Here is a 68,594-nt window from a genome sequence, read left to right on the forward strand (position 1 = left end):
GAAAGTCCGTCCGGCTTCTGCCAGCGTGCCCGGAGCCTGGGCCGGCTCTGCAAATATTGGGTTACGGGCCAGCTGGAAAAGAGGCTCCTGCCCTTTGCTCTGTTTGCCATTTCCTCCGGCTGTTTGGTTTCAGTTAATCATCTTGAGAAGGCAAACAGCAGCGGGGAGGGATGGCGTGTCCTCGCTACCCACGCTTGCCCCTCAGGGTGGGTGACACCGGCTCGCCCAGGTGCCTGGGACCTCTGTGAGGGTCTCACCCCGCCACCAAGAGGGAGCTGGCAGGTGGGCTCTGCCCTGTTCAGCCCCTGCCCCAATACATGCTGGGGGCTTCTTGATGCTCTGCTGCCTGCAGATAATGCTGTACCTGCACAGGGCTCTCTGTAGGATCCCGGGGCAGGAGTGTGAATCACAGCATTCATAAGGCAGACTGGCAGGTGCTGGCCCAGATCTGGAGCAGGTGAAGAGAGGAGCTCAGAAGGATGCTCGCCCCTGTGCCCCACAGGCCATGGTGAACCCAGGCCATATGGTGGGCGTGCGGGACCAGGAGCTGTGCCCACGCCTCCCAGCCTGGCCCTCCCCAGGTTGGCCGCTCCAGCAGCCCTGCTCTCCGTGGTCTGAAGGTCACGCTGCTGCGCACTGGGGACAGTGCAGAGTCCCCGATCCTGCTCAGTAGCACTCTGAAATTTCCAGGCATGATGTTTTGGGGTCTTCTTTCCTTCCTCCTCTTTGCTGTGGCCAGCGGGACGCCCATTGGTGACCAGGATGAGGACATCCAAGTGCAGGAGAATTTTGAGCCTGAGCGGGTAAAGTGGCTTGGCGGTCCCTGGAATTTGGGGGCAGAAGGGATGGGGGAAGTTTTGTTTCACTTTCCTCCCAAAAGGAAGATGATTTCCCATAATGGGCTGTGCGGGGCAGGCCTCCCTTGATGCCAGTCATGGGGACCCAGCCCTTGGGATGGCCTCACCCCAGCAAACACACGGACAGGGCAAACGAGTCCCAGCCTGTTCATCAGCCCAGCCTGAGCTGTGGGGAGACGCAGAGTGTTTACGGGATGCATTCTGCCTGGGAGCAGGCCTGTGGGTCTCCAGCAGGTACCCTGCCTGGCTGTGCACACCCAGCAGCAAGGGTCTGGGCTCTCCTGGGGCACACAGCAGGCATGAGACCCTGCCTGGTGGGCGGAGGACACAGGGACACTGTCTTGAGCTTGGAGACCCCTCTCAGTTCCCAAAGGACTGCCTAGCCCCTACACAAGAAACCAAGGCAGAGAGCAGGAGAAAGAGCTCTGCTAGTGTGAGCATCCATGGGAACAAGTGTCCAGCTTGCTCCTCAGACTGTTTAGATCCAAGCTCAAAAGCCTGGGAAGCCATGTGAGATGGGTGACCATGGAGTTGGAAATCCTACTGAGTGCTGATCACTTTCCTTCAGCAGCTCTTGCCACGACACCCTGCACCATAGCTCACCAACTTACTTCCTGGCCACGAGAATGTCGGCTCTGCAGAAAGCTATGGGATGCCCTACCTCACTGGAGGGATCCCGTGGTGGAGTCATCTCTTTTTTTCCCCACAGATGTATGGGAAATGGTATGACGTAGCTGTTGCCACCACCTGCAAGTGGATGAAGAATTACAAGGAGAAGTTCAGCATGGGCACACTGGTGCTGGGCCCTGGCCCCAGCACTGACCAGATCAGTACCATCAGCACCAGGCTGCGGTATGGGCATTGCTGTGGTTGCTCAGGGGTTTCAGGGATCCTACGCCATGGCCAGTTTTGGTGCTCCAGCAAATCGTGTTTTTGTTTATCATAAGATAAACAAAAAAGAGGTCATTCCAATCAGATGGTTGTTTTCCTCCTCCCTCCAGGCAAGGTGACTGCAAACGCGTCTCAGGAGAGTACCAGAAAACCGGCACCCCTGGCAAATACACCTACTATAGCCCCAGTAAGTTGGGCTCGCTGCTGGCCTACTGGGTCCCGAGAGCCACTGTGCAGTCAGGGGGTATGAATCAGGTCTGGACCTCAGAAGATGACACAGCTGGTGGCTAGGAGAGTGGTTCAGGGCAGCAGGGCTCAATGAAGAGGAAGACTCTCCATAGTTCAGGTCATTTCCAACCAAGAAAGCAGGGAGTAAGGTCTCGGGGGGGCTGCTTCAGAGCTGCCTGTGCAGGTACAGGATTATGAGGTATTCCAGCAGATCCCTCCCATCCCCAGGGTTCCAAGATGGGATAAGCACCCCCCAGCCATGTTTCAGGAGCGTTGATGGTATCCCATTATCTGCCACCCTAGGATTCCAGTCTCCTTGTCTAACAAGAGGATGGTGAGGTCAGGGTCAGGGTTGTGCCCAGGTCAGTAGCTGCCTCCCAGTAATCTGACAGTTTCTTGAATTAGCTGCCTGATTTCACTCCCCAGTTCTGGGACTGCCTTCTACACCCCTGTTCCTCCCTAAGGGTAGCAATGATGTCCTTTGTATCTCTTTCTCACCCAGAGTGGGATGTGTCTATCAAGTCCTACGTGCTTCGCACCAACTATGAAGAATACGCAGTCATTCTGATGAAGAAGACAAGTAATTTTGGCCCAACCACCACACTGAAGCTGTATGGTATGTCTGCTGTGGCACTGTGGGCAAGCAAACTCTGGGGTGGACTCAGTAACACTGCTCTATGGCTCTGGAGCTGGTGCCTTCAGTCAACTCTGGCATCAAATGAGGTGGAGTTTTATGGCTCAGCTTAGAGACATATCATACAATGAACATTGAGAGCAGACTGTTGTTTGAGATGAACACGATTTGTGTGGGAAAAACTCAGATCTGGAAGCAGCAGACACCAGCTGACAGTCCTTTCCTTGCCGTCACCCAGGGAGAAGCCCAGAGCTGCGGGAAGAGCTCACCGAGGCTTTCCAGCAGCTGGCTCTGGAGATGGGCATCCCTGCAGATTCCATCTTCATCCTGGCCAACAAAGGTAACCTGTGTGCGGTGTGCACCTCTCCTGCTGCCTGTGTCCTCAGTGTGACAGTGTGCTGAGGCTGTTCCTTCTTGGTACACAAGGATGAGGAGAAAAGACAGCCAGGATGGAGGGAGGACAAACGAGGGCTTTGCTGGGACGGGGCAGGAAGGGGACGAGGCTAAGAATCAGCCAGGCTTCCACTAGCACCCAGTTTTCTGCAATATCCAGGGTAGTTGGTGGGATTCTTTCTAGGCTGTCAGGTTGATGCAACCCAACATGGCTGTTCTGGAGCCATTCATATATCTGGAGCAGGACACTGCAGGAACACCCACAGCTTCTCCCCGTGGCTGTGGACTCCTAGGATGTGATGGGTGCCTTGCTCAACAGGGAGTGACAGCAAATGCTTGATGCATATAGGCATGGGGATTTTAGGGTAGTACTTCTGAGAGCAGGAGGTAGAGAACTGCAAGAGTGGGTGTTAGGGTGAAGCCAGGAGGGAACCCCTTCCTGAAGGACCTGTAAGAGCACAGTGTAGGGCCATGGTGAGAGGACTTTGTTGAAAAGCCACCACTCTCAAGCTTCTGACCTTCTCTCTTGTCATCTGGGCTAGGTGAATGTGTCCCACAGGAGACTGTCACTGCCCCTGAGGTGAGTGATCCAGCTAGAACCTTCTGAGATGGATCAAGACTGGGGATGGGGTTTGCCAGAGAGGATGGAACACAGGCTGCAGGGATGAGAGTCCTGAGTGCTTCAGGTGGCACCAAGGCTCACTTCCAAGTGGAAGGCAATGTCTCTTTCCTGTTCTGATTCTTTCACGGGGTAGATTCCTGTACAGGGAGCCTGGTGTCTCCTTACCCCTTGCCTGCCCATGAGTGCTCCAGCTGGGCTGGGGATTCCCCTCTGTGGTGGGGGAGGCAGCTCATTGCCCTGCTGATGCTCTGACTGCTATCACCCAGCATGTCCCAGTCTCATTGTGTTGCGTTTAGAAGGATTTTCAAGAGGAGACGGAACTTTGTAAGAGAAACAGCACAGTTCAGGGCAGATATAAGACCTGGAGGATGCACACTATGTATCAGTGTGAGGAGAGATGCATGCTGAGCCCAGCACAGGGCATGGCTGTTGCACTTTGAGTGTCATCATCCAAAATGTTTGATTCTAGTCCCCGCCTGGGATCAATACAGGGCTGGGAATGCCATGAGGCGTGGAGTGACCATGGCCTGCTGACTCCAGGCAGATGTCTGGAGACACGTGGGGGTACCAGGGAAGTGGGGTTGGCATGGCTGATGGCAGCTGTCTGTTTCCTCCTGGAGCAGAGAACACGGAGAGCAGTGCTGCCACCCGAGGAGGGCTCAGCTGCAGGCCCTCTGCCCACGTATGTTGGCAACAAAGAAGGTGGGTCCTGGTGGAGGGGCTGTGGTGGGTCCCATGCCCCCATCGCCCACTCCAACCCGCGTTGCGCTCACCTGCAGACGCGTGCCGGCTGAACCGGGACCCGGGGCCCTGCAGCGGGATGCTCTCCCGCTTCTTCTACAACACCTCCTCCATGGCCTGTGAGACTTTCCTCTATGGCGGCTGCCTGGGCAACGGCAACAACTTCTACTCAGAGAAGGAGTGCCTGCAGGCCTGCCGGACCGAGGGTGAGTGGGAATGGGGCCACACCAGGGCGAGGGGACACAGAGAGGGGACACTGCAGAAGGAACTGCGGCTGGCCCCGAGCCCTGTGTGTGCAGCAAAGGATCCCGGTTCTGCCAGCCTTCCACAGTCTCCTCTCCCCACAGCTGCCTGCAGGCTGCCCATTGCCCAGGGGCCCTGCCAGAAACCAGTGATACGCTGGGCCTTTGATGCGGCTCAGGGCAAGTGCATCAGGTTCAGCTATGGAGGCTGCAAAGGCAATGGGAACAAGTTCTACTCAGAGAAGGAGTGCAAGGAGTACTGCGGGGCTCCTCCACAGGCAGGTATGGCTTATTGCTGGGGACCAGGCAGGCGCTGCTTGTGCATCCCATCCTGCTTGAGGCTGTGTCCCTGTGCTGGGCATTCCTGCAGCTGTGGTTGGTCCATCCTGGGCCAGAGACTTTGATGGACTGAGAAAAAAAGATTGTTAATCTACAGCAACATCACATATAGGGACTGTATGAGCTACAAATGCACCAAGGCCAGGACTGTACTTCAAAATGCTCACGATAACAGGGGGGAAGGCTGTAAGCAGGGCAGAGCACAGCAGGGAGCAGTGGAGGTGTCAACAGGAGGAGCAGCTGAAAGATTTGGAGGCATTAGGAATCCTGACACTGGATAGGGACCGAACAGGGGAACCCGCTTGGGATGAACTCTCCATGATTGTATGATCACCCTCCAGCTTTAGTCAGCACAGAAGTTTCCTCTTTGTGAGGTTCAACGGTACTGCTCTGCCCCCAGGATGGATGGACAAGCAATCTCATTTTCAGCAATGTAGCAGGGAAGATTTTACTGCAGAGAGTGATTAGCTACAGCCCTGGGTGACCCTCGTCTTGATGTGGCAAGTGGAGCTGGTAGCCCAAGAGGTGGGAGATGGGGACAAAGTAAGGGGTCATGGAGCAGAATCTGTTTTCTATTATCCTGCTGCCAGTTTGAAGTGCAATAATGCCACTATGGTGGGACATGAAGTGACATCTCAGGACAGCAAGGGGATGTGCAGAGGGTCTGAACCACTTTCCCTATCACTGCCAATCAGGACAAAGCAGGAAGCATCAGCCATCACCTGTTCGTGGGGTATGAGTGGGGGTGAGGGTGGTGTCTGTGGGTCTGTCTGTCACACTGCACACTGTTCTGCTTGCAGAGGATGAGGAGTTTCTGCGTCTGTCAAACTGACAAGGGTGAAGGACGAACACTGAGCACAGGAGCTGGGGCCTCACAGGAGCTCCTGCCTGTACGGGAATTATCTCCAACAATAAATGTCTCTGAAGTGACCAATGAGCCCACTGTCCATCCCAGAGCTGGCAGGGAGCTGGGCAGGGGGCTCCAGGAGAGGCAGGAGATGCTGTTGAGTCATTGCTGGCCTCCCTGGTGGGGGTCCCTCCTGTCCTGAGACCCTGCCCATATCTCAGCCTCAACCATCCCGCTGGATGTGCGTCCTGGGTCAGCTGGGAAGGGGCAGTGAAGGGGGACAGGCACCCGCTTCTCTTTGAGGGTGAATAATCCGTGCTGCACCACTGTCACATTGGGCAGGGGCACAGTGGGACCGTGGAGCTCTGCATCAAGGCTCAGTGCCACACATCCTCAGGCCCATCCCACAGGTGTGAGTGCCTCACTGCCTTCCAGTCCTGCTCCCCCAGACAATACGGGCTCCCCTGGAGCTCTGACGGGGAGCCCAGCAATGCGGGGCTCAGAGCCCCCACAGCACCTCGTGCCTCAGCTGGAGCCCACGGTGCCAGCTGGGAAACGGAGGTGGGGGGCACAGGGGCTGAGGGGTCAATGGGGCGGGAGAGACAACGAGGGGTGTGGGGAGGGAGGAGCATCCCAAAGGGGTGATGGGAGCGGATTTGGGGGTCGGAGCAAGCTGCGGGATGAGGGGGGCACGGGACTGCGGGCTTGGGGCCACAGGCTGCCGGGGGGGGTCACAAAACGGAACTTCGGGGGCATGTGGGTGTGACGGCGAGGCCCTGGGGTCAGAAGAGAGGGCTAAAGGGGCTGCGATGGCTCTGCGGGATGTGGTGCTCGAGACCCGCCCCCCGCCGCCGCTCCGCGTCCCGCCGTCTTTTGGCCCCTGGCGGTTTCCGTAGCGGCGCCGCGCGCGCTCCGTCTCTCGCGGCGAAGCGGAAGAGGCAAGATGGCGGCGGCGGGAGCTCCGCGCCCGGCCCTGAGCGGCGTCCGGCGAGGCTGAGCCGCTCCCCGACCCTCCGCGCCACCGCCGCCCGCAGGAGCCGCCCGCCGCGGGCCATGCCCGGTTAGCGCCCCGTCCCGGTACACGGCGGGGCTCGGCCGAGCCCCTTCCCCGCCGCGCCGCCCCGCGCCCCGTTGGCACCCCATGGCCCTGCCCCGGCTCTGAGCGCCGCCCGGCCCTATGGTCCCCGCGGGGCCGCGCTGCCCCTGAGCCCGCGGCGGCGGCGGCCCTTTTCCTGTAGCGGCGGCGAAGGCGCGGGAGTGGAACGATGTTCTCGGCGCTGAAGAAGCTGGTGGGCTCGGACCAGGCGGCGGTCCGAGACAAGAACATCCCCGCGGGGCTGCAGTCCATGAACCAGGCTCTGCAGAGGAGGTTCGCCAAAGGAGTCCAGTACAACAGTGAGTCCCGGCCCGGGGCGCCGCCTCCGCTCCCGTTATTGCCGTGCGGCTCCGTGCTGGGGCGGGCCGGGGGCTGCGAGCGGTGTGCGGGGGGTTGCGGTGCGGCCGCGTCGCTGTGGCACCGGGCAGAGTTCTTTGTGAATGGATTGATGTCACTTCGGGTGTGGGGGAGTAACTGCCCAGGGCGGGTGAGTGCCCTTCCCGCAGCACGGTGTCCTTGCTCCGGTGGTTGTGTGATAAGGGTCTGTGCCCTGCCACGGCTTAGCAGCAGGTGAATGCTGTGTGCCTTTATGCGTCTTTGGCAGGTAGTGCCATTCTGGTTATCTGTCTCTGTACCTGATACAGCTGGCTCAGAGTTGTGTTTTTCTCCCTGAGGCTCAGTAAAGTATGAAAAAAGTAAAGTAAATTATTCCTAATACATTTCAGGAAGGCGCTGCAAATATCTGAATCCATCTTCAAGTAACAATAGCGAGACAGGGTCAGTAGTTACACCATCCCAGCTGAAGATAGAGCTGTGAGCAGGAACACTGTAGAGGATGGGCTCGCTTGTGTGGGATCAGGCACACAGCAGCAGCTGCAGGCAGCTGAGATTGGCAGCTCAGAACAGGGCCACTCTGAGCACAGTGCTGAGCATTCCTGTGCCCACAGACACGTTGGAGGAACAGATGTGAAGGCAGAGGTTAGCAGGGCAGGGCCTGGCTTGAGTTTTTTTTGGTTTTTTTTTTTCTTCTTTTTTTAGTGTTATCACCCTTGAGTGTTTTTTTGAACTGAGAGATTTTAGGAGCTTGCAGCTTTACTGGGGAGAGCATTTGGCGCATTTAACCAGAGCACGTTTGTTACATATGCCGACAGTATTTTAATTTAGGAAAGTAGCAACTTAGCAAGCAGTCATAAATATGAGCAGAAGCATGTTGTTTCTGCTGACAGATGAGTGGGGAGGCTGCAACTGTTGTACCTTGACACACAGCACTGCACCGTCAGACGCATACCTGGAGATCTCCTGCCTGAGGTCCGTCCATCTCTGCAGAGTTGTAGCAGTGCCCACAGAGCAGAGCGCAGCCATGTGCTTCAGTGTTACATGGGTGAGCTCGGGTAGCTTCTATCCGCTTGTGAATTATGTAAGAGAAGGGAGCTGGTGTTGCAGACAGTGAGTGAGTGTGCCGTGCAGATCAGCTGCATCCTGCTGGCACAGCAGCAGAAGGGGACAGCCCTTTGCTGGGTGGTGACTAACTGTGTCGTCACCTAACCTGTGTGCATGCCTACCTGCTTGTCATTTGTAGAGCAGGACCAAAATTGCAAACAGCTGAGCTTTGTTGTTTTTTGTCTCATTAGCAAAAGCCTTTGGAGAAGCTTTCTGTTTTGAGCACTGCCTTGTCAGGATCTGTGTTCTAATTATTGCTGTTATATCAGGAATAAAGCTGCATCTTTCTGTCCTGCCGTAAGGGAAGCTTTCCAATCTCCATAGTAACTCTTCCCAGTATCACTGTTATATAACGGTTGTAGGAGATACAGGCAGGGTTATGAAAGAGTTTTGAAGCACCCTCCTAGCCATAGCACTGGGAAATAGGGAGGGTTCTGAGCTGAGCTTAGGCTGGCAGATGTTGGCATGACAAGCCATTGCTAAGGGAAGGTTCAGAGCTGCATATCCCAGTGCTATCAGTGTGCCTTCATTAGGAAATACATGAAAATGAACAGAGGGTTGTGGAATGCATTTTGTAGTCTTCAACACAGATCTTTATAACTCTTCCTTTTCCCCATAACTCTAATCCAAAGGATGCTATCATGAGTGGTTCTACAGAAATGTTTCTGTGCTTTTACAGTCCATTATTGTGAACTGAAGCCTGTTTCACAGAACTGTAGGGGTAAGAAGGGACCCTGTGGAGATCATCGAGTCCACCCCCATTGCAAGCAGGCCTCCTACAGCAGGCTGCACAGCTCAGCATCCAGATGGGTATTGAATATCTCCAGAGAAGGAGATTCCACAACCTCCCCGTGCAGCCTGTTCCAGTGCTCTGTCACCTCACTGTGAAGAAATTCCTTCGCGTATTGGTGCAGAGCTTCCTGTGCTCTGGTTTATGGCTGTTTTCCCTAGTGCTGTCCCCACAGACCACTGAAAAGAGGCTGGCCGTGTCCCTTTGTCTCGCTCTTAAGATATTTGTAAACATCTCTATATAGAAATATATGTAATGTGCTGAGAACGCTTCGGGTTGCTTGCTGATGAAAGTGGCAGCGTGTGAGCAGGATGGGGCCTTATCGCGTGGTGCGCAGCGCCTGGCTGGGGGGTCAGAGCAGGCCAGGCTGTGCCAGCTTAGTGGCTGTCAGGTACGTATCATAACTGGACAGCCCATCAACAGGTTTGTGTCGCTGGTGTCCCTCCCACTCGAGTAAGTTTTCGAAAGGAAGAAAGTTGCAGGATAGAAGGTTTTAGATTTCTGGTAAGAGCAAAGGCTGCTAACAGCTTTGGCAGCAGCCACTTCACAAACGTGGTGTTTTGAAACGTAGGTGCTTTCGTTCACAGATCACACACTCCTTATTCCTTCTCATTATCATTCGGATGGAGCTCTTCTCTTTTATTCACCATGGCCCAAATAACACCACAGTTCCCAAAGCACTGTGGAAGGTACAGAGAAACCACGAACGCTGTCTGGGTCTGAACCAATCTCTGTAACTCAGGTGTTTGTGTCTTTGTAAAAACTTGCTGCTTTTGTAAAAACTTGAATCAGCTGCATCACTGTTCAGCAGGTGGGTTTGGTGGGGAGAGGAAGAGGTGGTGGCTTAAGCACCTTACAGGACAAATTATAGACAGAGTTACCAGTAGCAGGTTATTCAAACGTGAAGGTCAGTGATGGCCAAGGTGAAATGAACGGCTTTGGCTGGGTGACACAGATAAGAGGGTTTCCTGGGAGCTACCACTGCTCAGTGATGGGAGCAAAAGATGTGGAAGTGCAGAAGTTTCAGATCCAGTGCTCCCATTCCCCAGAACACAGCGTGCCTTCTGCACTGAGCTTTACTCTGGAAGCTGTGTCCCGTGTGCACGCAGCCAGCAGAACCACCGCTGTGTGTGCCTGGGGCTCAGGCTGCCATGCCTTGGTGTGCATCAGCCCGCTCCAAACCTTCAGCATGGCTGAACTGCTACTACTGCTGAAGTGAGTAGTTCCAGGAATTCTTACTGCTTTTCTTCCTAAAATGTGCTTCAAGAAAAAAAACAAACTTAAGGAATAGTGCATGTTCTTTTTGTGAGCATCGCAGTCCTTCCTTTGTGTTGTTTTAAGTGTTACTTCCTGGCTTCTGATTGTAGCTTTGTTAAATATTTACGTTCTGCACTGCTTCCCAAGGAAGCACCTTCCCCTTCCCGCCACATCCCACCTCCTCTCCCACCTCCACCTGCAGGTGCCCGGTGTTGTGCACTGTGTGGCACACTGCTTTGCTGGTGGTTGGACTGTTCCCCATGGAATTGTGCTTGAGCACTTCTGCACATCACATCTTGCTTCTTGCAGCAGCACCAGCTTTTGGTGTTTGAATGGCCTTGTAGTCCCAGTCTCAAACACTTTAATGAGGATAATGCTGTGATACGGGATTATTAGCAGAGATGTTCAGAAATCTTTGCTGTGGAATCTATGCTTCTCAGCTGGTCAGCATCCTCAGCAGTGCTGGGCATTCTGGGTGTCTGGTTCTGAGTTGGTCGCAGGCCTGTTCTCAGGCCTCTGCTTCCATTTCCCCAGTGGAAATGCCTGCATTTTTCCTGACACAATGACAATATGAAAGAGAAGTGATCTGCTTAGTTCCCTTCCTCACATTTTTATCTATTCCTTATCCCTGCCCTTTCTTCCTACAGATAGTTCTGCTGTCTTTGCTACAAACCTGTGGCTGTTGGCATTAAGTGCCAATTTAACTGGAAACTGAAGCAGGGCAGCAGCAGAGCGTGTCCCGCAGGGAGCAGCGCTGGCCTCGCCCCGACGGCTGCTCTCATTCTCACAGCCCAGCACTGCTACCTGGCTGCCCGTGCGCTGAGCTCACGGCTCTCCCTCTCTTGCAGATGTCTGTCGTTGGGTAGACCTGCCCCATCCGAAGTCCCAAATACGGAAACTGCTACGTTGGGAATTGTTTATGTGATCTGCTGCCTTCCTGCTTGATTTGTTAGGGCTTTTCCTACCTGCTGGAATAAGTCAGTGAAAATGAATGCATTATGTAGGATGAAAGATCCTGACACAGAGACTGCAGCAGCTGACGAGGGCCAGTAAACACATCCAGCAGGAGCACGTGGTGCCATCAGCACCCTCAGCTGATCTCAGTGTGAGCTGCTGGCTGCCCAGGGCTCTCCTTGCCGTGTTAATGCCTCCACGTGCTGCTCCCACTGCTCATGCAGGCAGGCTCTTGAGCTAGAGGAGAAAATGGAGTGTGCTGAGAATGAGTGACATAGGGGAGAGTTCCAGCTGGTTCCGTTCCTTGGTGCAGCTCAGCAGCGACTGCGTGAGTGATGGTGTTGGCAGCAGGAAACCTGGGGGAGGTGAGGTCGTTCCTTCTGGAGAAGAGCTTGCAGCTGAGTCATCCTGGAGTGATCCTGAAGCTGCACCCCAAGAGCAGTCTGACCACTGCAGGGTCTGCTGGTCCCACAGCACTCTCTGCTTTGGTATCTCATGTAGTGTTTTGTGAGGGAATCTGGACTTTAAAATGTCTCTCTAGTCTGACCTGTGAGAGCATTTCAAGAGATTCAAGTTCTAAAAGGGACAATCAGGATCTTGTTCTTCCTCCATCACGGATCTGCCGTGTTCATTAAGAGAAATGAAGACAATCCACCTTTGATTTTTTTTTTTTTTTCCTTGTGTAAGCAGGAAACAGGATCTCATGCAGGGCAATAGGAAATGGTTTGCTGTCTCTGCAGAGATGCTCTGGTACCTGTAAATGAAGGCAGCCTATAAATACTAAATTAATTTGTGCCTTTATGACCCTTTTAATGAGGAACTGTGTAAAAGAGTAAACAGCAATACCTCCTAGTGGGCGAGAGCAGAACAGCCACGATGGTTGCCCAGCAGAACTGCGGCACAGAGCCCTTCACAGGCGTGGTGTCTGCTGGCTGTTCCTGCAGATGTGCTGCTCTTGCACTTTTCTCTGAACTGACTGCAATAACTCCTCATTTCAACAGAAGGCAGCTTTCGGTCTGCCATTTCCTGCCCGGCCGATGGCACACAGCCTAATGCTGATCACCTGAAGCTGCCATTAGATTCTCTGAGCGGCCCATTTCCTAGTGCATTATTGCAGCTCTTGGGGATCAAATGCAAGCGTAAACATTCTGGTCCTGTGCAAGTCAGCTTATGGCTCCCAGTAGCCTTGTGGTTACCACAAGAAACAAAAATGCCATAATGCATTGAAGGTCTTGAAAACAACACGTACCATATTCAGAAAGAACAAAGTAAGACTAATGGGATGCTTGTGTTGTTATTTGCTGCAGAACTCTGCTGAGCTGTGTATGGCTAATGGCAGCAGTACAGCCGATGTGGTGTTTTACCCTCACGAGGATGTTTTGGACACTTCTTTCCTTGGGATGGGTTTGAATGCGCCTTTTCCTGCACGCTGCTGGCTGTGTGTGGCAGAAGGCAGCGGGGTGAGAGAAGCAGAGGCACAGCTGGCTGCTCTCACACATGTTCTGAATTTCCAATCTTCTTGTGGGTTCTTTTTGCTGAGCTGGTGTGAGCTGCTGAATGAGCACTGATTGTAATGACTGAGGCTCGTGTTTTCTAACAGAACCCATAATGCCTGTGTAATATGGGAGAACAAACTGTGTCTGAATAATGCTTGCAAAAAGTTAACATGCTTTTCACAGCGTTCTTTCGTTTGTTTTTAATGAGTTCTGTTGATCTGCTTGCTCTTTTCTGCAGTGAAAATTGTTATCCGAGGGGACAGGAACACTGGGAAAACCACACTCTGGCACCGGCTACAGGGAAAGAAATTTATTGAGGAATACATTCCAACTCAGGAGATCCAAGTCACCAGCATCCACTGGAATTATAAAAGTAAGAGGGAGGAGAGGGTGAAGGGGGTGACATTCATGGGGCAGTGCATCTCTGTGCCTTGAGGTGGAACTGGCACTGCAGCCTTATTTGCTTCTTCCGTGTCTGCTTGGGAGATAAAGTGGGCTATTGTCACTTTAATGTATTATTCACAGTTCCTCAGCTGTGTTTTTTAGTAGCAGTATTTCTCAGAAATGATGAGGGCTGCTCTGAAAGCACTGCATCCTGTTTGATGTTGGCCCGCAACACCAGGAGCAGGCGTTGGTGGGATGGCAGCAGAGGCCAAACCTTCCCACCAGCATCCCGTTGTGTTGTTGCTGTGACCGATGGCAGCAGAGGGCACTCTGGTAGGATGGCACCTGCCATGGAGAAAGGGATGGAAGTGAGTTCCTCCGTGTGGAGAAAAGGGCTCCCGCCGGTGTTCATCCGCACTTGTAACGTTGATGGAGACCAAAGATGGATGTGGACGCGGCGAGGGCTGGTTTCAGCAGCGCCCACAGTGACAGTGGTCACCTCTACTGGTGCAGGTTTTTCCAGGTAACATGCAGGCTCTTGTTCATTGCTGGTGAAAACGCAGGGCTAACAGTGGTGACTGAAAAATAGTGTTTTGTAGCTGAGAATTTGCTCTGTCCAACAGTGTTATTGTGCTCTTTGTATCTGTTGTAGTTTCCTTGGAAATAAAAAGGAGGTGTTACTTTCCAAGTGACCTACATATATGCTGTAAGAGCTAAAAAATAAGCTTTTGTTGATGGCAATTCAAGGAAGGTTTTTAATTCATGATCCAAAAGATTTTGAAAAATATGCGTGATGTGCTTGACTTGCTAATGTGGCGGAAGTCTGTCTCTGATGCTGACCCTGGTTGGTGTCGCAGTACTGTGTGCAGGTGAAGGCCTTGGTGCAAACTATTCTTTCACTGATTAAGATTAAACTAGTGGTGAGGATGTTTTAAAATGGTTGTAGCACTGATAATTCCAGGCTGAGTTACTGAAGCACAGAAGTAGCTTTTTTAAGTGCTTGTTTGAATTTGAGAGATGAGGTGTGATTTTTCCCATCTGCTCTGGCACTGTAAAGTAAGTGGCTCTGAAAGCCTGAATCTAGCCTGGAGAAGACACTGCAGGCACAGTGGTTGTATAAGCAGTGCATTAAGTCCAGCTCTTGGGCTCATGAACAAAAAATGCCACAGCCTTGCAGGCTGCACTGACTCAGCATGAGCTTGCTCTATGAGACTCATTTTGCTTTTAAAAAAGGAAAAAAGGTCAGCACTTAGTTTGTCATTACCAAGTGTTGCTGAAGCATGTACTCTGCTTCCTTATGCCTGAAACAAAGGCTTACAGCTGGGGTAAACACTGAATTGAATGCTCTGTCTAATTTATCGATGAAGCTGTGTTTAAATGATGCCATGATGCCCAAGTCTTGCGTTAATGATGGCAGAACCCCAGCGTGTGTTGGCGGGCAGTGTGCCACCAGGGATACAGCACTTACCATCCCTTGGCTTCGTAGGCTTCATCGCAAGGAGAGGAAGCAGATACTGCCATTGTGTGTTTGCGGTGTGCAGGTAAGCACAGTTTTGGGGCTCTTGTGCCCTTCTGCAGGCAGGCTTCCACCTGAGCCAGCTGTCTCTTGACAGAGGTTGAAGAGATTGGTAAGGATGGAGAGCTGTGAATTGCCTTGGGTAGGGGAGGAGTGCAGGTCAGCTTTGCTCAGTCCAGCTAGTGGTTTTCTCTCGCGTTCTGGATCTGATGATGAGCTGAGTCTGATGTCACAACTTTTTAGATTCTTTCTCCGGGAGTCTCTGTGTGGCAGTGCTGCAAAGGTGTGCTGGTTACCTTCTGCACATCTTCATTAGGTGCCTTGATGTTGGGCACCATCTCATGGGAGTTCTGCCTCAGCTCTCACAAGGTCTGCAGCGTTCACACAGCGGTGGTGTCCAGCTGCAGCGAAGCGGCTGGCGCTGTGTTGGAGCTGTGGCACCTTCCCTCCACGCCCTTGCTCTTCTCTCTCAGAATGTGGTCCCATTCTGGGACGTGGATGTAGTGCTTAGAAGGTGTTTGAAGGGTGGAGACTATCTCCAGAATCAAACTTGAATGCCTCAGCCTAAGCAGACAGATCAGAGTAAGGCACAGGTTAATTCATTTTTCAGTTGTCTTAAGTTGAAAGGATAGACTGCATTAATTGTGAACTGCTAATTGTGGTTTTCTGCAATATCGCAGGTAAAAACCTGTTTTCTTTCTTCTCGAATCTTTGTCAGTAATAAAGGCACTGTTTGTAAATACAGATTTTGATTTCTGAGAGGCTTGTCCATGCCTGTTGCTGTGTACGTGAACAGTTACAAGCAAAAAGGCGTTTGAAGGCTGTTCCTGCTTTAGAAAGATGTGCTCATCTCACAGGTTTCTGCACGTTTTAGGGACAGCGTCTCCCTTCACTGCCAAGCTGCTGGGAGAAGTGTTTGCCTTGGTGTTTCTTTCATTTGATCAAATCCTATTATTTCCTTACTAATAATCTGCAGTAGGAAATTCTACACCGACCAAAAAACTTGCAGAAATAACTCCCTTTTTACAGATCTTGCCAGGTGTGTGTCCTGCTGAGTAAACCTTCCATCTACCACAGGCAATGTGAGAAATGGCCTCCGAGCTGATTACTGCCCTGTTCGCTGAGTTGATCTGTAGAGGAAGAATTAAGTTTGTTTTTCCTCTGATTGTGCTCTCATGCCACCTTGAATAAACATTATGAGGTAGCTGGCAGTGAATATTTACAGATGTTAATTATATTGTTGTCAAATATTCAAGGATTCTTACGTTGCTTGGTATTAGATTTACCTTTTAGGCAGGGAACACATCACCTTGTCACAACTTCAGAAGTTTTTATACTGGAGGAATTAATGAGAGCAGCACTGAAGTTATTTCTTCCTCCTCAGAACGAACCAAATTGCTTTTCAGTGCCAGTTGTCTTTATTATGGAAATTTTTCTACCCAAGTAAGGAATTACCATTTCTGACTTTAATGTACGCTTTTGTAGTTGTCATCAATTTTATTCTTCTTTTAGTGGTCTTAGAACAAAAGAAAAAATAGCAAATGCTTTTGTTCCAACGCTTTGAGTGCTTTATAGATTGCTGTGTGGCATTCTGTGCTCTGCAATCCGAAGGGTAAGAGGCGAGTCACGTAACTGCCTGAGAGCAAGTATGATCCCTCCCATAAAGCAGTGACTCTTATTTTTAAATAAGGTTTCTTGCAGTTGGAGTCTTCTCAAAGTAATTGTAACCAGAGGGAGGAAGGAAAAGGTTCTGGTAAAATGCTTGCTAGAAATTGGTAGTCTTTGGTTGCTGAAGATTGAACATTTGCTGAAAAGAGCTGTCGTTCTCAGCGGAAATCTCTTCCCACAGCATTTTAGGTTTAGAGGGGAAATGTAGACGAGTGGTTGGGCTGGGTGTGCTTGGAGGTCTTTTCCAACCTTGGTGATTGTGATTCTCACCTCATCACCATGTTTTGGGTGAACAGTGTCTTACAGTACCACTGGCTACAGAGTACTGAGCCAAACAGTGGAGGGGTTTGAGTGGTTTGATCTATGAATGCAAGTTATTGAATTAAAATGATGCTGTGGTGCTCTCTTTGCTGCAGTACGTCTTCAGAGCTGGCAGGGTGAGACTCCGCTCGTGCTGCTGTGAGTCATATGGAAGCCAATGCAGCAGAGCTGTGCTTACCTCCCCTGTGCTCAAGGCAATCAGGAATGAAGCTGGTGGTGAAGAGGAAGAACTTACTGGCTACTGACAAACAGGAGCACTGGTGCTGAAAGGGAAGAAGAACAGCACGTGCAAAGTGGTTTTCTAGGATCTCATATATAAGGTTTCTTAGCAAAGTTCTGTGCTGTCCCTCAGAGAAAAGGGCATAGAGAGGGCAAGCAGTTCAGCTCCTCAGCAATCCAGCAGCGCTGCTGCTCAGTAGAAAGTCAGTGGTGGGGAAATTACTCACCAGGAGAGTGCATTTGGTGTTAGGATAAGGAGCTGGCGGCTGCTGGAGCTTGGGAACAACACCCCAGTACCAGCAGCAGCCGGGTGGGTGATGGGCAGCGTGGTGCCGGAGCCCTGCTGGCTGCGGTGCTCTGTGGGGCAGACGTGGTGTGCAGGTCTGAGCAGAGGCCGCGGCAGTGCAGGTGCTGCAGTGCTGTCAGCCCTGGCACAGCTCCTCACCCCGTGCCTCTGCTGCTGGGAGGGACATCAGTGGGAGCTGCTGCAAGGGAAAATGGGCTGATTTTGTTTTGTGCATGAACCTAAGAGAAGGTGTTTCACCAGAAGCAGGGGATCAGAAGCTTTTTGTTTATTTAGAGCCTGTCTTTGCAACATTTTGAAGCATTTGAGCAATAATGAATTCTGGAGAGAAAATATTTTCCTGGCTTGAGAATGACACTTAGCTAAATTCTCTTGTCATGCTAAGAGATTGTTTTCCACTTTCAGACGTTCTCTCTCCGTTCCACTGCTTTATGTTCAGAGCTGCTCCACGTGGAAGCTTTTGCTTCATACCCTGTAGCATCTCTGAGGAGCAGCTGTGTCTCAGCACAGCCTTGTGAAGATCAGACTGCTTATTCCAATGCAGTGAAGGCACCCATGCAGAGCTGCCCATCTTCGTGCCCTCTGAAAGTTCACCTGCTAGCTGCCAGTCCTTGCTGTAGTATTCTTCCAGTGATTGTTTTGTTTGTCCTGGTTCAGATTTTAGCAGCTGAAATCTACCTTGCTGCCTGTTATTTACTGACTTTGTAGCTCATAGAGAGGCAAAATTGCTTGTATTTCATAGAGTTTGTCTTGAAATGTGTGTAGAGCATAATGGATTTCTGTGGCTGCAGGGCTGCCTGCAGTGTTTGTCGTGTTTACATGAACATGTCACTAGTGGGATTGATTTTCCTTAGATGTGTGTTCCCTTGGCTTTCAGCTGAACGCCTGGCTTTTAGACCAGGCACTATTTTCCAAAATTAAATGTGTATCTTTTCTGAAAGAGAACAAGAACCTCTGTGTGTTAAGAAAAGAATCTGCGTGCAGTATTTGTAACACATTTCAAATCGGTGATAAATGCAAAGCAAAATACCACATAGCTGAGAATCCTGAAGAAGTTCTGTAGATAAGGCAGTACTGGAGTACAGCCTGTTCCCTCCGCAGCACCCATTCCTTCAGTGATGTGTAGGTTTTTGCCCAACTTGAGCATCACTGCTTTGCTTTTGGCTTTGACCTGCTGCTGTGGGCTCCAGGCTGGGCTCCATGGGGGGGGCGGGCACTGTTCATTTTGCTGACACCCTTTTGCTGACACTCTTCTTTTTGTGCTTTTAGCCACTGACGATATTGTTAAAGTTGAAGTGTGGGATGTAGTTGACAAAGGTAAGCTTTATAAGTTCCTTCCTATTGGACATTCATTGTTTCTTGTTGTGGTTTTTCTTTTTCCCCTTGTAGTTTTAATTAAGAACTTACCTAGAATCAGATGTACCTGTTTACTTCTGTTTTCTGTAGAAAAAGGCATGTATTTATTTTATTCAGCTACGTGGCTATTACTTCCTCAGAAAATATAGAAGGGAGAGCAGAGTCTCGTGCTGGAGCCCGCTGTTTGCAGTCTGAACTTCAGATCAAACCCAGTATTTGGAAGCAGATGTTTGATGTCCTGTGCAGTAGATGAGAGCCTGCTACTGGGTTACAGTAGAGTTCAGAGAAGCTGAATAAACTTCATCTTCTCTCCTTTATACTTTTAGCCAGATACTGCGCTCTGCATTCTGCTTATAAAATATTTGCCAAGCTGCTTTTCAAAGAAGAGACATTGGTAAATGATAAAATGTTACCTGCTGTGAGTAAGGTATGCAGGAGGGAAGGATGAAAGAGCAGCCAATTACTTCCATCTTTCCTAAGTGCTTACAACAGAATCGTTAAGATGTGTAAATACATGTTTCAGTAATTTTCAGGTTTTGCCAGGATGTAAAGTTCTATTTTGTTAAATAAGTAAGATAGACATACTTGAAGGTACGATCTGAATGCCATGCAGTGGGTTACTAGAACAGGTGGAGGGCTTGTAACAACCTATTCCATAGCCCCACATGCGCGTTCTTTGGCTTTTAAGAGGTGTGCTGTACCAGGCGGGCTTCTAGTTCAAAGTGTGAGTATGGCCAGGAGAGCAGTTCTGCAAGTGCATGTGTTGCGCTCTGCAGGTGTGTGTGCTTCTCTCGCTCAGGTTTGTTGACCACAAATGTGAGTGAAACATAACCTTTTATGGTTTGCCTGTTGGCACGTTGCTTCTGCAGGGCTGCCTCTGCAGCACACTCCTCCAGTGCTCCCCGTGCGCTGCTTACACAGGCGTAAATGCCAAATAAGAAGATGGCAAAGGTAGAGTGGGGCAAAGGGAGGAGAATTTTTCAGATCAGCTATGACATGTCTAAAAGAATGAAATTGGAATGCTAAGTAAAGATAGCACCTGTGGTTCAGACAAGGAAGCCTTGATGTTAAACTTGAACCAGTAACTTCAGGTGACAATCCTGGGCACTTTATCTTCTCACTGTTTTAAACTGTTTTATGCAGTGTAGGCAAAACCTTGCTTAGGTTTTTAGGTTTCAGAGGTACTGCTGAAGTCAGACTGGTCACAGTGTGACTTTCAGACCGTGGGATAATGTGCACAGGGACAGAATCTGAGCAAAACATCTGTTTTCTCTCCTCCTTGCAACTTTGGTATGTATAGATAGACATTTAATTTGGGAATCGTGTGATTCCAGCATTTATTTCTGTGAACAGCTTCTCTGAGCACAGTCATCTTCTAAACTAGAGCCTTGTCATTTTTTTGGCAAAATGGATTGGATTTGATATGAGCAGATGTTGTTAACAGCTCTTCTGATACCGCCTTCATTTCTGGCAGTGGAACATGTATTAGAAATCTGAAGGGACGCTTTACCTCCACTTTATATTCAAGATGGAACTCATTCTGTTAAGATCCCTACTTATGAACCACGAATGTGTATTTTTACATAGTTGAATGTATTCGATCTGTGTAGTGTAAAAATTTACTTTGCCACGATGTAACAAAATCAAATCCTTTCCCATTGCCATAGCATTGCAGGTTCTTGATAAATGCAACTTTAGGAAAATGTGTTGATCAAATAGCTTGATCATCTTTAAAGTTAACATTATTTAATGACATTTTTGTTCTTCCTTCTGTATGTTTAGGACAAAAAATCCTCCTGCGCGATGTTTTTGGTGAGAGTGGCACCAACGTAGGCAGTAGACTTCAAGTAGTGAAGTATTCAGTGCTGCTAGAGCAGAGTGCTGATGAGACCTGATCCTCCTCCATTTTTTCCCCTGCCCTTACAAGATCCTGGCTGGTGTGCCCGTTCTGTGCAGAATGCTGCTTTTATCAGGCTGGGTTTGGACCTGCCAGAAATGCGTGTTCTGAATGTGCACTTTGATGTACACTGTTTTCCAGGCTAAATTTCTTCAGTGAGTGTTTCCCCATCGTGGAACAATTGTTCCTTGTTAGAGAAAATTAAGAGACACCTGTTTAAATTTAGAAAACCCATCTCGGAAATGAACCCACTTGTGGATATGTTGCTGCTAAAGGATGTACAGTTGAACTGCAGTGTTCAACTTCAGTCTTGTAGAGCAGCTTCAGCCATTTCTGTGTCATGCAGCACTGCCATTCTTTGTATCTCAGTGTGAAAATGCGTAGGAGAGTATGGGGAACCTCAGTAATCTGCACCCTGAAAAGCTGTGTGTACATTTTTGCACAGAGTTAAATGTGGTTTGGTTGTGTTTTGCCTAGCTCTTAGCATTGTGCCTCCCTATCCTTGTTGGCTCAGCAGCGTGCTTGGGTTTTGCTCTCCAGACTGTTAGGAAGACAGGAAACAGCACTGTTGGCCCTGCCTGACTGATGAATGGTGAATCGGTGCCATTTGTTTGGCATAAAGACGTTAATTGGGAAGTAAGGGGGAAAGGGCTGTTGGGTGAGCTTGGAGGTGTGAGGCAGGTTAGTGCATGGGAGCAGGAGGGAATGCAGTTGTTACACTGCGCTGCTCCTCTTACCTTTTTTTTTTTACCTATAGACTCACTGGACTGGGCTTATCTGCAGCCTGCTGGGTTTTCCCTGGGCCTACTGGGGGAGCTCCTTTGTGTAATGATGCCATTTGTTAAATGCTTAGCAAGTAAAGCTTGCTCCCAGCTATGGATTGTATTGAATTGTATCCAATACTATATTAAATACAGCCTCCTTTGCTGCCCTTGAACTAAAAGAACATAGAAGAGATGTCTGTCAGCAGAAGTCATAGTCCTGACTCATCTTTCTGGCTTTGCAGCACGTTGTGTAACTGCTGCAGGTTGTGGAGCTGTAACAGATCCTGAATGCAAAGAAGCTGCTTGAAATTCAGATGATCTCCTATCTTTTGCTAGTTAGGTTCCTGCATCTTTTTCATACACAAACTGAAGGGATCAAGTTATAGATTGTTTTTCTGTGGCCTCTGGAATCACATAAGCCCTTTCCACTGTATTGGAAATTGATTTCTTTTCCTGTCACTCTTCTCCCTCTCAGAGATTTGTTGTAAGAGTAGGGAAGGATCAGAATGAATACTTCTGTTATTTTCTAACATCAAAAGTTAGAGGACTCAGGGGAGACAGTTGAGAACTGTGCAGTTTGATAGGATGTGCAGAAGAGTTTCTCTCAAGCTGTGGACAGCATCTGCTGGCAAGCTTTACTGAATCCTTGCTATCCTGCAACGCACACGGTAGTGCAGAGGCCGTCAGGTGCTGGCCATGAATGCTGTCCTTGGGTGTCCGGAGGAACTGTCCTGTAGTCCTTGGGATGCTGCAAGGAGGTTATTTGGTTCTGTGTTTCACCTTTGTTTTTTAATCAAGGCTCCGAAATCACACAGCACTGCAACCTAACCCACAGGACTTTGTGCAGTCACACAGTTATCTTTGCACGCTTGCCTTTACAGCCTGACCTGCACCTTTTCACTACATATGTCTTTCTCTGGCTCATCTTGCAGTTTTTGTTCCAGAAATAGGCGTTGCACATGAGTATGTACACACGTGGGCTCTTCAGCTGTTACTGCAGTGCAGGTGACCTCCTCTGTAGCCATGAGGAGCGTCGCATCGGAGTGCTGGTGTTTGCTCTTGGTCCGCAGTTAAAGCCATCGGCAGGGAGAGGTGTGCACGTTGTATTCTGTCTCATGCAGTAGTTGTAAATATGTCCAGGTTAGAAAGACAGAAGGACAAGAGACGTTTGTGAACTGTGGAGAGTTTTGGATGAGTGTTTGTAGCTACTTGGGTTTCTGTTTTACCATTAGAAATTCAGGCCAGCAAAACTGAGCAGTAACGAGAGAAATGGTGTTGTTTTGACATTGAGAAGAGCCACGTTGTTTCCACTGACCTGAAATTGATTCAAGTGGGGACAGGTGTGCACATCCTAGCCATCCCACCACTTCAGTTGCAGTGGGTAAAATCAGGGCGCGTTGAGGGAGATAGATTGCAAGAATGGAGAAGGATCAGGATTAATATTTCTACTGTTTTCAGATGACAAAATAAATGACACCAGGGCTCTGAATATTTCAGAAATACCTACATTTTGCAGTGATGTACAGAAGCATTGCCAGATGTGCTGTCAAGGTGTTGAGACTGCTTCTGTGTCCTGGAGCACTTGCAGAGCTGATTTGCAAGGCCTGCTGACTGTTATTCCACAGCTCCTTCCATTCAGAAGGTGCCCCAAACTCTTGTTTCCATAGCTGACACTGATTGCTTGGCAGCTAACAGGTGGTACAGTTGACAGAAATTTACTAAATGTAACCTGCAAAGTTGTGCAAGAGAAGCGTTGCAAACTTCTTAATTAGGGCTACCAGCCAAAACAGCCTTCAGCAGCCTACGGCTGAATTCACAGGGGATGTATGTGATATCTGTGCACATTTCCTATAATAGAGCATTGGATGGGTGATTTCTCTAATGCAATTTTTCTTCGCTTAAGTAGGGAAGCACCTCAGAAAGAAATCTTTCAGAAATAACTTTGTATTTCATAACTAACCTTGACCTGCATGCCAGAAGAATAAAACACTTAGTTTTCCCCAGTGTCATGTGCAGAACCACAGATTTCACAAGTACTCACTTGATGTTCATCAGCTGGTTTTGTCCCATGTTGCATACTCTTAGAAGAGTCAGCAGGGGTGGCTTTGTGGGCACCTCAGAGCTGCCAAACATCTTGCATTGTCAGTAACAGGGTGAATTTCTAGAAATTATGAGAAGGAATTCCAAGTCTCTGTGATGCCATTATTGTTCAGTTAACTCACTGCTGTTCAGACTGGAATAAAGTTGATTTAGAAGTACAGCTCTTGATTGCTCTCCATAACATCTGGAGGATATTCGATATCTGCAAAGCATGTCTCCAGACCTTGCAGGTCTGTTTACTGCACGGTGCTGCTCATTTGATAAAGCTCTGGAAACTACTGTACATAGCTAGAGTTTAAACAATCCCTGGGGGCAAGGGCAGATTTGTTCATGGTATGTCCACACCACATTTCTTCAGCGCTGGGTGAAAAAAATGTGTGCTCTTGCATACTGGGATTCGTAGCAACAGGTGGTGATGAGTGCCTACACTGAGAAGTGGTGATAGCTGATGGCCACTGTGCTGGTGCTGGTTACTGGTTCATGGTGCTCACCTTGGTCCTGGGCTCTAAGGTTTGGAATTGTGATTACAGTGTTACTGATGTTACAGGAAGCTTTAAGTTAAACCCTGACTTGTTTTCTGGTGATGCTGAGTCACAAGGGATGCAGTCAGGAGTGAGGAGGGTGCATAGCAAGCTCAGTACCCTGGACTTCAGGAGAGCAGCCTTTGGTCTCTAAAGGGTCTGCTTGGTAGAGCACCATGGGATAAAGTCCTGGAGGGAACAGGGGCCCCAAAGAATTTGATTAGCATTCAAGGATCAATTCCCTTATGGCGATGCATCTCAAGACTGAGGCACTCTACAACTTTTTTGTCTCAGTCTTCACTGAGTCCTGTAGACACGGTGCCCAAGTCACAAAAGGCAAAGACAGGAGCTAGGAGAACAAAGGACTGCATGCTGTAGGAAAAGATAAGGTTCAAGACCAGCTAAGGGATCTGAAAGTGCACAAGTCAGTGGGACCTGCTGAGATGCATGCAAAGGTTCCAAGGAAACTGGTAGATGAAATGTCATATTTGAGAAGTTGTGGCAGTCAGATGAAGTTCCCAGAGACCATAAAATGGGAAATGCAACCTCCATATTAAAAAAAAAAAAAAAAAAAAAGGAAAACAAAACAAAAAAGACCTGGGGAAGTACAGGCCAGTCAGTCTCACCTCTGTGCTGGGTAAGATCATGGAGCATATCCTCCTGGAAACTATGTTAAGGCACATGGAAAAGAGAAGTGGTTGATGACATAAAGCGTGGTTTCGCTAAGGGCAGATCATGCCTAACAAATTTGGTGGGCTTCCACAATGGGATAAGGGTTGGTGGATAAGGGGGGAGCGACTGGCATCATCTTCCTTGACTTGAGCAGAGCATTTGGCACTGCCTTGCACAACGTCCTCATCCCTAAAGAGACAGGCATGTAGTGGATGGACTTCAGTGGGTAAGGAATTGGCTGGATGCTTGTGTCCAAAGAGGAATGGCCGACAGCTTGATGTCCAGGCGGGGACCAAGAAGGAGTGGTGTTCCTCAGGGTCTGTATTGGTACTGTATTGGGAGTGGGGGCAGCAGGGCAAGGGAGATGATTGTCCCCCTCTGTTCTGCCCTTGTGAGACTCAACCTACAGTGCTGCTTCAGCTCTGGGCACCCAGCACGAGAAAGATGTGGGGCTGTTGGAGTGAGTGTGGAGGATGCTGTGAAGATGCTCGGAGGACTGGAGCATCTTTGCTATGGAGATGAGGCTGAGAGAACTGGGGTTGTTCAGCCTAGGGCAGCAAAGGTTCTGGGAAGACCTTAAACAACCTTCCAGATCCTAAAAGAAAGCTGTGGAGGAACTTCTTACAGGGACAAGTAGTGATAAGACAAGGAGTAATGGCTTTAAACTAAAAGAGGAGAGATTTAGAGTAGATATAAGGAAGAAATTCTCCGCAGTAATGGTGGTGAAGCACTGAGACAAATTGTCCAGAGAAGCTGTGCATCTTGTCTTCATCGCTGGAGCCATTAAGGCCAAATTGGGTGTGGATTGGGGCATCCTGATCTGGTGGTTGGTATCCTTGCCTGTGGTAGGTAGTAGGAGTTGGGTGGTCTTTAAGGTCCCTTCCAACTCTGTGATTCTATGAAATACCAGTGGTACTTTAAAATGTCAATCTGTGAGCTTAATCAGAACTTACTGAGGCTGTAAGAAAAGGGAGAAGTCATAGAGGATCTCACCTTTAGGAATAACGGCTGCATTTTAGCATATACCTTAGCAGAAGCAGGTGAGTTGGAGAGAAATGTGAAGATTTATCTAGATGGGATTATGGCCATGAGGTAACAGAAGTCTTTATGCTACTTTTCTAGTGTCTTCTCCAGTTGTGTAGTCTGTTGCCTTTTGCACTTTCCTGTGAGGTTGATGGGAACTTTATCTATCCCCAGGTCTGGGCTCCCCAGTACAGGAAAGGTGTGGAGCTGTTGGAGAGGGCTGGAGCTCCTCCCTTACGAAGACAGGCTGAGGGAGCTGGGCTTTTTTAGCCTTGGAGAAGAGAAGGCTGCAAGGAGACTTCATTGAAGCTTTCCAGTACTTAAAAGGCGACTATAAATAGGAGGGGAATCATCTCTCTACAAGGGCAGATAGTGATAGGAGAGGGGGCAATGGTTTTAAGCTCAAGGAGGGAAGGTTTAGATGTGAAGGGGAAGTTCTTTACAGAGAGAGTGCTGAGGTGCTGGAACAGCTGCCCAAAGGGGCTGTGGATGCTCCATCCCTGGAGGTGTTCAAGGCCAGGTTGGATGGAGCCCTGGGCAGCCTGGGCTGGTACCAGGTCTGAGGTTGGTGGCCCTGCTTGTGGCAGGGGATTGGAACTTGATGATCTCTTCCAACCCAAGCCATTCTGTGATTCTAGCTTATTCTTGTGTGCGTGTCACAAGGCCAGTGTCAGGTCAGTACAGTAGTACAGCAGCATCACAGCATGTCTTGTAAGGCTGTGTATGGTGATTGTACAGCTCATTTTTAACAGCCTTATGGTCTTCTGCTTCTTCAACACTAGTGCAAGAAGTATGACAGGACATCTTCTTTTGCGGTCTGAGGATATGCCAAAACTGTTATTATTGAGTCATTGGGATTTAATGTTGTGAAGAGCATGGTTTAAGCTGCTGCAGACTTCCTTCGTGTTCATCTTTGAATTAGGCTAGCTGATGGTTGGTTGGTGGTTGGTTTTCTTTTGCAAGGCATGCCTGCCCCACCCCCCCTTTTCCCAAGGCTTATAATAGAATTTGGATCTGCTTTCAGGCCATGGTCCAAATGCTGTGGTCCTGACCAGGATTCACAGATCCATCTTGGAGTTCTCTGCACAGTGTAATGCATTTGTTTTTTATAATTCTTTTTAAGGAAAATGCAAAAAACGAGGAGATGGCTTGAAACTGGAAAATGACCCTCAGGAGGTGAGTCACCTTGAATGTCGATATCTGCCTCTCAGCAGGAGGCCTCTTGTCCACCTTTGGTGGAGAGTAAGTTCTGTGTTTGTTTCTACTGTAAGGCTGACCCAGAGGGTGAGTAAGGGACGGTGTGATCCTTGATGCTCTTCACTCTTTTGCCAGTGCTTTTTATCCCTGTTTGTGCCCCTATCACAGCTTTCCTGCTGTTCGCTGTTTGCCTTTTGGGACCGACCCCAGCTGTTTACTCTGTAGGTTTGTACCTGTTTGTACACAGGGAGTGTCAGGAAGCCCTTTTGTAATGGGCTTCCTGAGAAAAACGAAGAAATGGCTGAATGCCACCTTGCTGCTCCTTAAAACTGGTCTAGCAATTACCTCTTAACACCCTTTGAAATGTAGAGGAGGCAGGCAGTAGAAGTGCCACTAGTGTGTAAACGTAAATAGTGGCTTCCTCCAGGCTCCTGCACAGATGTGCGTCCTTGGATCTGCTGCTGTAGAATGAAGTGCCATATGGGAGAGTGTAATCTCACATTCCCCAAACTGCATTTGGGCTACCAGTGCATTTCTGTGGTATCTTTTCCAAAAGCTGTACTATCTTATCCTCAGGAAAAGTCAGTTTAAAGGCGTTTGATTGCGTGATCTCTACTGCAGATCTTAAAGAGCTTTATCCCTCCTGCTCGTACACTGCTGCATTTTGGGGTGCAGTGCATGGGCAGAGTTCTGGTACTTGCTCAGTTAACCTCTTGAAAACCACTAGAAATTGATGCAAAATCTGGTGTTACTGATAGGTAGGTTGCTGAGCACTCAGTTATGGGGATGAGTCAAGGCAGTAGTTTTCTGGCATTGAGGGTGGCAGTCCTCCTCAATCCATGTGATCAGATCTGAAAGATTTTCTTTAGAAATGTTCTCTCCTTATGGGAAAAGGCCTCTATGAGAGCAGTTGCAGCAGCTGCTTCTTCCTTCCCAGTTCTGTCTACATTTTTTACTCTTGGAAAATGAGCCAGAGTTGTTCTATTGGTACCAAATTGCAGCAGGAGCCTTGCAGTTGTGACCAGCATTGTATTTTATGCAGAGTCCAAGCAATATGAAAACCAAACTGACTGCTAGTACATAATTTTGAACTCTGTGTGGAAGAAATCAGTAGAAACTACATTCTAGCTGTACGCTTCAGAAGCATTAGAAATAAGGTCAATGTTTGGGTTGGCAAAGAGATGGAATATAGGAGGCAAGTTCTCTGCACTCTGTTTTGTAGATTATTCAGACTTACCTTGCTAATGCAGGATTTGGGGGCACAGGGAGAGAGGAAGGAGTGCATTTCAGGGCTTCCTGTCAGTCGTGGTTTCTTTTTTCTCAGAGGCTGCCAGGTGATGCATGTCCTGGTCCTGTGGGCACTGCGAGCTGTGACCCACCAGGCACCTTTTCTAGATGATGATAATGTGAACTCCATAGGTACTTCTTACAGTGGCTGGCACTTTTGGCAGTTTGCCTATTCAGTGCTGTATCTGTTGTATTCTGCATGAACCTGAAGTTGAATTATTTACTGCTCTTTTTCTTTTCTTCTTTTTTTTTTTTTTTTTTCCTCAGGCAGAGTCAGAAATGGCTCTGGATGCAGAGTTTCTGGACGTGTATAAAAATTGCAATGGTGTAGTGATGATGTTTGACATCACCAAACAGTGGTAAGACATCTTCAGCAGCATGCACTACATCACATGATTCTCACTTGTCTGGTGAAAGCAAGTGGCTTCTGGACCTCTTGATTCCCACGTGGCCTCTGATGCTGATAAGCAGCCTAATGAGTCAAAGCTAGCTTGTATCCCTTGAAATAATAGCTTTATCTTCTGGCATGTCTTTTAATATGCTCCTCTCCTGGGTTTCAAACCAGCAGTCTCCCTGTGGATTTGTGGGCTGCAGTTTCTGCCATACTGCTGTCTGAGGCTTGGTAATTAGCACTGTCACAGGTGCAGTGTATGGTGGGCACAATATGCCTTGCTGTGCAGACCACAAGGGGAAAGGGAAAGCTAGAAAGTCCCAGGAAGGCAGGTGTTGGTAAGGATTATTTAGATGCCCTGGGCTGCATTAATACACAGAAATAACAAGCTGTTAATTTTGCACATACGAGGAGGAGGGGAAGAGTCATGTGGGAGCAAGAATTGAAGGAGGAGATGATATGAATTCCTGCTTTATACTTAAGCTTGTGTTATGCAGGTTTGGTATGGTTCAGTGAGCTTGCATGAGTGGGGGAACTCTTCTGCTTACCTCATAGAATTTTGTAGAACTGAGGGAAAGATTGCAGCAAGAGCTGCGAGGTCTCTGCTAGAAGTGCATTATTGAACTTGTCATTTTTGAATAAAGAACGACACACATGTACTTACAGTTATTGTATTAGGGGTGAGGGGGAAGGGGGAGGCCACAGCGTTGAAGGGATGTTGGGTAAAATTCTCACTTTGTGTCTTTTTTCTGTGGTTTGTGCATGCAACTGCTTACAGAGTGATGGTTCGCTCTCATTTGCCTGTGTCTGTCTCTCCTTTGGTGAAGGACATTTAACTATATTCTGAGGGAGCTTCCTAAAGTGCCGACCCACGTTCCAGTGTGCGTGCTGGGGAACTACCGGGACATGGGGGAGCACCGGGTCATTCTGCCTGGTGACGTGCGGGACTTCATTGACAATCTGAACAGGTAAAGGGGTGGCACCGTGCTCAGCAGGCAGGGCAGCAGGCTTTCACTGTACTCTGTCATCATCCATGGGGAACTGTTGCTGCTGTGTTTCAAATCTACAGCATCTCCGGAGAATGTTTCCTGGTTACAGCCAAAACATACTCTTCCTTTGCCAGCCAGGCAAGATTTTTCATCTTAGAGGTCTCCGAGGCTCTCTAAGTAATATCATAAGATATTACTGATCAATAGATAGTACCTTTCAGTGCGGGTTTATGTTTTTAAGGCAATTTTTCATTTTCTCAGTCTTTATGGCTGTTATGCATACAGCAATGGTATCAGTATCGGGGCTTGATCATTTCTTTACAAATATACCCTTATATGTGGCTCAGCTGAGTTTAATGCATAGTGCAGATGCTTAAGTAGATGACTTAACGTAGATCTGCTTCTTGTTTTCATTTCTCAGTTAAGGTTCTATTTCAAATAGCTTACATTTCTGTGAACCCCCTCCAGATCAGTAAACCAATGACCCAATGTCCTGACACAGTATCTCTCAGTCTACCATGATACTGCAGCCCCACAACAGCTGCATTCCAGCCTTTTCTGCTGCCCTTCAGGAGGGACAGAGACTGAGTACAAGTGTGCAGTTGAATTCCTCCGTGTGGAAAAAACTGTACCTGTTAACATTTATTGGTGTTTGCTGAATGTTTATGGAGATCAGACAGTGGTGTGAGCACAGTGAGGTGAGGGGGAGCATTTCAGCAGTGGCGACAGCAGCTTGAAAAGCAAGCCATGTTCCATTTGGCCACAGACAGCTGTTGCACCACAAAATGAAGAGCTTCTCAATCAGCTCATCCATGCAAGTTAGCTAATGGTAGTAACTTCTGAAAAATATCATTTTGTAGCTGAGCATTTGCTCTATCAAATAATGTTATTGTGTTCTTTGTATATGTTGTAGTTTCCATGGAAATACATAGGAGAAATTGCTTCTGGAGGATGGTTCATGGAACGTAATTCAGCAAGTGTCCTGTGTATATGCATGTCCTTTGTACGTTTTTTCTTTCTCTTTGCCTTTCTGGTTGAGACAGGCCTCCTGGGTCCTCATATTTTCGCTATGCTGAGTCTTCCATGAAGAACAGCTTTGGCCTCAAGTACCTGCATAAGTTCTTCAACATCCCCTTCTTGCAGCTGCAGGTAAGAGATGCTGCTTCCGTGACGTGTGCAGGGTTCATGGCATTTGGCTTTATATGTGGGATTTTTTGTTATGGTTGATCAAGGATCCTGAGCAGATTTTTGTTTTCATAAAAGTGTAGTTAACAAAATTGTATGTTGGTGCCTGTGACTTGAACTTGTCTCTGAAGAAGGACGTGGGGGTCCTGGAGGGCACAGAGCTGCACACGAGCAGCAGTGTGCGCCCGCAGCCCGGGAGGCCAGCAGCACCCTGGGCTGCACCAACAGAGGGCTGGCAGCGGGCAGGGAGGGGATTGTCCCCCTCTGCTCTGCCCTCGTGAGGCCCCATCTGCAGTACTGCGTCCAGGCCTGGGGCCCCCGGCGCAGGAAAGACGTGGGGCTGCTGGAGCGGGTCCAGAGGAGGCCACGAGGACACTCAGAGGGTGCAGCACCTCTGCTGCAAAGACAGGCTGAGGAGCTGGGGGTGCTCAGCCTGGAGGAGAGCAGGCTGCGGGGAGACCTTCCAGAAGTTGAAGGGAGCTTATAAGCAGAAGGGAAACCAATTTGTAACGTGTGCAGCTGGTGATAGGACAAGGGGGAATGGCTTTAAATGAAAAGAGGGGAAATTTAGGTTAGATGTTAGGAAGAAATTCTTTACTCAGTGAGTGGTGAGGTATTGAAACAGGTTACCCAAAGAAGCTGTGGGTGCCCATCCCTGGAGGTGCCCAGGGCCGTGGCTGAATGGGGCTCTGGGCAGCCTGACCTGGTGTGGGGCAGCCAACCCATGGCAGGGCTCAGAACTGAGTGATCTTTGGGGCCCCTTCTAACCTAAGCCATTATACGAGTCTCTGCTTGTGAAAGGATTCTTCCTTGCCTTGTTTGAAAGTGCTTGTGTAGGAAGGCTCCAGGGTGATGAGTATCACTATCAAGATAACAGCGACCAGCGTTATAACAACCAAGTCAGAAATATTGCACCTATTTTTTAACTTTCTATTTAAATTCTGTTTTGTCAATCAGTTAAAACTCAGATGAGAAAATAGTATGGACTGAATAGTTCAAAGACATCTGATTTCTGAAAATCCTTGTCCTAATCTGAATGGTGTCTGATCTGCTTGGATCCTGTAGGAGCCGACCCAACTCTCTGATTTCTGTCATAACTGAGCCATCTTGGCTCGACTGAGAGAAAAGGTGAGGGCTGAATGGACATGGCAGGGAGAAATTCTCAGCTGTGGTCCTTCAGAAGAGGACCTTAAGGTGTCATCCATCTTAAGGGGGTCCTCAATGCCTTTAGGGGTGCAAATGATGTTATGTTGGTGCTTTTTTGGTTTATTTTTTTAATGAAAAAATTCAGATTCTTTTTTCTTGTTTTTCTTTTGCTGGTAAGTGAAATGTCTGTTTGCATTTTTATACATAATCCAAACCGAAATGCTAATTCAGAGTAAGTTCAGATGTGCTAGTGAATGTTACCACATCCCAAGTCAGCACAGCAGACGCACTGAAAAGAATCAAGAAAACTGAATGTATGAAAACCTAGTAAAACAAGTCACGTTTTGAGGAAAAAGTTGTAAAAATAACTTGCAGCTCACTTGAGAAGACTGAAGTCTTCCAGCACGCTGCTGGTGAGATATCTGCTTGTGTATAGCTTTGGTTCCTGTAATAAAATGACGTCTTTTGGAAATCAGGTGGAATATTTTGCTTCTAGGTTGCATTTTTTGTTTTTGTAGATCTCCCCTCTTCTCAAATAGGTGTTGATGAGAAGCTGAGATATCAGCATGGGCTTCCAGCCGCATTTGTCTCAAAGCTGCTAATATGATGTTCTTAATGGTCACTACATGCAATGGTGTTCCTAAATATGGATGTAAGCAGGAAGGTCTTGCATGGGAGGAGCTTTAGGGTGAGAGTCTTAGGGATGTTTCATTTAAATGTATATTTAAATGAATATAAATAGGCGTTATCTATTAGCCTAAGACTGGAAGGACACTTGAACAAGGTAGTTGGCTCCAAAGCCAGGGAACTTCTTGAACAGATCTCAGTCTTCAGGGAAGTAGGAGAAATAAACCTGGTATGGCCTTCAGCATGTGGTGAGGTGTCAGGGGCAGCTGTCCAAGATAAGGTGAGGGGAAGGGGTGACCAGTCCACCATTGCTCTCCTGTGCAGTGGGCGTGGGCTGGCACTGGGGACCATCCAGAGCACCAGGTGCACGTGCTGTTGAGCTCAGTTATTGGACTGTCAGATCCTGTGGTTTGGTTTGGTTTTAATTCAGAGAGACTTGGCAGTTGGAGGCCTGGAAAGCAGTAATGGGGGAAGCAGGTACTTGGGTGCAAAGGGTTAAAGAAGAGGTCCTGTCACGCACTAAATGCAGGCAGGATTTCGTTGGCCTCAGTTGTTTCTGAGGTTTGTGTGCTGCCTGCCTGCTCTGCCACAGCTCCCTGGGGGCAGAGGAGCTGCTGGGCAGCACTCGTGGCTCCGCTGTGTCCTTCACGGAGCCGCTGTTCAGCGCCCTGCTTTCGGGTTGCACGTCTTTGTGTTCAGCTTCCCCATGCATCTTTCATGAAGGAAGCAGCGGTGAAATCCATACCCCCGGTATAGAGCAGCTCCCCAGCAGCCTGGCCTCTTCAATTATTTATCAGCTCCTTTGCAGGGGAAGGAGCCTCAGCTCTGAGGACGTGGGTTAGCCCTGGTGCAGCCAGTGGTGGGCTCGGGTCAGCCGGGCCTTCAGCGCTGCAGAGTCCTGCAGGTTCTGAAGCTGCCTTCTCCCAGAAAGCACTTGAAAGTGGCATTCAGCCGAAGCGCTGGTCTGCAGCACGTGCTTTATGCCCTTCCTTTGGGTCACTGCTAAAAATAAGCTGCTGCTTTAATATTTTAATGCAAGCGCAGTAAAATAGAATTTATTTTTATGTATTTACAAGTCCGCTATTAGTAATGAGTTTTTCTTGGTTAAATCCAAGTTCTGAGTTTACTGCAACTTGGGAAAATAGAAATAAATAAAACCTCAGGTGCACGTCGTATTGCTGAAGGCATTCCCCTTGTTTAATGAAAGCCATTATCAAAGTGCCTAAGTAAGCACTGGAGAGCATGTCCCCTTTCTCTCTGTTTATTCAGCTAATTTGATCAACATTTCATTCTTGTTTAGGGAAAACAGAGGACAAAGAAGCAGGGATATTTCCTGTATGATTTTTTTTTTTTTTTCCAATCTAAGAATAATAAAAAAGGATGAAATTGTTCCTTCTGAAATGTTGGATGCAGGCACCATGGAGCAAGCATTTGAAGTCACTTAGTACAAATCAGTGCTTCTGTTTAGTGCAGCAAGTTTAAATGTATAGCATGTTTTGCTGAAACTTCCTTGTATAACACAATGAGGGGAATTCAAGTTAACTGGCTTCATAATTCTTTGTATACGTTTTAATTGAGTTCACATTTCTATCTGCGTAGCACTTGTGAATATGAAGAATAAGAAGTACCTAGTGAAAGAAAAGTGGATTAACACAATAAGAAAGCATAAAAATTAAGAATGTCAGTATCTGCTAAGTAGTGAATTAATGATCATGGAAATGCTGAGGAAGGCCTTGTCTTCCAGCAGACTAACACGTTTTGCAGTTATCAGTCCATATGAATCACCTGGCCAGGAGATGCTGGAGCTTTGGCTGCTGCATTGGGCCCCATGCGGCCCTGTGGCTGGAGGTCAGCCACATCCTTGGGGTGCTGCAGCTGCTGGTGCTGCTGCCGTGCAGCTCTGTCTGAGCAGCTGCTGCAGTGCAGCCCTCAAGCTGGCAGTGCGGCTCAGCACAGCGTGTGGGTGTTGAGCTGTTCGTGGTGCCTTTCAGGCGATCAGGAGAGTTGTGCCAGGGCCTTTTGCAGATGCTCTAGAGTCCTTTAAGATGTCACTTCCCCTCAGCTGAGGCTTCTGCTTGCGATCTTGGGAATGAGCAAAGAGAACCGAATTAAAATAACTCGCCCCATTTTATGTCAGTGAAACGCTCTTTATTTCAGTTTCACGTGGACTGCAGTGTCTGTCTCTCACCTGTGAGGCAGCAACTGAAGACAGAGGGGCAGTGACTTCTAAAATTCCTCTTTGCTGGCAGGCTGTGATCCCTCATCTGTCCCAACAGTAGAAGGAAAAAATGTGAGGTTTGGCACCAGTTGAGTCCTACTCACAGGAAGGCTTTTTTTATTGCAAAGAAAAAAAAAGATCGGAATGAACTGGTTGCACAACTGCTCTCCACAGGGGTGGATGCTGCTCTCCAAATGCAACTAGTGATCCTGCTTCTGGAAATCACTCATTATTGGTTGATGATCTGATCCTGTGTGGCTCTCAGAACAGATTGCTTTCATACAACCAGACTATTTGGACTGATGTGCTTTTTTCTCTACCACTTCTGCTTCCTGTCATGCAGAAGTATTTAAACTGAACACCATGAGGTGGACCAAAGCTCCTGTTTAATTAATTGCTGTGGGTAGAGTGATGACACCAGATCTTGGTGCACCCTGAGGGTGCACAGAGATCTGTTACGATGACCCTTCCTACTCAACCAAGCTTGTTTTCCTTTCTTTAGAGGGAGACATTGCTACGGCAGCTGGAGACGAATCAGCTGGATATTGATGCGACTTTGGAGGAGCTGTCAGTGCAGCAAGAGACAGAAGATCAAAACTACGAACTGTATGTCATTGAGCAATCTTTTCTAACTGTTTTGTTGCAGCCTGGGTATCATACAGCTGTTGTACAGCCCCAGCTATGGCTTGTAGCCAGTGAGTGACATTTAGGATTTCTTTGGAAGTTGTAAAACATCACTTTAAGTGATGTCTCCCAAAATAAAGCATGAAGCACTTTGGGATCCCTGTCAAAGGGTCTGTTACCTACAAGCTACAAGCATGTGACCTGTGGGAGGGCAGTGGAGGTGGAGCTGAGCAGTACACCTGGAAGCAGTACATGGTAATGGGGTTATAGATAAGTATGTTGTAGCCTCTGATGCTGAAAGGGGATATTTTCCATCTCTGTAGTGTTCAGCATGCAAGTTGATTCCTTTTCTTCTAGCTGTGGCATTCCTGAGTATGGTGTGTCTTGTGAAAGGCAGCTGCAGCGTGGTTGTCTTTTGTTCTCTTTGAATACTTAGTCTCCTCTGAGTCTTTCTGGTTCCAAGCAGTGACTGGTTTCCTGCTGCCTTGTTTGTTCAGCACCTCATCTGTTTGCTTGCTGCTTGAAATGAGCATCTGCCAGTGTTAGTCCTGCAAAGCCAGTGCATCTGATGCTCTTCAGATTTGTATGTTGTTGACAAATGGGTTCCATGAAGTCCTACTGCAAGGTCTTTATTTCACTAACGTGCAAGGTGAGTCAACCCAGAATGGTTTGGAAGAAGATTCTTTACAGGCAGCTTTCGCTGGAAGTTGGAATCGATGATTATGAAATATTCATGCACAGCCATTTGACAGGCACTTTTAGACCAAGTGTCAAATTCTGTAACCTTGGTTAGTGTGTTTTCCTTTGCGAGTGCACTGAAACTGCCCATATAAACACAAAGCATTTGTTTCCAGAGCAGTCACCTCACTCCATTCTTTAGGGAATCATCGCCTCCTGTCTGCAACACTTCTCTTGGTGTCCCTTCTCAAAGGGCTGGACCTCAAGGGCTGTATTGTCAGGTTGATTTTCAGTCTTTTTTCTTTCTGCATCAGTAAAAGGAAGATAGTTAAAAGAATGGAGAGTTGGCAGAGCTGTTCCAAACTTACACCAGGAGATCTTGCTGCTTAGTCGTTGTTCTCCTATACCTTATGTCTTTTGCTTTAGCATTTGCTGGACCCTCTCATGAACCAACTCGGCTCACAGATGCTGCTGAAAACTATTTTCTACCAATATCCACTTCCGGATTCTTCTTTGTTTGGTTGGATTTTTTTTTTTTTTTTTCCATACGAGTGAGTGGGACTTCTCTGAGAAGCATCTGCTCAAAGGAAGCAGCAGGGGATGGGATGGGGCTGATCTAGTAGGATGGCAGGACCTTCTAATTCCAGCCATGGATGTTTTACTGGATCCTTCCACCCTGTCTAACTGCACCATTGTACGTTTTGTAACCTTGGGTGCTTCCACTGCAAGAGAGTACTCTTCCTGCAGCACCTTCCTGCAGAAATACTGCAGTTACTAAGGAACATGGTTTACAGTGTGTCAGTGTCCAGAATCCTAAGGCCAAGCAGGCCTCAATGGTGCAGGCAGTATGCACAGTAAGTCAAGAGGTGTGTGCTTGCCTTTTGCAACCTCAGAATACCTTTCATGCAGCGTGTAGTGGAAAATAGCACTTCCATAGAGTCCTCAGGATCATCTGCAGAAACTCTAAAGCCAGACAATCACTTAGCCTGTGTCAGCTCTCTGTTGTTTCCCAAACCAGCTTGTGAGCACAGGAAGGTGACATCTGTGCACCTGAAGTACTACGAAGATAGCCATGGCCAGGCTGGGCAGAGAACTGCCCTTCTGTGCTGCAGAGATCTGCTGTAGCAAGGGGCTGCAGCTCACCTGCTGGGGAGAGCTTGCACTGTGGGTGACTGACTGCACTGTTGGGCTGTGTAATTGGCTGCACATGGCACAGGAAGTGTCCTGGCAATGATAGCTGGGAGGAGTTGCTAAAATATTAAAAAAAAAAATTTCTAGGGTTCTGGTTTAGTAGCTGAAATGACCTTTTTATGCAACTGGCCAAATCCTGCTTTCATTTCAGCAACAGCAAGTTGGTCTGCACACTTGGGCAGTGTTCTTTGCTTTCAGAAGGTAATGTGTTTTTTTTTTTGTTTTTTTTTTTTTTTTTAGAGAAATGTCTTTAAAATATCAGTGGATGCTTCCTGTCTTGAGCCACTGATCCCAGAAGAAAAACACCAGGCTCTGTCGTGGCCGAGCACCTTGACCACACTGACTAAAGTAGAGCATTATTTTAGAGCTGCTGAGATTTTGTCTGCACCCCGCTTGAAATGAAGAGTGCTTCAAAGGCACACCAGCAGTACCAGGCAGGGGTCAGAACTTGCAGTTGAAGCAGGATTTCATACTCCTTAATAGAGCTTGGGAAGATCCTTGCATCCTTGCTTGACAGCTTCCCATCCTCTTGTCTTGAGATACCGTTTTTAACAGCTACTGCGCTCCTGGTCAAAGTGAACACCTGATGTGTTGTACACATGGGTGCTGCAGTGTAAGCTGTTGTCCCTTGGCAGATGGGAAACCCTAGGGTTGGTTGCTTGGGTTTAGATGGTACTTGGAGCCTTGCTGTTGGTCACCGTGGCTGCTCAGCATGGAGAGGTGTCTGCAGGCCTGCGTGCTGCATCGCCTGCTCTGAGTTCCTGCTGTCCTTGTTCTCCAGCTCGCAGTGCCATCAGTCAGGCAGTGGAACAAGGCAGGATGGCTGTGCTGGGACAGCTCTCTTATTTCATTCACCCCTGTGTCTGTCTGCTGGCTGCTGGCAAAATGACTGATGCTAAATTTGGATCAGTGAGAACAGAAGGAGCACAAGAGCTCTTCATCCTGCTGTGGCTGGGTACCTGAGGACAAAGCGTCATTGCTCTAAATTGTGCATCCCAAAGAAAACACGAGGTGGCACACAACTCTGCCTCATCTGGCTTATGTAAGCAGTCCCTTGGCAGCTGCTGGCCAGGCTTTGCCTGTGTAAGACGTGTTTGGAGGCTTCCAGCTCTTTCTTTGTGCCTGGTCTCTGCCTGCTGCACCTCTTGCTCTGACACTTTCTCTGTCCTGTCTCAGGTTTTGTGTTTTCAGTGCTGCTAAAAACGTCTCAGCCCTTCTTCAGTTGCAGAATTCTTATTAAGTAATTGCTTTTCTGACTGTTCTGAATTTGCGATTTATTCAGTTTTCCTGTGTTTAATTGTGTCCATCTTAGCTCATGTCACAAAGAAAACTTTTTATGTACTGTGTTTGTTGAGTTACAGCATGCATTCTCCCTCACTGAGTGGTACTCATGGAGCAGTGCTTTTAGGGAATGATGGCAGCTCTTTCTCCTTCTCTTTTTCCAGGAGGGAGGTGCTCCTTTGCAGATATTGTAAGAAGCTGATCTAATGTGTGTTTTTGATACGCTCATATTGTTTTGGTGCATTTTTCTGCCTTCTGTTATCAAAAGGTGGAATTAAATTTTAAGGAGATGATTCTTTTTAAATTACCTTCCCCCCTACCTTGATGGTAATAAAAATTGCTCAATACTTAACTTTTTTTTTTTTAATAAGAAATCTCGTTTTCTTTGACAGTCACTTTTGAGAAAGCCAGGAACTTGTCATCTATGAACCACTTTTTTTTTTAAACCACATTGCTTGATTTGTAAGCATGTGAAGTCCAACCTTTTCACATGAATTGTTCATTAGAAACAAATTGTCACGTCATGAACTCTGTGTGTTGAAGAGCTCTTAAGCAAAGTGTTTGTCAGGCTTTGCAAAAATATATTCAAAGCAGTTGGTCTTCAGATTATCTGAGAATGCTGTATGATGCTGGCTACAACTTCAGCAGCAGCAGAGTCTGTCCCAGGTTTGCTGTGTGTTAGAAGTCCTAGGCACTTCCTCAGTGCTGCCACACAGCTGGCATCTGCATTGCCAGGTCATCCTGGGTAGCCAGGTGCTGCTGCCCAGATAGAGAAGGTGACAAATCAGTGACTGATTCTCTCATCATTGATCTTGCTGGAGAAGTGGGAGACATGGGATGTATACAGACTGGTGTGGAGGGCTGTTGTCCTGTGCATTGGTTTTGTGTCAGATGGAAAACCTGAGGAACAGCTGGGCAGAGTCAACCCCTCTGAGGCCTGGCAGCCAGCTTCAGCCCAGCTTCTGCTGGCAGTGAATTGATTTCACATCCAGGAGCGTGGGCTCGAGGGGGTATCAAGTTCAGGAGGCCAAAACAAACATGGAAATGCAGCCCTCTGTGCGATAACCCCAGTGAAATTGGTGTCACGAGGTCTGTTAATCCTCTTTTCACAATTAATAAAATAACCTGTTGTATTTCTTGCCAAAAGAAATACATTTGAAAAATTGATCACAGTGCATTAGAACCAGCAGCCAAAAGCTTCAGGCTGCTGCCATCTTCGATAGCAAATGAACACAGCACTGTTAATTTTAGGGCTGTGAAGCTAATGAATCCTTTCATTCTTCTTAGGTTTGTTCCGTGCAAAGAACAATAGCCACCTCAGGCCCTGGTAAATTTTTATTCCTATGGAGCATGTTCATCTTTAAAATTGCATAAAAGTCTCCTGCCCAGCACGCAGTGAGATACCCAGGAGTTTTGAGGATACGAACTTGTTATTCAGCCTGAAACTGAAGGATTAAAATGCAAACAAGTTGCCCATGGGGATGTGGACAGAAACCCATCTGGGCTTACATGGCATGTTTGCTGTCTCTAAAACAAGAACAAGTGCACCCAGGTCACGGCGTGAGTGCATCTTGTGCATCAGCTGTCTACCAAACCTAATGTGGATGTGAAACAGCTTGTTTGGCAGTAAGATTTTGAGTGAGTCCTTTTACGAAGGCCTGCCAAAAATTTAAAAATGAACAAGGAACACAGTGGCCAGATTGTATTGAATATGAGAAAAAAACAGGCACGTGGCAGGTTTGACCCGGTGTGTTCCTAAAACAGCCTCACTAGTGCTTCAGAAGAGTGTGTGTAAAGCCAGAGAAAGCATTCATGCATTATGTAGTATTTTTCAAGTGTGGAGGATGCTTAGACACCTCCACCCTGGAAATTACTGAGAGCTTGCTGGCAGCATTTTCACGTATGCTGTTTTTCCACCCACCTCTTCCAAGGAAGAAGATATGAATATGAAAGCTGAGCACAGCCTATGCAGCCAGCCCATGTAAAACCAGCAGCAGAACGTTCCTATTTCTCCAGCATCGTGGCTCACAACAGTTTGGTCCACGTGCGTAGCTGGGGATGAGGAAGGTCACATGAAGCACACGTGCCAGAGCTCTCCTCAGTGCTGTGCTGAAGTAAGAGCCTGTGTCACGCTGTCCCCAGATAACCACTTGTACCTTTCTGCTAAAAATAACTTGCTGTGTCTTATTCTTGTGCCCTTCATTTAATGTAGATGAGCAAGGCATAGGAGCAGGTGCAGAAGGGAGCCAGCGTGTGTGCTGCTCTCCAGACTATCAGAGCTGCTGGGAGGAATGACACTCTTTACACTTCAATCATGTAGCATTTTTACCCTCCAGCTCTTAAAATTCGTGTTTTTCTTCAGGAGAAACAGGTGGTAGTCACAGCCCTCCTTCCTTCTGGAGCTGGCCACTTGCCCAGAACAAAGCAGGTTGTTTCCAAAATGGGCAGTAAGTCTTCTAGTATCCTGATATTATAAAGTGTCCTGCGCTGCTTTGGTGCCAGCTTTAAGTACTCTTCAAGATTTAGGCTTTGTCCTCAACTGATTCTGGATGTTCTTTGTATGTAATTTGTATAGGATCTGCTCCCTTAGTCTTCAGTATGCAGTGGTCTTTTCTACCTGGGTCACCCAGCTGCCTTCCAGTCAACAACTCAGGAGTTGTTCAGTTCTCTGTTCATGTAGCACTGGTGAGTAGGGTGCCCACAGAGCTGCCCTCAGCCAGAAAGCCCAGCCAGAGAGAGCAGAGCTGGCATTAGAATGCTGGATGAAGCAGTGACCAAGCTTGCAGGCCTTCCAGCCAGAAGCACTGTTGCTATAAACAGGAATAGGGATGCATACAGATCAGCTGGGATTAATTTTCCCTCACAGTTAGAAAGCTGGAGTCTTTAACCCTGAGCAAGACTCAGGAGGAGGAATCGCTCCTACAAAACGCTTGCTGGTGCAGAGCCTGGAGGTGTGGGCTGGCAGAATTCGGCCCTGGCTGCTTTTGGTGTAGAGCTGCAGAGCTGCATGACCTGAGCCGAGACAAGTGTCTCAGAGGGCTTTTCAGGCCATAGCTGTTTGGTGGTTTCAAAGCATTCACTTTATTGAGCAGAGCTGCGTTGCAGATACCCTTGGCTTGTCTTTGCTTCACCATGGACGTGATGCACGGCCTGCCCTGCAGGATGCTGAGTTTTGTGTGCTGTGACCCGTTTGTCAGGAGAGGAACAATGTGTAATTGCTCAGTCCCACAGCACAGTGAAAGCGTTGCACTGAAAATACGCTGGTAGAGCTTTGCAGTGTGGTAGTGCATGTGATGCATCACGCACCTTCCAAACCAGCCTGATGCCTCTCCACACAGCTCTGTGTTTGTGTGTGCAGGAGTTAAGATCTCTCATGTTTTCTCTTTGGTGCGTGAGAAATCCATGCATCGTTTTCAGTGGAGCATGTTGTCACACAGCTCACCTCAGCTGTGAGTCCCATGGTAGGGAGGGTGCTGGGATTGCAGCTCTGCTGGGAGCGTGTAGAGTTGTGGTCAGCCTGGGTAGAATAGACGTGCAGGCCATGCTCTAGGTCCTGGTGGGAGCATCAGTGAGGCTGGCAGAGCAGCCTCAGGGGATAGCAGTGGCAGCCTGGCTCCTCTCTGCTCCTCGCAGGCAGTGCTGCGTTTACAACCCTCGAGCCTGGTCTTCTGGCATGAGCGAGACAAGCTCAGACGTGGTGGACTTGGAGCAAGATTTGTTCCCCAGCCCTCAAGCAGACGACTGTTTCCTCTGCATTGTTGAACATCTTTGCATTTCTGCTGTTCATAATCATCCTGTTCTTTCTGTACCCTGTCCCTATCCCGTGTGTTGATGCTGTCTCCTGACTTGCAATGTCATGGTCCTTAAGTACTCAAATAATTTCAAGGCTAATCCTTGAGTAATTCTGTCAAGGGCTTCTATCTAATAGTGCTTTTTGTGCAATAGTTAGTCTTCCTTTTAGTCCATCCTTTACTTAGGATTCCCATTTTTCCAGGTTATCTAGCAGCATCCTGGGGGTGTTGTTTGCCAGGACTGCAGGCATCTGTGGTCACCGAGCTGTTGATTTGTTTCGTTAAGTGTATTGGGTTGCTGCTCAGTAGAAAATGATATCTCAAGGAGGTTGTAGAGTCACTTAGCCCTTACTTTTAGCTTTCTGCTTTGAAATCATTCCCACGGAGGTGTTGCCTGAACTCCGTGCAGGCCAGGGTGGTGCTCAGTATTGAAAAGTGGTCTCCACCACGACCAGTGCATTGCCTGCAGCACAGCAGATGCAGTTGAACCCACAGCTGTTGTGCACATGAGTTCATGGGGCTTGATGAAACCCCATGAGATGATGGCTAGACTTTATACACAATATATTTTGGCTATCCTTTTTGTATCTCTCACGTGCCCGATGTGTAGCAGATCTTATTTTGAGGCCACTTCCTAGTAAAAGCCTTTTCATTTCAAAAAGCTTGTGAAATGGCTGCTAACCAAAGGGGCTAACCAGCTGCTAACCAGCAGGCTCTGGCTTGGTGGTGTTGTTCAGAAGGACAGAGCATTTTGCCCTTTTGGACAATGCAGGCTTTAGTGCTCTGAGTCAGGAATCCAGCCAGCACCGCAGCGTGTTCCTGAGTTTCTGCTGCTTGGCTCCCTCAGCTCCCACACATGGTGTGTGTGTGTGCAGGGGGAGAGACTGCACCTATGTCTGCTTGTTGTAAGGGTAATTGCAGTCAGCCCTCTGTGAGCCTGTGGATAGCTCTTTTCTTTTGACATTCAAGGATTCTCCTCACAAATCCATTCTTGGCTGAAATAAGAGGTTTTTATAGTGTTCAAATTTTCCTGAATACTTTGATCTCTTCTGCAGAATATGGAAATGTGCCAGCCCTGAAGCACTTACTCCCCTAGAGACACACGTCCAAGAACTGACATAACGTTGAGTTTCAAGCCCTGGCACACTGTTACAATCTGTCTGCCCAGGGAGTTCCCAGCAGTGCTGCAAATGCTGATTTCATCGTGCAGCACAAGGCAGGTTGGGGTTCTCCACACTTCAGTGTAGATGGTGTGAGTTTAGCTCTCGTGGGTGAACCATACTGAGCACAGCCCAGGGATGTCACAGGCCCGTACCCTCGTGGCTCAGCATGTAGCCAAAGCAGCGCAGCCCCCTGCTCTGGGCGTATTTTCTCTACTGATTATATTTGCATTTTCTCTTCCTTGCAGCTTCCTTGAAATGATGGAAGCCCGCAGTCGAGGGCACGCATCACCACTGACAACTAATGGGCAAAGCCCTTCCTCTGGCTCCCAGTCACCCATAGTACCTCCGAGCTCCACATCAACAGGCAGCTCCAGCCCTGGCACCCCGCAGCCCCCACAGCCGCCTTCCACAAGCTCCACCGTCTCTCCTGAACCCCCCTCATCCTTCTCACCAGTGCCTGCACCTGAGGCCCAGCCACCTCACGCGCCTCCACCAGCTGCTGCTTCCCCAGCCCCTCCAGCAGCAGCCCCGCCGCCGAAGCGCAGCATCATTTCACGGCTCTTTGGGACGTCTCCTGCACCTGACCCCTCTCCTCCCCAGCCAGGTGGGTCTAGGCATATATTTCTCTATTTTCCTTTCTCTTGTTTGTTGTTTTTTTTTTAATCCTCGTGAGAGGCTAGGCAGACAGGTGGCCAACAAATGTTTGTTCTGTGTGTGTGCGGCATGTGTCCAGTAAAGCTGCATGCTCACCCTCTTCTGTTGTCCCAGTTGGCGTTTTGGTTTGTCTCTGTGCTGGACTTGGACGAGGACTCTGTCCGTCCAGCTGGCTGGAGCTGTAGTGTGCTTTGTGACAGAGGCACACAGGGGACACTAAGAAAATAACTGTCATCTGCTTAGTGGGAGCACACATGCCTCTGGAAAAGCAAGAAAAATCATTAGAGAAGCTATTTGAAGTGCTGTCTTCACAAAAGTCTTACAGCTCAAAGGGGCTCCTGTTTGTTAGCAGAGAATAGCAGAGTGCTAGTTTTAAAGGTTATTCAACCATAAACGATCACGTAAGTCCAGGCTCTGTAACGGATTCCCCTCTGGGGAAATGTACTCCTTCTGAGATGCTCTGAGGAGGGCAGCATGTCTTCACTTCTTCCATAACGCCAGTGAACAATGGAGCAGAGCAGCGCGGCGTTCAGTCCGAACCTCAGCTGGATGAAGTTGCAGGGCAGAGGCACTGGGGGGTTTGTTGCATTCATTTTTACTGATCTGGACCTTAATTTGCCTGTATTCACTTTGTTTATGAAGCCAGCTGGAGCTGCAGAGCTGGCACTGCCTAAAATCATAAGCACGACGTGGTTTGAATCAGCCTTTGGAAATACCTTCCCTCTCAAACTGTCAGGCCTCAGAGCTCGCAGTGTTCTTGAAACAACGGCACAGAGGAAGGAGGGGTTCTGGGACAGGGCTTTGTAGTTTCAGATGTTGACATCTTTCACTTTTAGGCTTGTACACAATGTTGCTGGATCTGTTACCAGGTGTGACACAGTACTCTCATTTTGGTTTATCTGTGATTCTTCCCACACAGAAACAAACAATAAAAGAGGAGAAAATCCTTCATCAACAAAAGACTTGGTCATATTGTTAAGTACAAAAAAGATAAGCAATTACCACAAGTGTCACAACTTTGGGTTTTTCTGGCTTTGGATTTTTTTTTTAATCTGTCACTGAGCTCAAGAGCTGTTCAGGTTTGTAGCCTGCAGCCCTGGGATCTCAAGATTGCTTTCTAAGAGGGCTGCAAAAGGCAGCAGGGGAAAGCTGATCAGTCATTGAGGTTTATACAGTGTGCCAAGGATTTGCATCTCTACTGGAACCTGCCTCAGGACTAGCAAATTGGAAGGCAGCTGAAAATCACTATCACAGACATTTTCTGTGGGAGCTGCTATGCTGCATTTTTCTTGATGCCTTGCAGCAGTAATTCTTTTAGCTGTGTTTTTTCTTACACTGAAGTTATAGTGTAATGTTAGCAATAGTGCTATTCTATGCAGTAACTGTAAGCTGTGCTAGTAGGGCACAGTGGGCTAGTAGGGCTAGTGGGGCAAAATCTATATTCATAGTGAAGGCTTGCTCACCCAAAAGAAAATAGCCTAGATGTGAAGTGAAATCCAGGCAGGAGAAAAAGGCTTAACATCATAGATTCTGCGAAGGTTAATCTGTTCAGGCTTCCAGCATTCATCTTGATTCCTTGATGGGCAAGGATGTCTCTACAAATAACCTATATTAAAGTGAGTCTATTTGCAGCAGCACTTGAGCTTTTGGTTACACAAGACACCTGAGAGCAGTGTGAACGATGCTGCTTTTCACAGATACAGTTCAGTGAATGAGCGAACTGAACAGTCTGGAAAGGGTGAAAGAATATTGAAGGGATATCACATTGGAGTGATGCTCACAGCATAGGTATAAAAATCTGGTTGTGATCTAGTCAATCAGTGCCAGTACTCACTGTAGAGCAGAATGAGCTACCGTGCTCGAGGGCTTTTCAGACTGGTTTGGGAGCCTGAATCTGCCTGGAGCTTTGTAAACCACAGTGACTGTGTGTGGTCTGTGAGTGCCATCCTGTGAGGTTCTGGGCTGCCTTCAGCATCCTGTTATATGGCTTTCCTCTTCCTTTGCTGTGTAGATGAGGTGGCTGTTACCTGTGTGCTGAAGGTGCCCTGAGCAGGATAGATCTGTAAAAAGCAAATTTCTGTCTCGTTTGTGGTGAGCTGTGTTTTACAACTGCTGTTGCTGATGCAGATGCTGCTGCTGCTGCTCCTCCCCACCCTGCAGCCCCTGCAAAAGTACAGAGCGTGGAGGACTTTGTTCCTGAGGACAGCCTGGATCACAGCTTTTTAGAAGACTCAGCCCCACAGAAGGATAAAGGGAAACCACAGACAAAGCACCATGTTGATAGTGAAAGGTAAGGGAAGGAGGATGGAAGGAAGGTGAGACGGGGGCTTACCATGATGCACAGTCTGAAGAATTGCTCAGGCCTTGCCAACCTATTGCAACTGTTCAGAAGATGACTGCAGAGCAATTCGTTCTCCCCTACTTTTCTGTCTTCTGCTGACTCCTCCTTAATGATGCACACTGCTATTGGGAATCAAGGAATGGCAGTAGAAGCTCATTACCACCTTCTTGGTTTTGACGTCTCCCTTCCATGCTCAGTGTTTAACATTTAACACTGGTTTGCTTTGTGCCAGGAAGACATTTTTCTTCTAAGTGTGATGAAACATTAGAGGTACTTTCCTTCTAGCATGCAATGCACTTTGCAGTATTACTGTATTTTGCCTTATGGATACAGTGCCACTGCCCAAAGAACAGGCATGTTCCTGCATGGCCTCTGCAGCCATTGTAGAAATGTAACTGCTGGGAGCCCTCCATGGTTTATTGGAAGGAAGGCTGGAGATGGTTGTACTCCTTTGGAAATATCTTTGCATGCTTGCCTGCGGGTTCCAGAAAATCTTAGGGAGAGACTTTCTTTTCCTCTGTGTATTTCTACTGTCCCTTCCCAGCATTCTCAGAATGGAGGAGAGCTGAGCTTATGTTCTTCTTTTTTTTCCCTCCTGACTTTGGCTTTTTTATCAAAAAAAAAAAGAACAAAAGATTGTGGTGTACTGAGCTGCTCACACAAGAGGATGTGCAGCAAGGCTGTCTGAAAGCATGCTGTCATTTGAGAGGTGACCTAAGTGCACTCACAGGCTTTGCATCCATCTGCTTGGAATAGTCCACACCGATTGTTTCTTGTCATCACTACTGTATTAACTAGGAGAGTAATTAAACACTGATACAGCTTGTCTGTGAACGTCATGGATTCTGCATCTTTTGACGGCTTTGTCATGATTCAGTGTTCTCTAGTTTAACCACGACAACTTAAAATCAATGTTGTATGCAAGGCTCAATGCCTGTCTAATGCAGGTCAGCCTGAATCATCGTCCCTTGTGGCAGGAGAATACGTGGATGGTTTTTGTTACAAAAAAAAAAAAAAAGAAAGAAAGAAAAAGGAAGGAAAGGAAGAAAAAGGTAGTAGTTGCTAGAAGTGTGCTGGCCTACAAAGTGTCTTGTTCGTGGCTGTGGACAAGCTGGATTATTATTCTGTGTTTAACAGAGAGATGTCAGGAGATCCAACCTTCCTGGGGTTTGCTGGGTGCCCTTAGAGCTCTTTAGCTGCCACTCTTGCTGTAGGAAGGACACTGGATCTTTAGCACAGGCTTCTCTTCTACCAGACAGTTGTTGTTGGAAGCAAATTGGTGTTAAACTGTAAAAAAAGCCAAGCATCCCAAACGGTGACGCCATGCTTCTTGGCTGTAAAGTTGCTGCATTCTTGGCTGCAGTGATGCCCTTCTGTGCATTGTCCCCAATCTTGGTGGCCTTCCAGTGTGCACAACTGATGGGGGCAGAAAAGAAACACCTTTGGGCTTTCCCAGGGTACAGAGAGGGCAGTTGTTCACAGCTTTGTCTTCTGATGACAACGATAATTATGTACAGCTGGAACAATGCTGCTTCACTGAGAGAAGACCTTGCAGCACATCCTTGAGAGTTCAGGTGCTCCTTACCTCTCTGCAGCTTGGCATCTGTTGTCTTCATCTGGTTTCTTGTATAGCTCACACCATGTTCTCAGTTCTATGGCAGTTTTACCTTCCATTTCTTGCCAAAAAGCTGCTATGAACCAGGCGTACTGAAATTTGGAGGTGTGGTGTGTTGTTCTGTCCATCACCTGCAATCACTGATCTCCTTAAGGATGCCTGCTACAGCCCTATGGTGCCCAGGAGCAGTGTAAGGGTTCTGTAAGCCCCATCCCTAACAATCAGCCTCTACTCCAGCATGTAGATGACTGCATGTAGATGGCAACAAAATCTACTGCTGCAGAAATTTATCTCTGAACTGACCTCTGACCATTATAGAGATTATATTTGTTTTAAAAAACAGAAAAATGGGAAGCTGCTTACCCCTTACATCAGTGCACAGCGTGTTTCCTATGTGAAGCAGAGGTAGTTACTTCCTGGAAGCAGGATGCTGTGTAACCAGCCTGCATCCTGGACTCAGCACCATTTGCTTCCATTTGAAAGAATTTGTTTTGAGCTTCGGAAAGAGGCTGTAAAGTCTGCTATCACGTGTTTTAGTAACACTGGGTTGTTTTTCCCTGTGATGTCCTGCAAACATCTCCCTTTCCGTTTTCCATAACATCTCATTGAGCAGTGGAACAGCAGTTGACATGAGGAGTACAGTCGGAAAAAAATGTTTGTTTCTGAAGCATGCCAACCACGAGGAAGGAGTTGTGGCACTTCTTCCCCAAAGATCAGACAGCTGCTGAGACTTTCAGCACTTGCTGACATCTCTTGGTATTGCAGCACAGATTAATGAAGTTAAAGAGATTAATGACGTTCTACCCTTTGTTTCATGGTGTATTACGGTTCTCCAGCCTGCAACAGAGAGCTCCCCAAATCAGTTTCCTTTCCTGGAATGGACTTTCCTGACAGTCCATTTATTCCAGTTTGCTGTTTCAGACCTCACTGTGCTGCTCTTTAGCCTGGTGCCCAGGGGCAGTGTGTGTGTGTCCATGCCAGAGCAGCCAGCCTGGCTCCGGACTCCCCTGGTCCCTGCTGCTGGCCCAGGCTGCCTGCCGCCATGGATGGGCTGCAGGTGTCTGTTTGGAAGTGGGCTTACAGTAAAGTTAATGGGATTCTTGTTGAGTTTTCTCCACGTCACTAGACATCCATCATAAACATTGGTTAGATTTCCACATCCTTCTACCTGGCGGGCTTCTAACTGGTTCTTTGCCTTGTCACCTGTGTTATTTATATAGTGATCTGCAGCCATGCTAGACGAAGCAAGAGACCCTGAGGGCATCGTTTGGTGCATGCTAGAAGACTCCCATCTCCTAGAATATAGCCGTGCAGGCCCATCTTGTGGCATGAGATTCCTTCAGCTTAGCTGCTTTATTAGAGTTCGGGATTTTCCTCTTTCCTTAGCCCCAAAAACTGATGTGGCAAGAGCATTCTGCTGGCTCCTGCTGGGGCTGGCTCCCCTGGCTGTTTGGCAGGGCTGCTGGGATGATGTCAAGCCAGGTCTGAGAGCGTATGCTCAGACTGCAGCAGGATTTTTTTCACTATCAGAAGCTGTTCCTTGCACACAACAGTGGGTTACTCTGAGGAAACCCCGCTGTGCTCTTTGGCCAGTAACCCATGGGCACACTTGTTTCTGGTGGGTACCTGTGCCTGCAGTCATGTTGGCTCAACACTGATGCAGGCTTGGCTGCGTGTCAGGTGTTGGCAAGAGTGTTGCAATGTGCTTGTTGCTGCATGCTCTGAATTCCATCCTGCTGGAATTTCAGGACCACGAGCTGATACTAATTTTGCATCGTCAGAGCTTGTTTGTACTGCAGCAGTGATTTTCCTGCTGTATATTGACTTATTTGCTTTGCTTTTAAACTGTCATTCAGCAATTTGAGTGGAAGTTAGAGAGGGAAGTGGTGCATTCACTGCAAAGAGAGCTGACCCACTTTGTGTGTGTGTGTGTGTGTGTGTGTGTGTGTGTGTGTGTGTGTGTGTTACACACGTGGATGTTCTCTTCAGACTGGGAATGCCTTAGAGGCTGTAAGTCTAATGTGGTGTGTGGTGGAAGGACAGTGGCATTAGCAGCACTCTGAAGAGTTCCCATGCTTAGCAGAGCAGTAAGATGGTGAAGAAATGCGGTGTCAGGATAATATGCTGCCACTTTTTTTAGGATGCAACTCCATTTTCTTTTCAGCACAATTCAAGAGGAAGCACATAACTCAGAAATCCCTCGCTTGTAATTCCTCCAGCCAGTGTGGCACTTGGAGCTGCTTTGGGCCACAGTTCTCTTCTCCTTTGTGTGGGCCAGGCACTTCTGGCTCGGTTTGAGAGCGGCAGTGTTTGTGATGAAGGGGCTCTTGAGCAGCCTGCTCCTGCTGAGCTGGGAGCTGAGCTCTGAGTCCTGAGAGCAGAGGAGTCTTTCAGGATTCCGCATGGAAGGAGCACGGAACAGATGTTACTCCTGCTATAACCCAGACAGGCATTAATTGTAGTAGCTCTTAATGTGCTGTGGCAGCCCCTGTCAGCACAGTGTCCCTTGTAACACAAATGCTCTGCTGTCTGTTGGCAAATATATTAGGTCCTTAACTTGTAAAGCACTAACTAGCCATAAGAAGAGCCAGTGAGTTGTACAGTCAGCTGCACCAGGTTAGTGCCTCAGCATTTCCACTGCGCAGTCCTGTGCAGGCTGTCTGCTGGAACAGTTTCCTTCCAGATTAAGGATTGTAGATTTTGCTGGTTTCTTTTGTGCCTCTCAGATCTGATCTGTTCTAAGCTATAGTCTGTTTTTTTTTTTTTTTCTTTCTGTTGTCTTTGCCTAAGAACAAGTGCTGTTTGTACAGCCTGTATTGATTTGTTAAAGGATGTGGGGATGATACACGGCAGGTTACCAGGAAGCAACCAAGTGTCTGTTGCAGAGAAAGGAAATAGAATCAGGGAAGGTAACTCAAAGGTTCATGAGAGCATGAAAAATGTCTATATCCCTGGCATGAGCAAATCCATCAGAGGGTATTAAAATTGTTGAGTCCTGCAGAAATGCAGACAAGATTCCTTCAGCTGGTGATTTCAGCTGTGAAGCTCTCTATCTAAAGATCACTCGGAAGGCATAACTGTATTACATTCAAGGATCCTGGCAGACTCTTAGCTGTGTCCTTAGGTTAATTCAATTTGGGGAATGCTAAAGGATAGTTATGGTGCCTGAGTATCTGCCTGCTCCAGAGAGCACCAGAGAAACAGAAATAATTCTCAGACACTGATAGTTGCAAATGAATCCCCACAGAAGCGGCAGTATATGATCAAGCTTAATTACAGGATGAGGAGATCAAGGCAGACAGTTCCCACTCCATAATTGTCTCATCCTTGTGTGCTGGATCAGATATGTTGTGGTTGAGGCCCTGCTGAGGTCACAGGCTGCTCTGCAGCAGTGAGACCAACAGTGTGGCTGCCCCACATAGGGGGAAGATGAGCCTGACCTTAGCCCTGAATGCCTGTGAGTGGCACTCTGCTTCCAAGGGGAGGCATGTCTGTCCTAGAATGTCCTGAGGGTGTTGTCTAATCATTGTCCACTTTGCAGTGATGGAGAGGCACCTGGGGGGAACCCCATGGTGGCGGGTTTCCAAGACGACCTTGACCTGGATGACAAAATCCCCAGCAGAGCTGTGCTGGCAACAGAGCGGGTGCCCAGCAAGAACATCACCCTGTCCAGTGAGGAGGAGGAGGAGGAAAAGGCTAAGGACTCCAGGGTCACACTCATACCTGACGAAAGCATTGGCATGGAACGTGAAATAAAAAGGTATGAGGCACAGCCTGAGGAGTGGGATTGTGCTGGGAAACTCGAGTCTCTTCTCACTCCTCCCCTTCTGCTCGGCTCAGGGAAAACCTGGTGTCTCTCTGAGCCCATTCCTTCCGCTGTAAGTTGGAGCTGCATTTGCTTGAGCTGGAACTGCTTTATGCAGTATTTTCTGAGGGGCAGTGGTACTTCTAGCAGTCTTTACGATAAGCTGCACCACTCCTCAGTAGGTTACTTCTGAGAACTGTGCTTCTGTGGTTGCTGGCACATTTATGTTTGCACAAGAGATTCTAACAGCTGCTGAAGGTGTGTGAGGAGGACAGAGGAGTCAGGTCTTGCCGTGGAAGTCATTCTCCACACCCTGTGCTGGAGAACAGTGAATTGAATCACGTTCTCTGCATATCATATCCTGTGGGTAATGTGATTGGATTTGGCCAACTGATGTGGGCACCTCTGCACCAACATCCTTAGGGATGCAAGAACTTTCAGCCTTTGACTTCCTGCTAGAAATACTGAGTGGTTTCTGTGAGAACACACACGTTTCCCCGGGATGAGCTATGTCTCCGAGTCTCCTGTTGAGATGCACATTGAAGCCCTTGAGGCAAGTTCAGCTGTTAATTGGTGGCTGTGCTCTGTTTCACAGAAGCAGAGTGGGGATGTGCACAGGCTCTGACAACTTTTTTTTTTTTCCTTTTTTTCTTTCCAGGTCTTCCAGAAATTCTGTGAAACCACAAAGCGAAGCAGTTCTGACCAAAGCAACTGACCCGAAGCCTCCCGACAGTTTACCTCCACATTCTGGGTCTGAAAGAAGCAGCAGCAGCAGCAAGCTCAGTGCTGGTCTGCCAGCTGCTGCCACCACGCCGGCAGTTCAGGCCCCAAAGACCACTTCCCAAAGCAAAGGACATGCTCTTAAACAGAAAGTGGTCAAAGACGAAAAGCCTGAGGAGTCTGACAGTGATCAAGAGGGACCAATAGCTACTCAAATGCTCTCATTTGTTATGGATGATCCAGACTTTGAAAGTGAGGAGTCTGACAGCCAGAGGAAGAAAATGGTAAATAGCATGCATGGATTGCTGCGCACTGCTGCAGAGCTGAGCTTGAAGTGTTGAGGCACCTCAGGGAGCAGGGCTTTCATCTGCTTTCGTGCTCTCTCAGCAGCAGTCACAGCAAGTCAGGTGCTAAGCAACCTGAAGAGGCTGATTTAAGCACGAGCCCACTAACACTGTGATTGTTGAAGCCACGTGGCAGCAAGGTTTGTGCTTGCAGACTTTGATGTGCTGTTTATCCTTAGTGAATTTGCAGTGTTCAGTCCAGCAGCATGGAAGGTGTGAAGTGCAAAGCCGGTAGATCGTTTCACCCAAAGTTTAATATGTAGAAACATGCACACATGAGAGAGAGAGCAAGTGAGCTCCTTGCAGCCAATCCAGCAATCAAAAGGCCATAACAAATTCGCGTGGCAATTTCTTACTGAAGCAGGAAAATCTGTCTGAGAAAGCCTGTCTGTAGCTGGGGTGGTTGTAATGTATCTGTGATGCTCAGGATGTGGGCGGCTGCCCGGTGCTGGCTGCAGGGCTCGACCCAAACACGAGGTGCAGCAGAGTCCCTTCTGGACCTGTCGTGTATTAAAGATGTAGAAAACACAGGCATCTTCTCTGGGCTCATAGGAAGTTGCTGCTCTGCATGTAGGTATCCCTGATTTCGGTGATCTGCACTGGTAGCCAGCAGAATAATCTCTGAAGAAACTGCACATCATTATTTGTGGTGAAGTTGCTTTTCAGATGTACTCCCAGTGTCTGGGTCAGCTATTGCTCAGGAGTGTTTTATATGTTTGCCTCATTCCAGAAACCTGCAGGAGGATGGTTGTCCCAGTTTCTCTGACCTTGGCTGTGTGTCCTGCTGTTGTTTATTAAGTAGTTTTCCATTCATTTAGCGTTTCAGTACCTGCTTTTCCTGGCACCTCAATATAAAAGCGATGGTATTTGGAGAGAGTTTGCTTCTGGTAACTGTGAGGTAAATGATGATGGGAAATGAGGTTTGCGAGGGCACCAGCTGATGCAGCCGTGTCAGGGAAATGCCCAGCCACTTATGAGTGCTTTTCAAGTACCAGGTTTACTGGTCAGGTAAAGCAGTAAAACCATTTGCAAGAAGGAGAGGGATGTTGCCTAAATCAGCAGCAGAGTGAGGTCAGAATGGAGGGTGTAAAGAAAAAGAGGTTAACAAATTCTGAAGAGGATCAGTTGGCACACAGAGAAGATTGTTAAACTTCACTTTCATTCCCATTGTGCAGAGAGACAGGGGATTTTTGGGGGATAGCCAGTCTCTGCAGCATCCTGTTTAGCCCACATTAAAGGGGAAAATTTGCACGGGGAGCACATTCCCTTTCGAGTTGATGAAGGGATTTATTCTGCAAACGCAGGCTGCTTTCTTGGCCCTGCTGCACGTTGCCTCTGCTGTGCTGGACCTCAGAGCAGGAGAGGTTTTGTCTGTCAGATATGGAAGCGTTTTCAGCTTGTTAGATTTGATTTTCCCCAAAACAGAGGTGCATCTCCAGGGCAATTAAAGGCTGTTGCTGTTGAGCTAAAACAGTTGAAGGTCTCATTTAATCCCTTTACATCAGGAATTTGATTTTGGTACCATGGATGTTGAGTCATCCGCGTGTGATTTCCAGGACCGATGCTGCTTTAGCTCCTTTACCACAGTGAGAAATACAGAGAGCTTATAGGATCACAGTCATTGATTTCCAGCTAGCACCAGCTCAGTTCAGCTGCCCTTTCCTTCCTTCTTCCCCACCTGCTGCCACCTCACATCTCCCTGCACTGGTTGTCTGTAGATTTTGGTTGAACGCTTTGCCTTTGTTTCTCTAGGATGAGTTCCCTGTCCGGGAAGATCTCTCTGAAATATCTGATGATGAAACCTCATTGGCAAAGCCACCACAGCCTGTGAAATCAACAGTCCACTCCTTTAGAATGAAAAATGACTCGGACCTCTTTGGTTTGGGTTTGGAAGAAACCGGTCCCAAGGAGAGCAGCGAAGAAGGTAAAGGTCACAGTGTTTCCCCTCTTGCTGATGTCATTTGTCAGGCACCAGTTTTTTTCCAAAATGGTGTAAGCAAACCCATTTGCACTAAATGAAACACCCTGTAATTTCACACAGTGCCCTGCGTGAGTCTTTCACGTGGTCTAACACAGCATGAAGAACTAAAGTTTTTCCCCCTGGGGGCTGGGGGAACTTGGCTCATCTTATTTCTGTCCCAGCTGGAAGCAGGCTCATATCTTTCACCAGCTGCTTCTGTCAGGCTTCCTGCTTAGGTTTACATGCCTGGGAGCTCTGAGGCTCAGCACTGCAGTGTCCACTCCCTTGACAGTTCAGCTCAATGTGAGCAAAATGCTTGGATGTACTTTGCCAGTTTGTTCTACCTTTGGGAAACGTGGGGTGAGGTTCTTGTTCTAACCTGAGTGTTCCTTTCCCCCTCTCCACCACCCACTGAGGGAACAAATCTTAGTTGTGCAAGTAATTCCTGCTGTTTTGGCATTTCTACAAAGCATCTCCTTATAGATCTGCCTCTAATGTCACCCAGAAAGATGGAAATTAGAACCTTTCTAAGGGGAGAAAAAGCTGTAAGCAGTACAAGTGAGATTTATCCTTGAATGGTTACTCTATCAATGTAAGGAAGCTCATGATGGCTTCCTTGAATGGTTACTCTATCAATGTAAGGAAGCTCGTGATGGCTTCATTGCCTTAGCACTTCCTGCTGCTGAGCAGCACAGCTTGCAGTACATACAAGTCTATGTGCAGAGGCCCAGGTTGGTAACTAAACATCCATCAGGCACTCTTAAGAATCCAACGTGTGTTCCTCCTGTCTCCTCTTTCTGGGATAAATATAACAGCATGTCAGTGATCAGTTGGTTGGAGTTTAAACAGCAGTTTGAGCGTGTGGGTGTCAGCTACCACAGTGTGAAATACGGTGCAGTTACGAAGCGTCCCGTGTAACAGCCAGACAGATCCTCCCCCATTCAGGGAGTCTTTGTGCAAACCCAGTGCACGTTCAGCACTCGCAGCAGCAGCTGAGCTGCCAGCACAGCCGTGTGGGACAAACACTGACAGCGATGGACTCGGGCCTCATTCAGTGCAGTGAAAACAGCTGCTGCTGTCGAGCAGGGCTGCAGCATGGGCGCTTTGGCTCACGGTGACATCATTTCCACATGCAGCTTTAACTGCAGTGAGTGCTGGCTTGCCGGGGCTCCTATCTTCCAGCATGGTGTCTTGAGTCTTCCATTACTAGCTGGACCAAAAGAAACACAAGCCGTGCCTGTGGAATTTCCATCTGCCTTCAGATGTTTAGCAGTCAGAGGCAAATCTGTGGTTCTTCTTTAGTTCTGGAATTAATAGCCTGGTGCCCTGTTCAAGTCTTTGGACCAGTTTGTAGAGCTGATGTCTGCCTTTGTTTCTCTGGCTGTTGTACAATGAGCACCCAGGTCAGTTTTCATAGCACAAATAATGCAGACAATGTAATACTTACAATTAAACTGGATGTATATAGTTAAATGAGAGCCTGTTGTGCAGGGGGCGGTGAGGCCCCAGCACTGTGCCCAGAGCTGTGGGTGCCCATCCCTGGAGGTGCCCCAGGCTATGGATGGGTCCAGGGCAGCCTGAGCTGGGGGGCAGCCAACCCATGGCAGGGGTGGGGATGGGGGCTGTGAGGGCCCTTCAACCCAACTGTGCTGTGATTCTACAAATACCTTTGCATGTGGCTTCAGGACAGAGCATTTTGTTCTGAGGAATAGAGGCAGGGCAGAATTGCATGGATTGCTGTTTAAATGGTGGTTTTTTTTCCTGTTTGTTTGTTTGAACAGATAAACATGCTTCTAAGGAGAAAAAGAAGAAAAAGAAGAAAAGCAAAGAGGTACTATATAATTCATCAGAGCTGATCTGCTGTATTATCTGGCAGCCAGGGAGCAGGGTGGCTGCCCACAGTGTTCCTGGTGGACTGCCTTCCGTTCTGGCTTCCTGTGCTCCTCAGGGTCTGCAGACCATTAACCACTCCTCAGTCTAAAAGCAAACTTAAAGAACCACTGAATTTTGAAAATGTCTGAGTTTGTGAAGTGAAGCAGAGCAGTGCATGTCTTCTGAGTGGAATCTGATGATAGCAACCTGGCTTTTTCCAGACAGAGGGACGTCTCAGACAGAGCTAATCTCAGAGACAGCAAGAGAAGTCTGTAGGAGGCATCATCTCTGACATTTCTTCTTGTCCGGTACAGTGCTATCATTGGGCACAAACTGCCTGACAGACCCTTGCTGTGTGGAAACCAGATGGTCTTTCCTCTCTTCTGTCCAAACTCGCAGGGGGGTCTTCTGGAATTAGTGCCCAGCCAGCCTCAGTGGTCCATGCCTCTCCCTCTGTAAGGCTCCCATCAGAGCCAGGTCTCAGGGCGATTTGTGCTGGGTTACTGGCATGCTCAGAGGATTTATTAATGAACATTTTCTCATTCTGCAGGAAGAAGAGAAGTCTGTGAAAAAGAAGAGCAAACACAAGAAGGGCAAAGAGAAAGAGGAGAGCAAAGAGGAGAAAGACAAAAAGAAAAAGAAGAAGAGGAGCAAGGAGAAGAACAGTGAGATAGATGAACTGGAGGCTTTTCTTGGAGGAGGAGGAGCCGGCACGAGCAAGCCACGAGGAGGTGGGGACTACGAGGAGCTGTAGGCTGCCCACAGTTACAGCAGCAGACTCTTCTGTCGTGGCTGTCTTCATCCTTCTGTACAGGTCACACCAGGATGGGTGCAAATGTGGAAAGCTTTTTGCCGTATATTCACTCAAAACGGAGCTGGCAGAACAAAAGCTTTACATCTGCACTGCTGTTCTGGTGGTTCGTTACACAGAGAAAATCCAGCAGAGATGTGTGTGGGTAAGGGGAAGGTTCAGGGCATGGTTCTCAGGCCCGTTTCCAGGCTGTGATTTCTCCTTCCAGAGATGCCCCTTCGGGTTGCTGGCAGGGTGTAGGAGGTGAAGGGAACCTCTTCCAGCTCCGCCCCTGCTAATGCCACTCCTGCACACCTGAAGCTCCTGTCTTGTTAAGAGGAGTACAACAAACCGTGCTGCATGAATGCATCGTGCTCGCCTGTCTCAAGTCTTTAACTTTTTATCCTTCCTATTTTTTAATGAGAGAGGTGTGTTGGCCATTGCTCCGATCAGCAGTCGATGCTTTAAATCGAGCAGATCGTGTGATGGTACAGCAGCTGCAGGACCAGAGTGAAAGAGAGCGCGTGTGATTGTGGAGTCCTTTGAAAGGGACCTTTCTGCACAGCAGCTTAATTAGCACTCACTGGTGCTGCTGTTGGAATTCATGAAACCCCATTGATTTCCGTGGCCCCAGTGTCTCAGACACTACATGTAAGCTGCTATGCAGTTTGGGAAAACAATGCAAAGTGCAAAGCAAACCTGAAAAAGAAAGAGGAAAAAAATCAGTGCTTTTCTGCATTTCCCACCCTTGAATTTGCATACAGTAGAATCCCCTCCTTTCGGTACCTCTCAGGGACATGACTCATCAAATGAAGATACCCAGAGCTTCAGGACTGTCTGCAGGGCAGCGTTAGCATGGCAAGGCGTTTGCTTCTCAGGCCATTTTCAGTCACGCTTTAAAGCTCCGGCTGCCTCTGCGCAGAGGGACAGCAGCCGTGGCTCTGAGAGCCCTTCCCAGCCCGACCAGTGGGTGTTGAGAGCCCCCCACAGCGCCGCCCTTCCCTCCCCAGGCAGGGAGCTTCCTCCTGCCCCGTGAGCTGGGGAAGCCATTTGATTTTTTGCTTTGAACGTGGACCCGTGGATGAGTGCCTGCTCAGTAGCGTGGGCTGCAGCTGGGGGGGCGCTGCAGAGCTGCCACTGTGTTTGATGGAGCTTGTCAGTTCTCCTCATCCCCTTCTCTTTTGGTTCTGCTTTCCCTTCTGCAGCTCCCTGCACATGCGGTGCATTACATTGCCCCATTGCACCTGGGTTGATCTGAGGTTTGGTTTTGTTCTTCCTCTCCCATTTTTGTTGTAAACTGTCAACCATGAGATCCAAGTGGGGATTTCCTGCTGCGTCCTCATAAGGCAAGGCGTTCTTTTGATTCCTTGTCCACTTCGGAGCTGTTTAGATTAGCAGGCAATTAGCGGCGCTCTTTTTTTCCCCCGGCCCCCCAAAATGCTCTTGTAACTGTTTCCTTACAAAAATAGCTGGGTTTTTCTGCATGAGCAGCATATTGTTCAGATCTGTTTTCCTTTAGCACTTGCTAATTCTCTGAGCATTGCTGCATTTCTTGCAACACTGTAAGGAAATTGCATGGGGCAGTTCAACCTTTGCACGTGTGGGGAGGAATGTTGGCGGGGATGCAACCATTCTGTGGCCTCACCTGGGAGAAGGCGGGCGGGCATCGCAGCTTCAGCTGCCTGCATTCCTGAAAGCGCTTCTGTTCTGTAAAGATTTGGGTCGTGTTCCATTCTGCATCGAAGAATCTGGTACAATCCATTTGACTATAAAGCTCTGTTGTACAACCGCCTCTGTACATCGTCTTCTCCGCTGCTCGTGTGTCTGCCTGGCTGTGAGCTGTGTCCCCTCCAGGACTGTTTCACGGGAGGCGATGCGCAGTTCTGTCGCATTCTCAGACGTGGAGGAAATGGGCGCTGAATTAAAAAGCATTGAGGAAGAGTTGAACTGAACAACCACGAGCTTTTGCCCCCAGGTGGAGGTCTGTCCTGAGGGAGCTGCTGTTGCACACAGCGTTAGGGGGACGGCAGTGCTGCTCAGCTCCACCTGCTGCGTGCAGCTCGGGGCTCAGCAGAAGGCAGCGCAGGCTCCGCGTTCCTCTTGGCACGAGTTTCTCTCTCACCTGGGCCAGATTTGTCAGCCAGCAGGAGCCTCTCTGCTCCCTGCAGCTCGGGCTCAGTGTCAGCACAGGGAGCTGCGACAGCAGCAAGCAGGGATGAGTCACAGTGTTCTAAAATCCTCTTCTAAAAGAGAAGCAGAGGCGGGAGCTCTCCTCACATTAGAGCCCAAGGAGGGGATGTGGCACGTCTTGGCTTTGGGAGCAAGGCCAGAGCCATCCCTCCCCCTGATGTGGGTAAAGTGGGAAAGTGGAAGGGAACAGGAGCAAGAAGGCACTTCTTAGACTTCTGCTTCTCCCTTTTTCAAGAAATGCTGAACTGTTTGGGCTACAGTGTGGTGTAATCCAGTTCTGGCATCAGGAGTGAAGGGAGAAAGAAATAGGCCTTGTCTGAGTTGGTCTTACCCATACCCAGCCTTTGGAATAAGCTAAATATAAGGAGTGTGTGTACGTGCCTGTCACCACAGGGAAGCTTCTGCAGGATCACACTGATGAATATGGTTCCTCTGAGCAGCTCGAGAGGTACCAGTGGATTTGCTTTGGGGTCTGTATTAAAAAAAAAAAAAAAAAAAAAAAGACCTGGAGCCTGAAGAGACATCTTACAATGTCTCAGTTGGTACTGAGAGGAGGGAGAAGTGCAAATCCATCGCTGTCTGTGGCCTGCTGCTGCTGAAGGCCGGCGGGCAGCTGGTGTAGCTGCTGCTCTGGGGTGTGGGGGGCTGCGTGCCCCGCATTTATTTGGGGGAGCATTCGTGGCCATCTCCTCCCTGGGGAGGCACAGCAGGACGGTCAGCAGCTGCTGTCGCTGTTGGCAGTCCGTGTGTGTGATGTGCTGCAGCTCTTGGGATGGGACCAAGGTGAAGTCGTGCTCAGAGCAGGCAGACGGGTGTCGGTCTGTCGGTCTGCCCATGTGCCGGCAGTGCCGCAGTGCAGCCGCGTGGCCATGGGTGGCTGCGCCCACCCTGCAGCCCTGGGCAAAGCCTGCATGGTCCTTCTTAAGCCCGAGTCTTGGTGCAGGTGCCCGGCCCTGCTTGCCAAAGCTCTCGCTGGTGTTAATCTGTTGGTGGCTGTCACAGAACTCATCCCTGCAAGAGAACCGAGCTGCTCAGTGCTGCTGCTGAGCTGAAGGCCCGGCTCCTTGCCTGACCTGTGCTTTGCTCCATCTCCTTGCCAAAATACCAGGTAGAAAAATAGCACAGGACAGACGGACTGCTCCTGGCAGCTCCCATGCCTGCAGGCCAGCTCCACTACCAACGTCCTTGCAGGAAACTGTGCTGCTGCCTCCAGGCTGAGGAGCTCTCTGATAATTGCTGTCCACTTTTATTCTTGGCCAGTTTATGCTTATTTGTTCCTTTGCCAGCACTGCTGGTTGGGTGCTGCTGCCCCAGCCCTGTGTGGCAGTGCTACGTGTGCCATCCTTGCTGTGCTTCCAGCTGGCCTTGGCACCGCTTCTGCTTTGAGTTCATCTTTCTGAGGCTGTCAGTCCAGATCAGGTTGTGCCAGGGCTCATACTGACTGCTTCCCATCTAATGCATCTCCTGCAGCATCCTGCGTGGTGCAGGCCTTGTTCACAGCCGTACCTTGCTGCAGGCTTGCAGGTGGCACTTGGTCATTCCCCAAGAGACATGAAAAGGGCCAAGTGTGAGGAGTGTGGTGCTGCCGTGCTTCGGGGCGCTCAGTTTCACTCTATTTCTCTTGTTCTTGTAAGGTTGTAAGATTTTCCCCTGGCTTGCCAAGGCCTGGGGTGGGAATTTGCTTCCTTCCCCCCAGCAGTGAGTGTGAAATGGTTACTGAAGCTCGGGTGCTGCCTGCGGTGGGGCTCTGTTCCTCGCCAGCCCCTGCTGCTCACCCAACCTTCTGCGCTGCCCCGCGCTCACCAATGCGGGTCCTGGGGAAATCCCGCAGTAGGATGGGCTTAGGGACCGGTTGCTGTAACCTAGCAACAGCCTCCATCGCGGTATAATGTGATTAATCCGGAGTTGGCTCCGTCTGCTGCTTGAAGACACCGGGACACGTGGCTGAGCCTTTTTAACTTGCGGCTTTGCCTCCAAAGCCGTCCTCCCGCACCGCAGGCTGCAGATGTGTGCCGGGCACAGCCAGCGCCCCGAGCTGCGCTCAGCCCTTCCCAGGGCGGCTGCTGAGCGCGGAGCTCCAACCCAGCGCTGCACCCACAGCCGCAGCTCGGCCCAAGGAGCGCTGCGGGGCCGCTGGCCGATGCCCGGGTTGGTGCGGCGCGGAAGAGGCCAGGACAGCGCTCGGGGTTCAGCCGGGAGCTGTTATCTGTGCGCGCGTGTGCCCGAATCGCGGCTCCCGGAGCATCCCGGGGCTCGCGGAGACCTCCGGAGAAACACGGGCCATGAAACGTGCAAAGGAGCAGCCGGAGCAGAACGCAGCCCCGGAGCGATGGTTTGCTCTTCGGTCCCGCTCCTCAGGGCACCCGGCAGCGGTGCTGAGCCGGCAGCGCCACGGGCTCGGGCATCGGGGAACGATGCGCTGAAATAAAGGCAGCGGTGCGGGGTCGCGGCCGCAGCGCAAACCCCGCCCGGAGCTCGGCACGAAGCTGACCCGAGAGCTTCTGCAGCGTGAGGCGGCGGCGCCCCCTGACCAACCCCGCTGGAGCCGTCGCGCCCCGCGTCCCCGTTCCGTCACCCCGCGGCACGACCGCGGTGACAGCGGCTGCGGCCCCGGGCCGCGCTCACGGCTCTGCCGCTCCCCGTCCCGCGGCCGTGCGGCGCCGCTCTCTCTGCCACGGGCGGTCCCGAACCCTCGGGGGCGGTTCGTGCCGCCTGGGCCCGGGGTTGCGAGGGCAGCCCTTGGCGGTGTCTCGGCCCCAAACCCGCCTGACGCGTTCCGGGTTTCGTCCCTCTGCGGCGGCCGCAGGGCGCTTCCCCGGGTCCCGCATCGTTTGGGCGGCTCCCGCGGATTTCGCTTCGCTTCGTGCCCGGCTCCCAGCCGCGCTGCCCGGAGCTTTGCCCCCCGCCCCGTGCCCGTGCTGAGTCCGTGCGAGCGCTGCCCCGAGCGATGCGATGAGCCGCGTCGGGACTCGGCGCTGGCGCGGGGCCGGCAACAGACGGGGAGCAGATGGAGCAGCGCGGAGGGGTCGGGGGCGGCCGAAAACGAGCGTTGCGTCCCGCAGGGAGGAAAATGGAAGCGCCGGGGTGGGGACCGAGCACCGGGCACTCCGGGTTGCTGCCCGCGGCGAGATGGGGCTGTGCGGTCCCCTCCCGTACTGCGCTCCCGGGGCTCAGCGCCAGCAGCTCTGCGCGGCAGCCCGGGGACACGGAGTCGCTGCGTCCGCGTCGTCACGGAGCGGGGGGGCGGGGGAGAACCGGTGGGGGCCGGGCTGGAGCCGAACGGAGCCGAACCGGGGCCGGGTGGGGAGCGGGAGGCGGTGCCGGGGGTGGTGGCCCGGTCCGGCCCGGCCCGGCCCCGGCTGGTAACTCCGCCTGCTGTATTTATGAGAAAACAAGCGGCGGCAGAGCCGGGTGGCCGCGGAAGAAGCGCCGTGCCGTGCCGAGCCCCGCCGTTCCGTTCCGCACTGTATCGGGCGGAGCCGGGCCGCGCTATGGGCATCGGGGCGGCAGCGGACCGAGCCTAACGCGGCGGCGGCGGGAATGCAGCGGGGGGTCCGCCGTGGCGGCGGGCGCGGAGCAGGTAAGGGGGGGAATGGGGCGGGTGGTCGGGGCCTTCTGCACCCCCGGGACCCCGGCAGGGCATCCCCCCGCGGCCCCCCGGGCCATTCCTACCAATCCCATCGCATCTCTTCCCATCGCATGCCCGCTATGCTTCCTCCATTCCGCCCATCTCCATCCCTTCCCCCCATGGCCCAGCGCCCTGCCCTCCTCATCCCATCGTATCGCCGGCGCCCTCTCAGGCCATCCCCATCTTCATCCTCATCTCATTCCCATCCCCATCCCACCCCCGTGCCTCCATCACCGCGCTGCACTGCCGTCTGTCCCCGGGGCCCGGCTCAGCACCTGGCGCGGCCCAGCGTCACCCGGTGCCGGTGCGCAGTGCGGGGCCACCGCCCCAGGACCGGCAGCTCTGCTTTCCCCGGCCGCGTCCCCTCGCCCAGCCGGGCACCGCATTCCGGGCAGGAAATGGGGAAAGACAATGCGGGGATGACAGTGGGCCTGGCGATGCCACCCGGCACTGTGCCCCCTGCACCAGGCTGCCCCATCTGTGTCCATCTGCGGGTGCCCCTCGGGGCGGGGAGCCCCAGGCCCGGCCCTAAAGAGGAGAACGGGCCGGGGCACACAGGGAGGGGGCATCAGCGCAACCGGGGGGTCCTTGCACGGAGCACCCGGGCCTGGGCTGCAAGTGCAGCAGGCACAGTGCACTGGTCACGCGTGCAGCATGCCTTGCACGGCGCAGGAGCACACACACAGCGTGCCCGGGGCCACAGGGCCGTGCAGTGGCAGCCAGCTCAGTGCAGTGCAGTGGCAGCATGATTGTGCTGTGAGTGCGGTGCTGCTGCAGCAGCTGCTCGGTGCGGTGCGTGTAGGCAGCGTGTTGGCGGTACAGGCGGGGGCTGAGCTGGCAGCACACCGTGAGCAGCACGCCCAGGGCGTTCTGTGTGATGGGCACAAGGGTGCAGCAATGCCCAGGGGCTGGCAGCGCGCTTGGGGCGGCGTGCGGCTGAGCCGGGTGGGCTGAAGGGCAGTGCTCAGTGCTGAGCCCGCCGTGGGCTCGGGACAGGCTGGGGGCAGCGGCACTGCACAGCCCTCGTGCCGCCTGCCTGTGCCGCGTGCAGGGAGCGACCCAATTCTCGGAGCCTCCTTCAGCCCGGGGTCTCTGCTGGCCCCAAATGCCCTCGTGCTGCTCCCTGCACGCTGCTGGAAAGGCAGTGCTGGGTCCCCCGGTGCACTGTGGGGTCACAGCTGTGGGCAGCGCTGCTGGCACACGCAGGGCAGAGGCGTCCCCCAGCAGCAGAGGTGTGAGGAGCTGCGACAAACCACAGGGGCCCTCCCCGGGAGAGGGTGCAGTGGAATGCGGGTGGTGGGTTTGCCGTGCCCCCAGAGGGTGCCATGGGTCCCATACAGGCCCCATGCAGAGAGCATCTGCAGTCCCGAAACGCTGCCAGCCGGTGGCGGCATCCTCCGGGGGATACAGGAGGAACCCAGCGGGGCTGGGGGCAGAACGGGGCTGCCGGCACCTACCAGCGGGAGGCAGGAGAGTGGGCGGGGGCAAAATCCTCTCCATGCAGAAGGGAGCAGCGACCAGTAGCACTCAGGACCCGTGGGCAGTGGGAGAGTGGCAGTGCACCTGTCTGCATACAGACACAGTCCCACACCTCGCTGCCCCCGGGACTCAGGCCACTCCTGGGGGCCCTGCTGAGTTCTGCCTGAGCGCCCACATGGGGCTGCTGTGTCACACCGGTGTCCGTCCCACCATAGACAGCCACAGCAGGACCGTCCCTGCCGTGCCCCAGATGCGCAGTGGATGCCCATGTGGCTGCTCCCCGTGCACTGCTGCAGAGCCCCCCCCCGGCCCCCTGCCGCACAGCCTCCCCACGCACCCACGCCATCCTCGCAGAGGAGGAATAATTTGGGGAAACCATGGCAACCCAGGGATGCACCACGCTGTCCCCGGGTTCCCCCGGCAGCGCGACCTCGCACAGCTCAGCGGGCGGCGTGGTGTCCGTGTGATGCAGAGCCCACATCCCTGGAGCTCTCTGTGCCCCGTGGCCCCGGCAGCCACCTGCTCTCATGGCCAGGACCCTCACACACCTCTTTTATTTTGCAGCGCTGGGATGGAGCCGCCGCGGGGCCCTCGGCCAGCTCAGCCCACCCGCCCCATCCCTGCTGCTGCTGGACCAGGTAGGACCCTGGCCAATGAGCCACGGTTCCCTGCCTGCGAGCAGCCCGACGCCGTGGGGATGGGCTGCCCGGTGCCGCTGCTGGCATCGCTGTCAGGGGCGCTGCCCTCCTGTGCCCAAGGTGCTCCAAAGGCACCTCCTGACCTTTCCAGACTGGCACCAAGCACTCCCTGGACACCAGGCTCCCCGTTCCCTTGGGCAGAGGATCCTGCCGCCTCCCACTGCCTTACTACCTTCACTCTCTCCCCAGCACCTATGTCCACTCCCAGCCCCCAGCTTAAGGACAAGACAGGGCTTTATCCAGATGGGAAATGAGGGCTACAGGACCCCCTGCCACATCCATGCATAGTCAACACTGCACCTTGCCAAATAAAGTCTGTTCCTTTTCTCCCTGAAATGCATTCCCTGTGGTCCTCTGCTTCTTGTTTAAAACAAAATGCATTCTGACTCCCTTTGAAATGCACCTTTTTGTCTCCTGCAGCAGCCTGCACAGCCCCATGCTCCCAGGCCCCCCAGCCAGGTGGTCCACGTTCTGAGTGTTAGGGCCGGGCGGCCGTACCCACCAGCAGATGGGCTGTGCTCAGTGCTGGCTGCGGGCTGCAGCTGTTCCCCCCATGCACTTTCACTGAAGATGACTGCAGAACCCACCAGGTGCCTGGCTGAGCCACCCTGCCTTCTCTCCTGCTCACCTTGGCATGCCAGCAGCACACAGCGTCCCTTTGCCACACAACTATCCCACATGCAGCCAGGGGCTCTGATCCCTGCACTGGATCTGTGCAGGGTGCACCAGTGGTGGCTCTGTGCCCGCTCTGTGCCCATCCCCTCGCTGACCCCCATCCCGCTCCTTCAGCCAGGGAGACCCGTCCTGGTGCAGGGCAGCACAGGATGTGGGAGAGGACAAAGCTGGACGGTGCTGCGTGAGCACAGCCTCTCTGGAGCTGGGTCACCCGAGCCACAGGTGATGAGGGAGCAGCTGAGGAGCTGCTGCTGCCTTCTGGGTGGGGGCATGGCCACAGCAGCCCTGCTGCGCCTGTGCCGGTCTTCATGAGCCCCGGGGAGTGCTGTGGCTGCGAGCAGCCAGAACTGCTGCCACTTCAGGGCACTCATGGGCTGTGGGTGTGCGGAGCTTTCCTGCCCATTGCAGTGGGTGCCCACAGTACCCATCTTCAGGTGATGCTCCCAGTGGTGCCCACGTGGCATGAGGGCGCACGTGGTCCTGGGAGCCCACATGGCTGCTTGGATGGTCGCAGTGCACTGCCAGAAACATCCCCACCTGCTACAGAAACTCCCTTGCTGAGTCCCCCGAGCCCTGCTCAGAGCTGCTGATGCTGCAGGAGGGTCTCTGTGTCCCAGGCCTGTCTCCAGCAGCTCGGTGCAGCAGGTAGTGGCCTTCTGCCCGTGGTGAGCAGGCACCCACAGGTGCCATGGCATTTGTGTGCCCTCTGGACAGCCAACCTCTCTGAACAGCGTTTCGATGGTTCTCCCCAGCAGGAGCAGTGCGCTAACAGCAGCGGCAGGGCAGAGACACCCCCAACCTCCCTGCTCTGAAGAGGTGGCCGAGCCCCCCTGAGCCGAGGGTGTGGGGTTTGATCCCATGCTGCCGTGGCCCCGAGCTCCTCGCCGGGATTTAGGGACCTTTCTGTTCTCTTGCAGGGCCAGCCGCCTTCCCCTGAGGCCATCTGAAGGAAGCTGGCAACAGAAGCGTCTCTTTTAAGATGACACGAACGGACCCACCTGACATCCTGGTGTCTACGGTGTACCAAGACATAAAGGTGGCCTCCGCAGCCCCCGGGGATTCCATTGTCCGCCAGCCCCTGGCGCGATGTGACGCCTCCATGTCCTCCTCCCTGCCCCGCGACCCGCAGCCCTTCAACAAACGCCACTGCCGGAGCTTCGACTTCCTCGAGTCGCTGGACGAGCCGCTGGGCGCTCCTCCAGCCATGGAGCGGCCGTGCCCGCAGCCCGGCAACCCCGAGTCCACCCCAGGGCCGCCAGGCCGGCGCGTGCCCCCCAAGCCGGACCCGTACGGCAGCAGGGCCCCACCACCGGCCAGGGAAGCTCCGCGGGGCGAGCCGAAGCGGCGGGCCCGCTCCAAGAGCGCGCCGCGGATGAAGCCCTCCTTCACGCCGGTGCCCATCGCCGTCTCGGCGTCGCCACCCCCTGCCCGGCGCGGACGCGAAGCGCTGCGGGTGGAGCGGGGGCCGCCACGTGCCGAGCCGTCGCCGCGCCGCGAGAGCCACGTGCCGCTGCGAGCGCTGGCCAACGAGGTGCATCCCATCAAGCTGCAGCCGCAGCGCAGCAGCGTCAGCCGCATCTCCCCACTCTGCGTGGGCAGCAACTGCTTTGAGGAGGGGCCGGGCGCCAAGGTGGGCACCAGCCCCCACGTCAAGTGCCGCATGGACATCAAACCGGATGAGGCGGTGTTGGTGCACACCGCGCGCAGCCTGCGGGCCGCGCAGAGCCGGCCGGAGCCGCCGCAATGGCCCCGCGCCCCTGGGGCCGCCCGCAGCCTGGCAGTACCGGGCAGCAGGCAGGTGTCCATGTCCCGCACGCCCACCCCCAGCGACTCCTACAGCGGGGACCCCCCGCTCCTGCCCTACCCCGCGGAGTACTTTGAGGCGGATCCACGGGCGCTGGCGTACCAGACGGTGCCGGTGCCGGCCTCACGGGAATTCAGGGAGTACCCCGAGAGGGGCTGCATGACCTTCTCGGCGGCCGGTGTCCCCACCAAGTTCTTCTATGCGGAGGAGCCGATGAGGTGCCCCAGCCCCGCCATGCCGCTGCGGAGCGCGGGCTACGCCAGCTACCCCTACCCTGTGCGCCACGGCCCCCCACAGCACTTCTACGTGGAGGACCCGGCCAGGGCGGGCGTGCAGACTGTGCCACCGCGGACGTTGTACGTGGAGGAGGCACGGGGCTTCCCCATGCAGGAGGCACCTGCCCACGCCTTCTACAGAGAGGAGCCCCGCTTCTACACCCCGCGCAGCACCCCCGTCAAGGCCCTGTATGCGGAGGATGCCCGGACATACCCAGCACTTGGCTCCTCAGCCAGGGTCTTCTACGCCGAGGACTACGGGAAGTACCGTGAGCGGGAGGTGCTCTCTCGAACGTGCCCCCCTCCCCGTAGCACCCAGCCCTTGCACTTCAGTGACTGGTACTGCCCCGAGCGGAGCGCGCTGCCCTACCAGAGCTTGCAGGTGTCACGCTTCGCCCCACAGC

At 50.5% G+C, this 68,594-nt stretch overlaps 3 protein-coding genes across 4 annotated transcripts in view; all 3 read left to right on the forward strand.

Moving 5' to 3' along the window:
- Nucleotides 1-601: 601 nt before the first annotated feature.
- LOC122169595 (alpha-1-microglobulin/bikunin precursor) lies at nt 602-5,877 on the forward strand. The gene is made up of 10 exons (XM_042835875.1): nt 602-803; nt 1,567-1,709; nt 1,859-1,935; nt 2,479-2,592; nt 2,849-2,950; nt 3,546-3,583; nt 4,249-4,327; nt 4,405-4,572; nt 4,714-4,890; nt 5,748-5,877. The coding sequence occupies exons 1-10, from the start codon at nt 693-695 to the stop codon at nt 5,777-5,779; spliced, it is 1,041 nt and encodes a 346-aa protein (XP_042691809.1). The 5' UTR covers nt 602-692; the 3' UTR covers nt 5,780-5,877.
- Nucleotides 5,878-6,997: 1,120 nt separating this feature from the next.
- RABL6 (RAB, member RAS oncogene family like 6) lies at nt 6,998-59,230 on the forward strand. Of its 2 annotated transcripts, XM_042835787.1 has the most exons (15): nt 6,999-7,189; nt 13,066-13,200; nt 18,509-18,556; nt 26,696-26,748; nt 28,324-28,415; nt 29,275-29,415; nt 30,480-30,585; nt 35,115-35,218; nt 43,586-43,944; nt 46,122-46,284; nt 51,492-51,710; nt 52,414-52,759; nt 54,572-54,743; nt 56,561-56,610; nt 57,202-59,230. In XM_042835787.1, the coding sequence occupies exons 1-15, from the start codon at nt 7,060-7,062 to the stop codon at nt 57,403-57,405; spliced, it is 2,322 nt and encodes a 773-aa protein (XP_042691721.1). In that variant the 5' UTR covers nt 6,999-7,059; the 3' UTR covers nt 57,406-59,230. The 2 variants fall into 2 exon arrangements, with proteins under 2 accessions (XP_042691720.1, XP_042691721.1); XM_042835786.1 differs by lacking the exons at nt 18,509-18,556; nt 57,202-59,230 and having other exon boundaries at nt 6,998-7,189; nt 56,561-57,162.
- Nucleotides 59,231-67,049: 7,819 nt separating this feature from the next.
- Nucleotides 67,050-68,594, forward strand: part of AJM1 (apical junction component 1 homolog) — a 3,308-nt gene continuing 1,763 nt past the window's right edge. Inside the window, exon 1 of the mRNA XM_042835843.1 lies at nt 67,050-68,594. This exon is cut by the window's right edge and continues 1,763 nt beyond it. Within this exon, the coding sequence (XP_042691777.1) occupies nt 67,091-68,594 (1,504 nt within the window). The 5' untranslated portion in view covers nt 67,050-67,090.

Source organism: Centrocercus urophasianus, unplaced genomic scaffold (genome assembly GCF_019232065.1).
Source record: "Centrocercus urophasianus isolate 14NV4802_14NV808 unplaced genomic scaffold, USGS_Curo_1.0 seq_55, whole genome shotgun sequence".
Taxonomy (NCBI): domain Eukaryota; kingdom Metazoa; phylum Chordata; class Aves; order Galliformes; family Phasianidae; genus Centrocercus; species Centrocercus urophasianus.

What these genes read in the sequence shown, in the direction of transcription:
- LOC122169595 (XM_042835875.1), top strand. Translation starts at nt 693, where the DNA reads ATGATGTTTTGGGGTCTTCTTTCCTTCCTCCTCTTTGCTGTGGCCAGC. An exon ending in AGAATTTTGAGCCTGAGCGG is followed by an intron (nt 804 to 1,566) that starts GTAAAGTGGCTT and finishes TTTTCCCCACAG; the next exon opens with ATGTATGGGAAATGGTATGA. An exon ending in CGGGGCTCCTCCACAGGCAG is followed by an intron (nt 4,891 to 5,747) that starts GTATGGCTTATT and finishes TTCTGCTTGCAG; the next exon opens with AGGATGAGGAGTTTCTGCGT.
- RABL6 (XM_042835787.1), top strand. Translation starts at nt 7,060, where the DNA reads ATGTTCTCGGCGCTGAAGAAGCTGGTGGGCTCGGACCAGGCGGCGGTC. An exon ending in TTTGACATCACCAAACAGTG is followed by an intron (nt 28,416 to 29,274) that starts GTAAGACATCTT and finishes CCTTTGGTGAAG; the next exon opens with GACATTTAACTATATTCTGA. An exon ending in CAAGGAGAGCAGCGAAGAAG is followed by an intron (nt 54,744 to 56,560) that starts GTAAAGGTCACA and finishes TTGTTTGAACAG; the next exon opens with ATAAACATGCTTCTAAGGAG.